At 43.9% G+C, this 69,747-nt stretch overlaps 2 protein-coding genes across 3 annotated transcripts; both read left to right on the forward strand.

Annotated features, from left to right (window-relative positions):
* Positions 1-39,943: 39,943 nt before the first annotated feature.
* Positions 39,944-43,001, forward strand: LOC109746581 (O-fucosyltransferase 23). 2 transcript variants are annotated; one of them, XM_020305699.4, is made up of 2 exons: positions 39,944-40,399; positions 41,003-43,001. In XM_020305699.4, the coding sequence occupies exon 2, from the start codon at positions 41,224-41,226 to the stop codon at positions 42,547-42,549; it is 1,326 nt and encodes a 441-aa protein (XP_020161288.1). In that variant the 5' UTR covers positions 39,944-40,399; positions 41,003-41,223; the 3' UTR covers positions 42,550-43,001. The 2 variants fall into 2 exon arrangements, with proteins under 2 accessions (XP_020161288.1, XP_020161287.1); XM_020305698.4 differs by having other exon boundaries at positions 39,944-40,391.
* A 232-nt stretch (positions 43,002-43,233) lies between these two features.
* On the forward strand, positions 43,234-51,153 carry LOC109746580 (ABC transporter B family member 19). The gene is made up of 10 exons (XM_045229775.2): positions 43,234-44,444; positions 44,586-44,640; positions 45,603-45,778; positions 45,889-46,089; positions 46,170-46,429; positions 46,556-46,869; positions 47,844-48,067; positions 48,321-48,673; positions 48,880-49,289; positions 49,405-51,153. The coding sequence occupies exons 1-10, from the start codon at positions 44,169-44,171 to the stop codon at positions 50,901-50,903; spliced, it is 3,768 nt and encodes a 1,255-aa protein (XP_045085710.1). The 5' UTR covers positions 43,234-44,168; the 3' UTR covers positions 50,904-51,153.
* Positions 51,154-69,747: the final 18,594 nt, after the last annotated feature.

The following is a 69,747-nucleotide window of genomic DNA, read 5'->3' on the forward strand; positions in this document are numbered from 1 at the left end:
AAACTCATTCAAAAACTTCACTGTGTCCTTGTCAGCTGAAGAATTTGCGAACGGAACTTTTAACTTATCTTATCCAAATTTTTGGCTTTGCCACTCAAACCGTTCCGCATCCCATGAAATACTTATCTATTCACCCACGATCTAACACGATCTCCACTTCTCAGTACGTGGGTGACACGTGTCAAGCGAATGAGAAGGGTCAGAGGCACGTTCGTCCAATTTCTTTGGGCGAACCGTTTTTCACCGTGACTATAAATACCCCCTCTCCCCTTCCTCACTTCCTTTACTTCGCTCGACCTCTCTCCAGCTCAAGCTTCTCAAACCCTAGCGCCGCCGCTACTTCATTGTCGCCGGTGAGGAAGAGCTTCACTGCCTCGACCTCGTCGCCGTCGTACTCGTGCCGGCCGCGGAAATCTTCACTCCGCCGCCGCCGTAGCCGTCTTCCTCCGCCGAGTTAGGGCGTGGAAGATCTGCACAGACGAACTTCACTTCTCCACCTCATAGTTCGTCGTGTTCTTCGTTCAGGGTAATTAAAAGTTACTTTTACTGCCCTCTTTGATTCAAATGATTTTTGCAAAATCTTCAAAAGGTGTTTATTCTTCAAATTCTTCACAGACTAAACACCTCACATGTCATCTGTTCTTGATTCGTTTCTCTAAGCAATAAATTTTCTTCAAGATTCCTCAATTGTGCGGATTTCTGATCTGTACAACTCTAGAACCTAAGACTAAGAACGCTTGGTGAAATTCTTCAAGACTCATCTGGTCAAATTCCTCAAACTTGTTCTTTTTGGAAAACCTTCTGAGAACGCATATGACCTCTCCAAATTCCTCGCAACTATACTATGTTCACAGGTAATCATGTCCGCTGCTGAATCACTAGGTTCTCATCAACTTAACTCATTTGCAGCGTTCCTCGAAGAAAAGTTGCATACTTCTTCAGAGAATTCCATTGTTCAAATTCCTCATCTGAAGAAAATGGCTGACGGTAAGAAGCCACAGAAAGGAGGAAAGAGGCCTGAGGTCAACACTGCATTTGAAATCCCTGAGGACATCTATGCTGGGTACTACACACCCCCTGAGGAGGATAAAAATCAGCGCAAAGTGCATATTCAAAAGAATGAGAGGAGATGGGCAAGAGAGTGGAGGGAGTACAGATATGTGACTCCAAAGTACATGAAGAAATTCGCTGTTACTCCTCCATGCTCAAGACCACCATTGGCACCTGGCCAAGAAGCAGATCCCACTAGCATCAAACGCGGTGAGGAGTTTCCTGAAGAATGGGCCAAGCGACAGGCCAAGTTGGCCAAACAGGCAAAAGATGCAGTGAAGAAATTCAACGAAGATTCCACTGCTCCTGCTGCTGAGGCCTCTGTAAGGCCGAAGAAATCCATGGCAAAGAAGCCTGCGCACAAGCCAAGTGCCTCTTCTTCAATGCCCTCACGGCCAATTCCTCAGCTAAGCCCTCACGGCCAATTCCTCATGCTGCTTCTGCTCCTCCAAAGTCCTCAGCCGCTCCGACAAAATCCTCAGCACCTGTGCATCTTGCCACGTGCCAAAGGACTACAGGCATCTCTATTGCCTCAGGAGCTTCAGCTAGTTCCTCAGCTGCACCAAATTCTTCAACAGGACCCTCTCTGCTGAAGACTAAGACCACTGCTGGACAAGGCTCTCGCCCAAGTCCTCACAAGAAGCAGGTCGCCTTCCAAGTGCCGTCTGAAGAAGACGAAGCTGATGATGAAGAACTTGATGAAATAATCAGAGACAGGCAAGTCAGGGCCGCTAGAGCCAAGGGCACAAATGTGCCTCTGCTTTTGGATCCAAAGTTGATCCTCGATTACATTGATCTCTGGCATAAGGACCCAAACACTCCTATGCCTGACTTCAAGCTGACTCCTGGTCAAAGTCATATGCTGACTGCCTTCATCCAAGAAGACAAATGGAAGTTTGAGAAGGCCAGGCATGTAACACCCCAGATGTAAAACTTCCATATTTGGTAATATATCCATGTTGATCTCCATCCAATTGCATTTGGGGTTCCATCTTTTGGTCTCATTTTGTTTTGTTTTGTTGTTCTACTCATTTCATTGCCATGCTTACCTTGTCATATTGCATTTGTGCTTCGTGTCATATCCCTTTTAGCCATCATATGTTTGCATCATGTGCATATCATGTTGTGTTGTGTTTATGTCAATTTGCATTTCCTTGATATGCATGCATGATATGTTGCTGCATATGTTCTATGTGTGATCCATGCATCACCACCTCTCCTTCTTTTTCTTTCTTTTAGCAAGTGCCATTTTACCCTCCTCCTTTAATGTTCATCTTTGCCTCAATTTTTCAGTCACCATGTAAGTTACCTCACTGCCAAGTTTCACCTATTTTGAAGTTGGTTTGGTTGGGGTAAAAATGCTTCAAGTTTGAACCTAATTCAAACCTGGAATATTTTTCTTCCTCTAAAAATGCCCAAACCATTTTTACTATTATGTGCATAATACTAGGGCTCCGAAGATATTTTTATATCTTCCTTAGCCTTCCCAAATCACTCTGGACTTTTCTTGTTTTTCTTCTGTTTGAGAAAAATAGGAAAAGAAAAGATTTTGGCAGCAGAGCAGAGCAGCCAGCAGCAGCACCCCCTGGGCCTCGGCCTCCCAGGCCGGCCCAGCTAGCACCCCGCGCCAGCAGGCCCAGCGCGCCAGCCAGCCCGCTCGTTCACCCCTCCGGGCTTTTTCTCACCCGCGCGCGCATACCCCCGCTAGCCCCTCTCCACGTGGCCATCCCGGCCCCGCTCGTCAGCGCCTACCCTGTTCCCCGCACCCACCTTTTCCCTCTCCTCTCACCGTCGCCATGGGGACCGCGAGCACGAGAGCGCGTGAGCTCGCGCCGCTAACCCTAGCCCCTTTTAAGGCCCCAATCCTTGTCCCCTGCCTCTCCTAGGGTTTCCCGCGTCCGCCGCCGCCGTTTCCTGGTAGGTATAGCCACCAGAGTGATCGCGCCATCGCCGTCCCGAACGCATCTGGGAGCGTGTCCTCGTCGCCAGCGTGCTCCCCGTCGACCCCAGCTTCCCAGGACGTGTCCATCTTCCTCCTCGACGTCGTCTACTTCCCCTATGTCCACTACTTCGCCGCGGGACGCCAAGACGCCGTGATCTTCTTCCACTTCTTCCCAGCGGTGCCCGCGAGTGCTTGTGGTGAGCGCGCGTTCCTCCCCATCCTTTTTCCCTCTCATTAGTGCGCCTTGCAGTAGTTTGCCACGAGCACCCGAACGCGCCACCGTCGGGCCTCGTCTCCGGCGAGTGCACGACCTCTTTAGCTCTTCTGCGCATGCCCATCATGATCGCCGCGTCTCATCGGCCGGATCCACGCGATAAGTAGCTCGCTCAAGCCTTTCGCCTCGTCGCGTTTGAGCTCGTCGCCGCCGCCTCTGTTCGTCGTCGTCGGCGTCGAGTCCGTCGTCGGCCCGTTCTGCTAGTCACACCCGCGGGTGCGGGATCCTATGGCGGCCTCGTTGCGCCCCGCCGCCGCGCCTTTTGGTCGCCGGAGAGGCTCCGTCCAGCTCTCCGCCATCTCTGCACCCCGGCGAGCACCTCCCCTGCTTCCCCTGTTTACGCCACCACCTTGTGGGACCCAAGTCGGACCCACAAGTCAGCCTCTCAGGGGCCAGGACCCCACCTGTCATCCCCCTCCACTTTCTCCTTTTTCTTTTGTGTTTATTTTTTCCAGCGAATATTCCATTTCTAGCATATGGAACCTATCCATTTCGGGCAAGTCCATTTCTGGACATTTCCAAATAAGGAAAATGCCATTTCTGTCATATTCCATTTAGGGCAGGTTTTAACTTATTGCACTTGTGATGATTTTTCTACAGCAACCCCAACATATTATATATTTTTTGGGGTAGAAAAATCCCACCAATCCAGTGGTGGCATTAGTTTCTGCATTTGAGCAAGTTCACGAACATGTCATTTTACATTGTGTTGTTGTTTTGTCTCGTATGTGTATATTCGTGCAAATATGCTATGTGGTTGTTTTGCACATGGATAGCTTCATTTTCATGTATACTTCATGCTAGAATTTGTTCCATGCCATGACATTCCTGGTAGTGGGTTAAACAAGCTTGTAAAGATTCCTTGTTGAATCTGTTTCTGCTATGTCTAGCCATTTCACTGTCATTGCTCTGGTGATATTTTTATGCCATGTATCCATGTGTCTACAGTGAGATTCATGCTTCTTTTGAGTATGTTCATTAAGGATGTTTTGTAGATATGGTTATGCTCTATCCATCCATGCCCCTGTTTGCAATTATGGAGTGACCTAGCATGTCTCAATCTTGCTCTACTTTTGCTATAAAATGTTCCTCGCAGATTGTTTACATGTTCATCAATTTTGCCAAGGTTATTGTAGTTGACCCTTGCATGCTATGAGCTTATTCTTGCCACGGTTAGCTTCATAAACATGCCATCTTCCTGTAGGTATGCTTGTTTTGTCATGCATTGCTTTTTGATGAGTGAATCGAGCTCACAAAGATGCCTTCATAATTCCGTTAATGCCATGCTCTGTTTTCTGCCAAGTCTGAAACCTGTTAACGAAACTTGCTATGTTTACATGGGTGCCATCATATCTTCTTATCCTTTTTGGCTCATGGTCAGTAAGGGACTTTTGTTCTATGCATTTAGTAGATTCATGCCATGCCTTGTTTTGCTATGTTAAGTTCCCGTAGCATGTTGATTGCTGGCCCTGAACATTGCTACCTGATGCTGTTTCTGCCATGTCCAGTAATTTCACCAAGTCTGTGAAGCTGATATCTTTTGCACTTTTGCCATGCTTGTTTGAACCTGTTATGGTGTGATCTAGCCGTAGCTCAGTGTTCATCTTTTATCAAGCATCTCCTTTAGATTACTGCCATATGCTTTTTTGCTATGGTTGGGTGCTGTAGCATAGTTACTTGATGTATTCTAAGTGCTATCATGCTGTTAATCGCAGAATCGTGTCATTCTTGTATTGCTTGCCATTTGCAAACCGTGCATCCGTTACCGGTGATCTTTACATTGATTTCGACCGAAATCATCTCATCTTTCTAGTGGCATACTTGGTTTGCCAAGTTACTGCCTTGTTCGTTCTTTTTCTTCCGGAGCACGCATATGCATCGCATACCACATCTCGCATATCATGCATGTTTTGCATCATGTTGCTTGTGCATTGCCCGTGATTGATTGTGGTTCCGTTGCTTGTGTTCTTGCTGTGGGTAGAGCCGGGAGACGATTTCGCGAACGAGGAACCTGTTGAGTACGCTTACGAGGATCAAGCTTTCGACAACTCTGCGAACCTTGCAGGCAAGATGACCATACCCTTGAAATCACTTCTATCTTTGCTTTGCTAGTTATTCGTTCTACTGCTATGCTGCGCTACCTACCACTTGCTATATCATGCCTCCCATATTGCCATGTCAAGCCTCTAACCATCCTTTCCTAGCAAACCGTTGTTTGGCTAAGTTACCGCTTTTGCTCAGCCCTTCTTATAGCGTTGCTAGTTGCAGGTGAAGTTGAAGTTGGTTCCATGTTGGAACATGGATATTTTGGAATATTACAATATCTCTTAGTTAATTAATGCATCTATATATTTGGTAAGGGTGGAAGGCTCGGCCTTATGCCTGGTGTTTTGTTCCACTCTTGCCGCCCTAGTTTCCGTCATACCGGTATTATGTTCCTTGAGTTTGCGTTCCTTACGCGGTTGGGTGATTTATGGGACCCCCTTGACAGTTCGCCTTGAATAAAACTCCTCCAGCAAGGCCCAACCTTGGTTTTACCATTTGCCACCTAAGCCTTTTCCCTTGGGTTTTCGGGAGCCCGAGGGTCATCTTTATTTTAACCCCCCGGGCCAGTGCTCCTCTGAGTGTTGGTCCAAACTAGAGCACCGTGCGGGACCGTCCCTTGGCAACTTGAGTTATGTTGGTACCTGTACGCTTCGCTTATCCGGTGTGCCCTGAGAACGAGATATGTGCAGCTCCTATCGGGATTTGTCGGCACAGTCGGGTGGTCTTGCTGGTCTTGTTTTACCATTGTCGAGACGTCTTGTAAACCGGGATTCCGAGACTGATCGGGTCTTCCCGGGAGAAGGTTTATCCTTCGTTGACCATGAGAGCTTATGATGGGCTAAGTTGGGACACCCCTGCAGGGTATTATCTTTCGAAAGCCGTGCCCGCGGTTATGAGGCAGATGGGAATTTGTTAATGTCCGGTTGTAGAGAACTTGACACTTGACTTAATTAAAATACATCAACCGTGTGTGTAGACGTGATGGTCTCTTTTCGGCGGAGTCCGGGAAGTGAACACGGTTTGAGTTATGCATGAACGTAAGTAGTTTTTCAGGATCACTTCTTGATCATTTCTAGCCTCGCGACCGTTGCGTTGCTTCTCTTCTCGCTCTCATTTGCGTATGTTAGCCACCATATATGCTTAGTGCTTGCTGCAGCTCCACCTCATTACACCATCCTTTGCTATAAGCTTAAATAGTCTTGATCTTGCGGGTGTGAGATTGCTGAGTCCTCGTGACTCACGGTTTCTACAAAAACAGTTGCAGGTGCCGACGATACCAGTGCAGATGATGCAACCGAGCTCAAGTAGGAGTTCAACGAGGAACGTGGTCATTACTATGTTTCTTTTCCTGATGATCAGTAGTGGAGCCCAGTTGGGACGATCGGGGATCTAGCATTTGGGGTTATCTTATTTTCATTTGGATTTGACCGTAGTCGGTCTATGTGTGGATTTTGGATGATGTATGAATTAATTTATGTATTGTGTGAAGTGGCGATTGTAAGCCAACTCTCGTTATCCCATTCTTGTTCATTACATGGGATTGTGTGAAGATGACCCTTCTTGCGACAATACCACAATGCGGTTATGTCTCTAAGTCATGCCTCGACACGTGGGAGATATAGCCGCATCGTGGGCTTTACAAGTTGGTAATCAGAGCCATCCCCGACTTAGGAGCCCCCTGCTTGATCGAATCGCTGGCGTTGTTGAGTCTAGAACAAAAATGTTTTGAGTCTTAGGATAATATATATCGGAGAGTAGGATTCTTTTTACTCCTCAGTCCCTTCGTCTCTCTAGTGAGGCCTCCTGACGTAGAAGTTTTGACTCTTCTCTCCTCAAATTTCACTAAAAAAATTTAGGATCACGCGGGTATCTTGGAATCGTCCCGATGGTTTTGTGACGAGAACATTGTTCTTGGTGCCTCCTGACATTTAGGGGTTGTGGCAGTGTCCCGGGGAGTTGAGCTCCGAGGTGTTGTCGTCACAATTTTATCGTTGCAGTTCTGGAATACCTGAGTTTCGCCGACGTCGAAAATCTCTTTTATGCAGTTGTTGGTGAGATCACCTCGACGCCACCCAGTACTGGGGCGGGAGTTCGGGGGTATTGCCATAACTCGTATAACGGATGCTTTTCGAAGGTTGAGGTACATGATTTCCGAAGGTTTCTTGGTTATGTGTTGACGGATCGATACAGCTGGATCTAGGGATTGCTAGTTTGGGTGATATATTTTGTGTCCCCTGTATCCCCAACACCGGATTGCATAACCAGAAAGTTTCGGGAGTTTATAGGTGGGATTCAAGTAGCTCTTAGCATTGCTTCCCGCAGATATTTGGTTTGTGATTGGGTAATCCTTACCATTTATTTGTTCCAGTCATACCTTTTTTTATTTTATTCATCAATCTCTTATCAAGTGGCTTCTCACCTTAATGGAAGTGTGATGATTTACTATGGAATTCATTTGTTCATCCTCATTTGAATGTTTATTGAGAAGACTATATGTTGCAATTTCTATCCGTTGATTCAACTTGTCTATCTGTCTATCAAGATGCTAACGGATGTCACCCTCTTCAGGATGGCTCCGCCAACGCGTCAGAATCCGGAACGCAATGAAGGGAGTCAGGCGAACCCTCCGCCACCACCTCCGCCTCCGGAGGCATGGCAAGCTATCATGGCAGCCACCAACGCCAATGCTTAGATGATTTTGCAACTCTTGCAAGAACGCACCCAAGGGCAAGGCAATCAAGGCCAAGGCAACAATCAGCCTCACTTCGCTACCCTCAACCAGTTCCTCGCAAATCAGCCGAAGTCTTTTAGCTGCTGTGCCGAGGCCACAGATGCCGATGATTGGCTAGTGGACATCAACAAGCATTTTGAATGTAGCAATGTCAGGCCTGAGGACTTTGTCAAGTTCGCTTCTTTTCAACTCAAGGATCAAGCTGTCGAGTGGTATCAACAATACAAAGATTCCAGAGGAGGTCATGTGATTACCTGGGATGATTTCCGTCGAGACTTCAAAGCTCACCACATTCCACAAAGTGTTGTTGAGAGCAAGCGTGAGGAGTTCCGCAATCTCAAGCAAGGCAGCATGTCCGTGTATCAATACAATACCCAGTTTCAGAAACTCACTCGCTTCGCTGAGCAAGACGTTCCTGATGAGAAGAGCATGATCTATCAATTCAGAGGTGGCCTCAGAGAAGATCTGCAATTACCTCTCGTGCTTTTTGAGCCGACCAAGTATGATGATTTCTACAATATGGCTCTAAAGCAAGAGGCTGCTCGGCTCAAGTGTGAGGCTTCTAAGAAGAGAGTCAGGGATGCAGTTCAGTCTTCTTCTTCCTCACTAGTGGCTGCTAAGCAACAGAAGTTCTGGTTGCCTCCTCCTCCTTCGTTTCGTCAGCCTTTCCAGCAGAAGAACAAAGGTGGCCATGGATCTTCCCACCCACCCAACCCTGGCTATCAGAACAAGTCTCAGAATCAAGCTCCAAAGTCGAATGCTCCTTATCATCGTCCACTCTCAGAGGTGACTTGCAACAAGTGTCAGCAGAAAGGTCACTATGCTAACAAATGCTTCAACCAAAGGCGCCTTCCGCCTCCTCCTCCTGTGAGATCTTCCAGCAATGCAGTGGTCAAGCATAATCCCAAGTCTGCAAAGGTGAACATGATGAATGCAGCTCAGGCGGAGGAATCTACTGATGTGATAATGGGTAATCTCTCAGTCAATGATATTCCTGCAAAAGTTTTATTTGATACTGGTGCATCGCTTTGTTTCATATCAAGATCGTTCTTTGCAAAAAATGATTTTACTTGGTCTTACCTGGATAAACCTTTGGGTGTTGTTTCTTCGGGGAAGTCAATGAGATCCAACTCGATAGTTCCTGATGTCTCTATCAAGATGGGCGACTATAAATTTCTGTCTTCTCCAGTTGTCCTTGGTGACTCGGATATTGATCTAATTCTCGGAATGGATTGGCTTTCTAAGCACAAGGCTCAACTTGATTGTGCTGCCAGGGAAATTAAATTGACACACTCTTCTGAGGATGTTATTATCTATGCCGCTCGTGATGAAACCATTCGGTTGTTTTCTCTCAATGAGAAGGGCAAGTTGGATGCTATTTCTCAAATTCCAGTCGTTTGTGAGTATCAAGATGTCTTTCCAGAAGAGCTTCCGGGTATGCCTCCTCACCGGCCAGTTGAGTTCGTTATCGATCTTGAGCCCGGCACTGAACCCGTTTGCAAGCGTCCTTACAAGCTTGGACCCAAGGTGCTGAAGGAATTGAAGAAACAGCTCGATGAACAAGAGCGTCTGGGTCTGATCAGACCGAGTTCATCTCCATGGGGTTGTGGAGTTCTTTTTGTCCAGAAGAAGGATGGCACGGACCGACTTTGCGTCGACTACCGTCCATTGAACAAGAAGACAATCAAGAACAAGTATCCACTTCCCAACATCAATGAACTATTCGAGCAACTTAAAGGTGCTAAAGTATTCTCCAAGCTTGACCTTCGTATGGGTTATCATCAGATTCGTATTCGGGAAGAAGATATTCCCAAGACAGCATTCAGAACAAGTTTTGGTTCTTATGAATATACTGTCATGTCTTTCGGCCTTGTCAATGCTCCTCCAACATTCTCTCGAATGATGAACTTCATCTTCAACCCCTATACCAATGAATTCGTCCTGGTGTATCTCGATGATATCTTGGTCTTCTCCAAGAATAAGAAGGACCATGCCAAACATTTGCGATTGGTGCTCGACAAGCTCAGAGAGTATCAATTCTATGCGAAGTTTTCCAAATGTGAGTTTTGGCTCGATGAAGTTCTTTACCTTGGTCATATCATCTCTGCCAAGGGCATCGCTGTTAATCCCGAGAAGGTGTCTGCAATTGTGAATTGGGAACCTCCTGAGAATGTCAAGCAGCTTCGTAGTTTTCTTGGTCTTGCAAGCTATTGCCGAAGATTCGTTGAGAATTTCTCTAAGATTGCAAAGCCTCTTTCCAACCTCCTCCAGAAGCATGTGAAGTATGTCTAGACTCCTGAGTGTGACGTTGCTTTCAACACTCTCAAAGAGAAACTTGTCACAGCTCCTGTCTTGACTCCTCCTGACGAATCCAAGCCATTCGAAGTTTTCTATGATGCTTCTCTTCAAGGTCTCGGTGCTGTGTTAATGCAAGAGAAGAAAGTTGTGGCCTATACCTCTCGTCAGTTGAAGCCCAACGAAAAGAACTACCCCACTCACGATCTTGAGTTGGCGGCAGTTGTCCATGCATTAATAACATGGAGACATCTCTTGTTGGGAAGAAAAGTGGACATATTCACCGATCACAAGAGTCTCAAGTACATCTTCACTCAGCCCAACCTCAACCTCAGGCAAACTCGATGGGTCGAGATGATTCAAGAGTACAATCCAAGTATTGAATACACTCCAGGCAAGGCCAATGTCATTGCAGATGATTTGAGCAGGAAGGCTTATTGCAACAGTTTAATCCTCAAGCCATTTCAACCGGATCTTTGTGAAGCTTTCCGCAAACTCAATCTCCAAGTTGTTCCTCAAGGCTTTCTTGCCAACCTCATAGTCTCTCCTACTTTGGAAGATCAAATTCGTGAGGCACAACTCCTGGATACCATGGTGAAGAAGGTGAAACGTGGTATTGACAAGGGTCTTTCAAAATACAAGTGCTATGCATTGATGACAGAGACACTTTGTTCTTTGAGGACCGGATTGTGGTTCCTAATGGTGATCTAAGGAAAGTCATTATGAACGAGGCACACAATTCTCTTCTTTCCATTCATCCTGGAAGTACGAAGATGTACCATGACCTCAAGCAGTCGTATTGGTGGACTCGAATGAAGCGAGAAATCTCTCAATTCGTGAACGAATGTGATGTCTGTTGAAGGGTGAAAGCAGAACACCAACGACCAGCTGGTCTCCTCCAACCTCTTGCTATCCCAGAATGGAACTTTGATCATATCGAAATGGACTTCGTGACTGGTTTTCCTAAGTCCAAGCGCGGAAATGATGCTATCTTCGTTGTCATCGACAAGCTTACAAAAGTGGCTCATTTTCTTCCTATCAAAGAATCTATCACAGCAGCTCAGTTGGCAGAGCTATACACCTCCAGGATTGTCTCCTTGCACGGCATTCCACAATTGATTTCTTCAGATCATGGAAGCATCTTCACTTCTAAGTTCTGGGTCTCCTTCCAGAAGGCCATGGGCACCAACATTCGCTTCAACACAGCTTTCCATCCTCAAACTAGTGGCCAAGTCGAGCGAGTCAATCAAATCCTTGAAGATATGCTCAGGGCTTGTGTCATTTCCTTTGGCATGAAGTGGGAAGATTGTCTTCCATATGCCGAATTCTCCTACAACAACAGCTTTCAAGCGAGTTCGGGCAAGGCCCCATTCGAGATTCTCTATGGCAGAAAGTGCCGTACTCCTCTCAATTGGTCAGAGACTGGTGAACGCCAACTTCTTGGCAATGAATTAATCACAGAGGCTGAAGAAATGTGTAAAGTCATCCGTGAAAATCTCAAAGCCGCGCAATCGCGCCAGAAGAGTTACTATGATAGCAAGCACCGTGATGTGGCTTTCGAGATCGGAGACCATGTCTACCTCCGCGTCTCTCCAATGAAAGGCACTCGTCGCTTCGGTATCGAAGGGAAGCTTGCCCCTAGATACGTGGGTCCTTTCAAGATCATTGGCAAAAGAGGTGACCTCGCCTATCAACTTGAGCTTCCCTCCAACTTCGCGAACGTGCACGATGTGTTCCACGTGTCACAGCTTCGCAAGTGCTTCAAGACTCCTAAGCGCACCATCAACTTCGAAGAGATTGACCTCCAAGAAGATCTGTCTTATCATGAGCACCCCGTTGCTATTCTTGAAGAAACTGAGCGTAAGACTTGCAACAAGTCAATCAAATTCCTGAAAGTGAAGTGGTCGCATCATTCCGACCGAGAAGCCACCTGGGAGCGCGAGGACCACCTCCGTTCCGAATATCCGGAGTTCTTTCAGTCCTAGATCTCGGGACGAGATCCTCTTGTAGTGGTGGAGTGTTGTAACACCCCAGATGTAAAACTTCCATATTTGGTAATATATCCATGTTGATCTCCATCCAATTCCATTTGGGGTTCCATCTTTTTGTCTCATTTTGTTTTGTTTTGTTGTTCTACTCATTTCATTGCCATGCTTACCTTGTCATATTGCATTTGTGCTTCGTGTCATATCCCTTTTAGCCATCATATGTTTGCATCATGTGCATATCATGTTGTGTTGTTTTTATGTCAATTTGCATTTCCTTGATATGCATGCATGATATGTTGCTGCATATGTTCAATATGTGATCCATGCATCACCACCTCTCCTTCTTTTTCTTTCTTTTAGCAAGTGCCATTTTACCCTCCTCCTTTAATGTTCATCTTTGCCTCAATTTTTAAGTCACCATGTAAGTTACCTCACTGCCAAGTTTCACCTATTTTGAAGTTGGTTTGGTTGGGGTAAAAATGCTTCAAGTTTGAACCTATTTCAAACCTGGAATATTTTTCTTCCTCTAAAAATGCCCAAACCATTTTTACTATTATGTGCATAATACTAGGGCTCCGAAGATATTTTTATATCTTCCTTAGCCATCCCAAATCACTCTGGACTTTTCTTATTTTTCTTCTGTTTGAGAAAAATAGGAAAAGAAAAGATTTTGGCAGCAAAGCAGAGCAGCCAGCAGCAGCACCCCCCTGGGCCTCGGCCTCCCAGGCCGGCCCAGCTAGCACCCCGCGCCAGCAGGCCCAGCGCGCCAGCCAGCCCGCTCGTTCACCCCTCCGGGCTTTTTCTCACCCGCGCGCGCGCATACCCCCGCTAGCCCCTCTCCACGTGGCCATCCCGGCCCCGCTCGTCAGCGCCTACCCTGTTCCCCGCACCCACCTTTTCCCTCTCCTCTCGCCGTCGCCATGGGGACCGCGAGCACGAGAGCGTGTGAGCTCGCGCCGCTAACCCTAGCCCCTTTTAAGGCCCCAATCCTTGTCCCTGCCTCTCCTAGGGTTTCCCTCGTCCGCCGCTGCCGTTTCCTGGTAGGTATAGCCACCAGAGTGATCGCGCCATCGCCGTCCCGAACGCATCTGGGAGCGCGTCCTCGTCGCCGGCGTGCTCCCCGTCGACCCCAGCTTCCCAGGACGTGTCCATCTTCCTCCTCGACGTCGTCTACTTCCCCTACGTCCACTACTTCGCCGCGGGACGCCAAGACGCTGTGATCTTCTTCCACTTCTTCCCAGCGGTGCCCGCGAGTGTTCGATCGCCGTCACCGCCTTCTCCGACCTCCTCTTGGGAAACCAAGCACACCACCGTGCTTGTGGTGAGCGCGCGTTCCTCCCCATCCTTTTTCCCTCTCATTAGTGCGCCTTGCAGTAGTTTGCCACGAGCACCCGAACGCGCCGCCGTCGGGCCTCGTCTCCGGCGAGTGCACGACCTCTTTAGCTCTTCTGCGCATGCCCATCATGATCGCCGCGTCTCATCGGTCGGATCCACGCGATCAGTAGCTCGCTCAAGCCTTTCGCCTCTGTGACGCCCCCGATTTGACCGTACACTAATCATGCACGCAAATGTGTACGACCAAGATCAGGGACTCACGGGAAGATATCACAACACAACTCTAAAACATAAATAAGTCATACAAGCATCATAATACAAGCCAGGGGCCTCGAGGGCTCGAATACAAGTGCTCGATCACAGACGAGTCAGCGGAAGCAACAATATCTGAGTACAGACATAAGTTAAACAAGTTTTGCCTTAAGAAGGCTAGCACAAAAGTAGCAACGATCGAAGAGGCAAGGCCTCCTGCCTGGGACCTCCTAACTACTCCTGGTCGTCGTCAGCGGCCTGCACGTAGTAGTAGGCACCTCCAGTGCCGTGGGAGTCGTCGTCGACGGTGGCGTCTGGCTCCTGGACTCCAACATCTGGTTGCGACAACCAGATAGAAAGGAAAGGGGGAAAAAGAGGGAGAGAAGCAACCGTGAGTACTCATCCAAAGTACTCGCAAGCAAGGAGCTACACTACATATGCATGGGTATATGTGTAAAGGGGCATATCAGTGGACTGAACTGCAGAATGCCAGAATTAAAAGGGGGATAGCTAGTCCTGTCGAAGACTACGCTTCTGGTCATCTCCATCTTGCAGCATATAGAAGAGAATAGAGTGAAGTCCTCCAAGTAGCATCGCATAGCATAATCCTACCCGGCAATCCCCTCCTCGTCGCCCTGTTAGAGAGCGATCACCGGGTTGTATCTGGCACTTGGAAGGGTGTATTTTATTCAGTATCCAGTTCTAGTTGTCATAAGCTCAAGGAACAACTCCGGGTCGTCCTTTTACCGAGGGACACGGCTATTCGAATAGATAAACTTCCCTGCAGGGGTGCACCACATAACCCAACACGCTCGATCCCAATTGGCCGGACACACTTTTCTGGGTCATGCCCGGCCTCGTAAGATCAACGCGTCGCAGCCCCACCTAAGCACAACAGAGCGGTCAGCACGCCGGTCTAATCCTAAGCGCGCAGGGGTCTGGGCCCATCGCCCTATGCACACCTGCACGTTGCAAACGCGGCCGCGAGCAGACCTAGCAACCCACACGATCACGGCGGTTACGTCAAAGCGGTCCAACACGGCGCGCGCCACTCAGTCGTTGACGTCACGAAGGCTTCGGCTGATACCACGACGCCGGGATACCCATAACTACTCCCGCGTAGATGGCTAGTGCGTATAGACCAAATGGCCAGACTCAGATCAAATACCAAGATCTCGTTAAGCGTGTTAAGTATCCGCGAACGCCGACCAGGGCCAGGCCCACCTCTTACCTAGGCGGTCTCAACCTGCCCTGTCGCTCCGCCACAAAGATCCACTTGCGGGTACTCCTACGAGCCGACCCGACTTTAGTCATCACATGTGTCATGTATATAGTATATAAGTATATACCCGCGATCACCGCCCAGGTGATCACGGCCCGATAGTGTAGCACAGCAGACGGACAAGGATGTAGGGCCACTGATGGAAATCTAGCATCCTATACTAAGCATGTAGGATTGCAGGTAAAGGTATCAACAGTAGTAGCAAGGATAGGCTATGCATCAGAATAGGATATCGAAAAGCAGTAACATGCTACACTACTCTAATGCAAGCAGTATAGAGGAGAGTAGGCGATATCTGGTGATCAAGGGGGGGCTTGCCTGGTTGCTCTGGCAAGTAGGAGGGGTCGTCGACTCCGTAGTCGAACTGGGCAGCAGCAGTGTCGGTCTCGTAGTCTACCGGAGAGAAGAGGGGGAAGAAACAGTAAATACAATGCAAACACAAGCATGACGATGCGTGACATGACAGTGAGCGGTGCTAGGGGTGTCCTAACGCGACAGTAGGTGGTACCGGTGAAGGGGGGGAACATCCGGGAAAGTATTCCCGATGTTTTGCGTTTTCGGACAGAAGGACCGGAGGGGGAAAGTTGCGAGTTCGATAGGTTAGGGAGGTGTGGTGGACGCACGGACTGCGTATCCGGATTCGTCTCGTCGTTCTGAGCAACTTTCATATAGAAAACATTTTCATCCGAGTTACGGTTTAAAAGATATGAATTTTCAAAGTTTATTTGAATTTCTGGAATTATTTAATTAACAGAAAAAGGGATATGACGTCAGCATGACGTATGAGTGACGTCAGCGGTCAACAGTCCGGGTTGACTGGTCAAACTGACACGGGGGACCCACCTGTCATAGACAGTGGGTTAACAGAGGATTAAACTAATTAACTTTTAGTTAATTAACTAATGGGCCCACCTGTCAGTGAGAGATTATTTAAACTAATTATTTTTATTTATAAAACATTTTCTTTTTCTTTTCTTTTTTTTTAAATTTTGCGGCGGGGCCCGCATGTCAGTGACTGGGCCTGCCCAGTCAGCAGTTGACTGGGTCAACCCAGTCAACTGGGGCCCGTGGGGGCCACTGGCAGTGACCCAGGGGGTGGCCCCAGGTGTGCCACGTCGGCGGCCGGCGCCGGCGCAACTCCGGCGACCAAAACCGCGGCGGTCCCTCGCCGGAGTTGGCCGGAATTGCGCTAGGGGGCTCGAGGAGGAACGGGGCTAGGCCCATTCGAAAGAACTCGCAGCGCCGCATCCAGGGGTGGCCGGGGCTTCGCCGGACTCGGCCGGAATCGGCGCCGGCGAGCGGCGGAGGCGGCGGCGCGCACAGGTGCCCGACGGAAACAGGGCTACGGCAGGCGGTCGAGCAAGCGGAGGGGCTGGGGAGCTTCTACGTGCGGTGGGGAGCGCTGTGAGCTTGAGCCCGTGACCATTTGGTCACCGGAGACCCGCCGGCGGCGAGCTCCGCGGCGCGGCGTTCGGGCGCGCGTGGGGGAAAAGCTAGGGAGCGTGGGCGAGCTAGCGGAGTGGGGGAGGAGGTAGAGGAGCTCACCGCGTGGCGCAAGAAAGGCCCGTGGGTGCTTAGGAGCAGCAGGTCGGCGCCGGGGAAGAAGGGGGTCACCGGCGTCCGAGGTTGAAGGCGAGCTCGGGGAGGCCGTTGCGGTGGCTCCGAGCTTCGACGGAGAGGCGGAGGGGGTGTAGTCGAGGGCGGCGACGTCGTACGACACGGCGAGGTGGCGAGTGGGGCACGGTGGCCGCGTGAACGACGGGAACGGCGGCGAGCGCGTCGGGCGTGGGGCAGAGGAGAGCGGCGCGGATCCGGGGGAGGGAAGAGGGAGGCGCGGGGCCGAGAGGGAGAGCGGGGTGAGTGGAAGGGAGGCCCGAGGAGGCGGGGGAGCTGGCGACCTTATCCCCTCCGGCGTCGGTGCCGGCGAGGGGGTCGGGCGGCAGCGCGCCCCTGTTCCGACCCGGTCGGGGGAACAGGGAAGGGGCGAGGGAGGAGGTGGGCTGGGCCGGGGGCGCGGCTGCGGCCCAGTTTGGGCCGGGGGGGCAGTGGGGGGGGAAGCGGGCCTTTTTTCCCTTTTTTTTCTTTTTCTCTGCCTGGGTTCTGTTTTCTGTTTTCTCTTTATTTGCTTATTCCCTTTTCTGTTTTATTTCATTTAAAAGTATTTAGACATTTTATAAAAATGTGTTTTCTCCACCATAGTTACCAGTGTATTATTTAGCACCCACTGAACATTTTTGTTTGAATTTTTGAAAACTTTTATTTTTCACTTTAATTATATTTGAAGTTTGAACTAGGAGTTTGACAGGGGTGGGGTTCCAATGTGATCAAGCCCTGTTTAGCAACATGATTAGCTTAATCACAGGGAGTTACTGTAGCATGATTCTTAGGGTGTTACAGCCTCCTCGCGTTTGAGCTCGCCGCCGCCGCCTCTGTTCGTCGTCGCCGGCGTCGAGTCTGTCGTCGGCCCGTTCTGCTAGTCACACCCGCGGGTGCGGGATCCTATGGCGGCCTCGTTGCGCCCCGCCGCCGCGCCTTTTGGTCGCCGGAGAGGCTCCGTCGAGCTCTCCGCCGTCTCTGCACCCCGGCGAGCACCTCCCCTGCTTCCCCTGTTTACGCAACACCTTGTGGGACCCAAGTCGGACCCACAAGTCAGCCTCTCAGGGGCCAGGACCCCACCTGTCACCCCCCTCCACTTTCTCCTTTTTCTTTTGTGTTTATTTTTTTCCAGCGAATATTCCATTTCTAGCATATGGAATCTATCCATTTCGGGCAAGTCCATTTCTGGACGTTTCCAAATAAGGAAAATGCCATTTCTGTCATATTCCATTTAGGGCAGGTTTTAACTTATTGCACTTGTGATGATTTTTCTACAGCAACCCCAACATATTATATATTTTTTGGGGTAGAAAAATCCCACCAATCCAGTGGTGGCATTAGTTTCTGCATTTGAGCAAGTCACGAACATGTCATTTTACATTGTGTTGTTGTTTTGTCTCGTATGTGTATATTCGTGCGAATATGCTATGTGGTTGTTTTGCACATGGATAGCTTCATTTTCATGTATACTTCATGCTAGAATTTGTTCCATGCCATGACATTCCTGGTAGTGGGTTAAACAAGCTTGTAAAGATTCCTTGTTGAATCTGTTTCTGCTATGTCTAGCCATTTCACTGTCATTGCTCTGGTGATATTTTTATGCGATGTATCCATGTGTCTACAGTGAGATTCATGCTTCTTTTGAGTATGTTCATTAAGGATGTATTGTAGATATGGTTATGCTCTATCCATCCATGCCCCTGTTTGCAATTATGGAGTGACCTAGCATGTCTCAATATTGCTCTACTTTTGCTATAAAATGTTCCTCGCAGATTGTTTACATGTTCATGAATTTTGCCAAGGTTGTTGTAGTTGATCCTTACATGCTATGAGCTTATTCTTGCCATGGTTAGCTTCATAAACATGCCATCTTCCTGTAGGTATGCTTGTTTTGTCATGCATTGCTTTGTGATGAGTGAATCGAGCTCATAAAGATGCCTTCATAATTCTGTTAATGCCATGCTCTGTTTTCTGCCAAGTCTGAAACCTGTTAACGAAACTTGCTATGTTTACATGGGTGCCATCATATCTTCTGATGCTTTTTGGCTCATGGTCTGTAAGGGACTTTTGTTCTATGCATTTAGTAGATTCATGCCATGCCTTGTTTTGCTATGTTAAGTTCCTGTAGCATGTTGATTGCTGGCCCTGAACATTGCTACCTGATGCTGTTTTTGCCATGTCCAGTAATTTCACCAAGTCTGTGAAGCTGATATCTTTTGCACTTTTGCCATGCTTGTTTGAACCTGTTATGGTGCGATCTAGCCATAGCTCAGTGTTCATCTTTTGTCAAGCATCTCCTGTAGATTACTGCCATATGCTTTGTTGCTATGTTGGGGTGCTGTAGCATAGTTACTTGATGTATTCTAAGTGCTATCATGCTGTTACTTGATGTATTCTAAGTGCTATCATGCTATGTTGGGGTGCTGTAGCATAGTTCTTGTATTGCTTGCCATTTGCAAACCGTCCATCCGTTTCCGGTGATCTTTATATCGATTTCGACCGAAATCATCTCATCTTTCCAGTGGCATACTTGGTTTGCCAAGTTACTGCCTTGTTCATTATTTTTCTTCCGGAGCACGCATATGCATCGCATACCACATCTCGCATATCCTGCATGTTTTGCATCATGTTGCTTGTGCATTGCCCATGATTGATTGTGGTTCCGTTGCTTGTATTCTTGCTGCGGGTAGAGCCCGGAGACGAGTTCGCGAACGAGGAACCTATTGAGTACGCTTACGAGGATCAAGCTTTCGACAACTCTGCGAACCTTGCAGGCAAGATGACCATACCCTCGAAATCACTTCTATCTTTGCTTTGCTAGTTATTCGTTCTACTGCTATGCTGCGCTACCTACCACTTGCTATATCATGCCTCCCATATTGCCATGTCAAGCCTCTAACCATCCTTTCCTAGCAAACCATTGTTTGGCTAAGTTACCGCTTTTGCTCAGCCCTTCTTATAGCGTTGCTAGTTGCAGGTGAAGTTGAAGTTGGTTCCATGTTGGAACATGGATATTTTGGAATATCACAATATCTCTTATTTAATTAATGCATCTATATATTTGGTAAAGGGTGGAAGGCTCGGCCTTTTCCTGGTGTTTTGTTCCACTCTTGCCGCCCTAGTTTCCGTCATACCGGTATTATGTTCCTTGAGTTTGTGTTCCTTACGCGGTTGGGTGATTTATGGGACCCCCTTGATAGTTCGCCTTGAATAAAACTCCTCCAGCAAGGCCCAACCTTGGTTTTACCATTTGCCACCTAAGCCTTTTCCCTTGGGTTTTCGCGAGCCCGAGGGTCATCTTTATTTTAACCCCCCGGGCCAGTGCTCCTCTGAGTGTTGGTCCAAACTAGAGCACCGTGCGGGACCGTCCCTTGGCAACTTGGGTTATGTTGGTACCTGTACGCTTCGCTTATCTAGTGTGCCCTGAGAACGAGATATGTGCAGCTCCTATTGGGATTTGTCGGCACAGTCGGGTGGTCTTGCTGGTCTTGTTTTACCATTGTCGAGATGTCTTGTAAACCGGGATTCCGAGACTGATCGGGTCTTCCCGGGAGAAGGTTTATCCTTCATTGACCGTGAGAGCTTATGATGGGCTAAGTTGGGACACCCCTGTAGGGTATTATCTTTCGAAAGCCGTGCCCGCGGTTATGAGGCAGATGGGAATTTGTTAATGTCCGGTTGTAGAGAACTTGACACTTGACTTAATTAAAATACATCAACCGTGTGTGTAGCCGTGATGGTCTCTTTTCGGCGGAGTCCGGGAAGTGAACACGGTTTGAGTTATGCATGAACGTAAGTAGTTTTTCAGGATCACTTCTTGATCATTTCTAGCCTCGCAACCGTTGTGTTGCTTCTCTTCTCGCTCTCATTTGCGTATGTTAGCCACCATATATGCTTAGTGCTTGCTGCAGCTCCACCTCATTACACCATCCTTTGCTATAAGCTTAAATAGTCTTGATCTCGCGGGTGTGAGATTGCTGAGTCCTCGTGACTCACAGTTTCTACAAAAACAGTTGCATGTGCCAACGATACCAGTGCAGATGATGCAACCGAGCTCAAGTGGGAGTTCGACGAGGAACGTGGTCGTTACTATGTTTCTTTTCCTGATGATCAGTAGTGGAGCCCAGTTGGGACAATCGGGGATCTAGCATTTGGGGTTATCTTATTTTCATTTGGATTTGACCGTAGTCGGTCTATGTGTGGATTTTGGATGATGTATGAATTAATTTATGTATTGTGTGAAGTGGCGATTGTAAGCCAACTCTCGTTATCCCATTCTTGTTCATTACATGGGATTGTGTGAAGATGACCCCTCTTGCGACAATACCACAATGCGGTTATGCCTCTAAGTCGTGCCTCGACACGTGGGAGATATAGCCGCATCGTGGGCTTTACAAGGCAGCTCAAGAAATCACAGTACAGGAAGGAGAAATTCCTGAAGAACAACGTTGTCTCTATGACAACTGATGAACTTGTGAAGATCCAGTCTGAAATCAAAGTCCTCAACGTGTTGGGGATCGTAGCAGAAATCAAAAAAATTCTACGCTTCACCAAGATCCATCTATGGAGTTTACTAGCAACGAGAAGGAAGGAGTGCATCTACATACCCTTGTAGATCGCGAGCGGAAGCGTTCAAGTGAACGGGGTTGATGGAGTCGTACTCGTCGTGATCCAAATCACCGATGACCGAGCGCCGAACGGACGGCACCTCCGCGTTCAACACACGTACGGAGCAGCGACGTCTCCTCCTTCTTGATCCAGCAAGGGGGAAGGAGAGGTTGATGGAGATCCAGCAGCACGACGGCGTGGTGGTGGAAGTAGCGGGGATCCCGGCAGGGCTTCGCCAAGCGCAAGCGGGAGGGAGAGGTGTCACGGGAGGGAGAGGGAGGCGCCAGGGGCTAGGGTACTGCTGCCCTCCCTCCCCCCACTATATATAGGCCCCCTGGGGGGGCGCCGACCCTGGGATCCCTTCTACATGGGGGGCGGCGGCCAAGGGGGGAAACTTGCCCCCCAAGCCAGGTGGGGCGCCCCCCACCCCCAGGGTTTCTAACCCTAGGCGCAGGGGGAGGCCCATGGGGGGCGCACCAGCCCACCAGGGGCTGGTTCCCCTCCCACTTCAGCCCATGGGGCCCTCCGGGATAGGTGGCCCCACCCGATGGACCCCCGGGACCCTTCCGGTTGTCCCGGTACAATACCGATAACCCCTGAAACTTTCCCGGTGGCCGAAACTGGACTTCCTATATATAATTCTTCACCTCCGGACCATTCCGGAACTCCTCGTGACGTCTGGGATCTCATCCGGGACTCCGAACAACTTTCGGGTTTCCGCATACTAGTATCTCTACAACCCTAGCGTCACCGAACCTTAAGTGTGTAGACCCTACGGGTTCGGGAGACATGCAGACATGACCGAGACGACTCTCCGATCAATAACCAACAGCGGGATCTGGATACCCATGTTGGCTCCCACATGTTCCTCGATGATCTCATCGGATGAACCACGATGTCGAGGATTCAATCAATCCCGTATGCAATTCCCTTTGTCAATCGGTACGTTACTTGCCCGAGATTCGATCGTCGGTATCCCAATACCTTGTTCAATCTCGTTACCGGCAAGTCACTTTACTCATACCGTAATGCATGATCCCGTGACTAACTCCTTAGTCACATTGAGCTCATTATGATGATGCATTACCGAGTGGGCCCAGAAATACCTCTTCGTCATATGGAGTGACAAATCCTAGTCTCGATCCGTGTCAACCCAACAGACACTTTCAGAGATACCTGTAGTGTACCTTTATAGTCACCCAGTTACGTTGTGACGTTTGGCACACCCAAAGCACTCCTACGGCATCCGGGAGTTACACGATCTCATGGTCTAAGGAAATGATACTTGACATTGGAAAAGCTCTAGCAAACGAACTACACGATCTTTGTGCTATGCTTAGGATTGGGTCTTTTCCATCACATCATTCTCCTAATGATGTGATCCCGTTATCAATGACATACAATGTCCATAGTTAGGAAACCATGACTATCTGTTGATCAACGAGCTAGTCAACTAGAGGCTTACTAGGGACATGTTGTGGTCTATGTATTCACACATGTATTATGATTTCCGGATAACACAATTATAGCATGAACAATAGACAATTTATCATGAACAAGGAAATATAATAATAACCATTTTATTATTGCCTCTAGGGCATATTTCCAACACAACGATGATTTCAATGCTTACTATGCTGATTGGAAAGGAGCCAAGGTCAGGTTTGTCAAACTAACAAAGATGTTCACCTCAAATGTTGCAGCCCCATCACAACAAGAAATTCCTCAGGCTGAAGCATCTGCTCAGCCAACTGAAGAACATGCCAGCACCGCTGATGACAATCAGGCTGCTGAAGAAAATGTGAGTTCCATGGCTAATGACTACATTCCAGCCGCTGATGAAACTGCCAGGGCACCCACTAGTGGTGAGCCTGAAGAAAATCAACCACATTCCTCTGCTCCTCCTACGCCTACACCAACTCCAATCCTTCCATCTGCATCAGATATGAAGAAGACCAAGGCTGCAGAGCGTGCAGCAGTGAAGAAAAGGAAAGCATCAGCTCCTTCAGATTCTTCAGCACCGAAGAGGATGAAGAAATTGACAAGCTCATTTGCTAATCCAATTGATGTTGTTCCAGTTTCCTCCATGCCATCAAAGGAAATCATCCCTTTTGATGAAGAATATGTGATCCCTAGCGAATCTGATGAAGAAAATCCTTCTGCTGCTTCGTCAGAGCAGATGGATGAAGAAATTGAAGTGGATAAAATCCCTTCAACCCCCACAGTTTCCTTGCCTATGCCTCAGTTTACTGCTGAAGAGGCTGGCGTTGAAGAAATTGAAGAAGAAGATGTGGACATTGACTGTACCACACCAGTGATGAATGATGACTTTTGGGAAAGTCAGCACCCCAATTCTCCACTCTTCACTCCACTGCAGCAAATTCCTCAATCCCCAGCCACTACAGTTCAAATGGGATCTGATGAAGCTCATGAAGACATTCCAGCCGCTAGTGCTGAAGAAAATGAAAATGAAGATTTGAAGAACCAGGCTGCCACTGAAGAGGAACCAAAAATTCCTCAGCCTGAAGAACCTGAGATTGCGATTCCTGTGGTCGTCATGCAACTGACTGACACTCCTCTGCCCAAGCCAAAGGATCCATTCTCAAGGAAGCAAAAATTCAAGGCTGATGATTTCTTCGGCGAGCACATATTCTTCACTGATTACAACCCTTATGACTCTGCTCGCATAAGGAAGAGGCGTTTCTGGACTGCCAGCCAGGCAAATTTCTATTCCTCAGTGCTGTTCAACAAAGACAAAGTCTTCGATCATGAGCACATTCCTCACGTGGATATGGAATCTCTGCCATGCTTCGGGCCAGTCCTCAGTGTTCTCTACGACGCTGCACTGTTAAATTTCTGCACTGACATATGTGATTGGAATGAAGAGCTAATTCTTCAATTTTATGCAACTCTGCACATCACCGGCAACTCTGAAGACGTGAATTCATGGGTGCTGGACTGGATGTCTGAAAACACTCACTACAAAGCACCAGCTACTGAATTGCTTCATGCTTTGCCTCTCAGTCTGCCCCTTGAAGGTGCTTGTTGCATCTACAATGAACCTAAGCTTACCGATCACTATATGCAAGTGCTGATGAAGCCTTTGAAGCCAGGTCAGGCCCCAAGAACAAAATTCCTTGTGAAGGAATTGCGGTATGTGCCTCGGACTGTCTATCGCATTCTGACGAAGACATTGAGTCCTATCAAGGGCCACGACTCGAATGAAGAAGTCATTGGCATCATGAAGAATCTGCTTTTCAATATCATTCATGGCGTTCCCGTCAACTTCCATGATTTCTTGATGAGGACTCTAGCCAATGTCGCAATGTCACCATTTGAGTTGAAGCCTTATGCACCGTGGATTATGAGATTCATCAGAACAAGGTCTTGACTCAACTACAAAGCTGATACACTGAACCATTGCAACTACTTGCACCCGATTGAAGTCCTCAAACGGACATTTTCCTCAGCTGATGAAAAGGGCAAGGCTACGGCTGTAATTGATGAAGGCATTCGTCCATTGGATGGTCAATTTCGCAAGGCTGCTCCACCAATGATGACTCTGCCACCCATGACTCTGCCGCCAATGCACCCAAGCAAAATCCTCAAGGCACAGCACCCAGGGTGATGACTGACCGTGAGCTTCTCCTCGGTCTTCACTAGAAGGTTGATCGCAATCATAAATGGGTCAAACGTCAGTTTGGTTCAATTCTTCACAACATGACTGCTACCCACAATGCAGTGAAGAAAAACCACTACTACCTTCATGAAACCCTCAACCGCACCTGGGCTGTTCTGTCGCACATATATGGTGAAGAAGATCTGAAGAAAATGGGTCTCAAGGAAGATCTCGACTGGGCTGCACCTCCTCCGAAGAAGTACAAGAAGGTCAAAGTTCCTTCCTTGGTCGCCAGCTCCTATTCTTCATCATGTGACACTGATGAACATGAGGACTTGGACGACACTGCGGTAGGCCCTACTACAACAAACGACCCCGACAACGCTGATGCTCCTTCATCAACTTGATATTCTTCAGGGGCGTTAGTCCTCATTTTCGAACCTTTTGGTCATTCGATGACAAAGGGGGAGAAATTTGAGTTAGTCTTCAAGCGGGTCTATTATATGGGCATTTTTTCCTAAGTTAAAACTCTCGTTCTTCTGATGACTTTGTTGGATCAAGTTGTAAACTTAAACTCTATGGTGGCCTGATACTTTTGCTGTTTCTTCTACATGCTTATTCCTCGTTAATGTCATTGCACGCATGCTGAATTACATCAGTCACCATATTTCATCATGCATTTCAAATTCTTCATATATTATGTCAAATGTGTGTATGAATTACAAGATATAGGGGGAGATCTCCATGATTCACTCTTCAAGTGTGCATTACTTCAAAAGCAAATTCCTCACTATGCACATCTTCAGGGGGAGTTCTTCTATATCTTGCAATCAAATTCCTCAATATCAGTATTTACACTTCATATGTTTATCCCCGTTGAAAACTTAACCTATATTGTCATCAATCACCAAAAAGGGGGAGATTATAAGTGCATCTAGTGCCCCTTAGTGATTTTGGTGTATTGAAGACTTATAGGTTAAGGGACTAATGTGTTTATGAGTGTACACAGGTCTATAAGTCTATGAGGAGTTTGATATTTACAGAGAAAGTCGACCCCTAAAAATGAAGTTCTTCGACTGAAGACTTTGGATTTCTGAAGACTTTCTGAAGACTTTGAAAGTGAAGAAATTGGTGTGACCTTGAAGACTTGGTATTCATTGAGGAACATGAAGCGTGAAGACTTTTGTTTACGTAGTTTCATTTTCTCTTTCTTGAGTCATAGGAAACACCGTACTGTTAAAGGGGGTCGAGGAAATACTAAGGAAAAATTTCCATGTGATGCTCAACTCAAAATCCTACACCTACCAATCCCTTCGAGTGAAGCCATTGGAAATCTCATATAGTTCAGTCATATTCTTCAGTGACAGAGACGAAGTTCTTCTGGTCTCTGAGGAATTTGTTCTGACTGAGGAGTTAGGAATTCGCCAGTGTGGATTGCCTACACAGTGAGGAACATGATAGCCCTAAGGAATTTGATACTCAAATTTCCGACCGTTGCTGTGCTATACGCCAGCTGTCCCAAAATATCTACCCACCTAACGGTCATATCATTTAAGGGCATTTATGTCTTATCATGCCGGGCTGCTCCCTAGGCTATAAATAGCCGCCCCCTACAACCACTAGCTGGTTGGCTGCTCTGAGAGAAACTGACACTTGTCATTTGAGAGCATCCCATCCTTTGAGGACTTTGAGCGAAAATCATCAAGTGAGGAAAACTCAAACCCAAACACCCACAAACCTAAAGTGATTGAGCATCACTGAAGAGATTGATCCTGCATGGATCCGACGCTTGTTACCTTTGAAGACTGTGCTTCTTCCATACGGTTAGGCGTCATGGTCTAGAGCATCCAAGAGGAAATTGTGGATCGCCGAGTGACCGAGTTTGTGAAGGTTCGGAAGTCACCTGAAGACTTACCACGAGTGATTGGGCGAGGTCTGTGTGACCTTAGCTCAAGGGGAATACGGTGAGGACTAAGTGTCCTGGACTGCGTGTTCAAGACTGGGTGTCCGGGACTGTGTGTCCTCAGGTTTAAATACCTAGCCGCCCTAACCAGATGTACAACTGAGACAGCAGTTGGAACTGGTCTACCAAATCATTGTCTTCACCAAGCCTACTGGTTCTATTTCCTCAACTCTTTCATTTCCTCATTACTGTGTTGTGTGCTTGTCATATCTGTGTTTGAAGACTTTGACTGAAGACTTTCTCAATTTCCTCAGTTTAATTTCTTCAGTCTATTTGTCTTCATCCTGTGCTATCCTGTGTTTACGCTTCTGTACTCTGTGCTTGTCTTCATTTCATCATGATGACCATGCTTGTGTTCTGCTATGCATACTTTTGAGTACTTATTCCGCTGCAAATAGTTCTTCACTAAGGAATTTCCTCACTGGCAAATTCCTTAGTGAAGAATTCATAAAAATCGCCTATTCACCCCCCCTCTAGTCGATATAACGCACTTTCAATGTGCTTGCCAAAGGATAAAATATAAAAAGGAAAGGTGAAGATCACCCTGACTCTTGCATAAGGTATAAGACAAGAATAAAAGATAGGCCCTTCGCAGAGGGAAGCAGAGGTTGTCATGTGCTTTTATGGTTGGATGCACAAAATCTTAATGCGAAAGAACGTCACTTTATATTGTCACTTGTGATATGGACCTTTATTATGCAGTCTGTCGCTTTTATTTCTTCCACATCACAAGATCGTATAAAGCTTATTTTCTCCACGCTAATAAGTCATACATATTTAGAGAGCAATTTTTATTGCAAGCAACATGACAACTTACTTGAAGGATCTTACTCAATCCATAGGTGGATATGGTGGACACTCATGGCAAAACTGGGTTTAAGGGTATTTGGAAGCACAAGTAGTATCTCTACTTGGTGCAAAGAATTGGCTAGCATGAGGGAGAAAGGCAAGCTCAACATGTTGGATGATCCATGCCAATATACTTTATTTCAGATATAAGAAAACATAACCCATTACATTGTCTTCCTTGTCCAACATCAACTCTTTAGCATGTCATATTTTAATGAGTGCTTACAATCATAAAAGATGTCCAAAATAGTATATTTATATGTGAAAACCTCTCTTTCTTTATTACTTCTTATTAATTGCAACGATGACCAAAACTATGTTTGTCAACTCTCAACAACTTTTATTCATCATACTCTTTATATGTGAAGTCATTACTATCCATAAGATCAATATGATCTCTTTATTTATTTTTATTCTTTCTTTTTCTTTTATTCACTCAAGATCATAGCAAGATAATCAAGCCCTTGACTCAACACTAATCTTTATTATATATATATCTCACGGACTCGATTACATAGAAGGATCATAAAGCAAAACTCAAAACTAAATCATACTAAAATTTTATTCCACTAGATCAAGATATTACCAAAAGGATCGAACTAAGAAAAACGATAAAGATAGGAGTGTGATGGTGATACAATACCTGGGCACCTCCCCCAAGCTTGGCAGTTGCCAAGGGGGTGCCCATACCCATGTGATTATATCTCTTTCCTCGGGGGTGGTGTTGACGGAGTTGTTAATGATGTAGGCTTGTCATCCCTCTTCCAAGGCAAAGGCTCGCCGTCATAAAAGGATGATCGAGTCTCCGGAATCCTTAAATCTGCAGCCAAACTCATCCTCTTGAATGTATATTCATACTCACAGTTTTGGTTTTGCAGGTCATAGATCTGGGCTTGGAGGTGTTCGATTTTCTCATGAAGCTTGAAGATGGCCTCCCCAATGTCCTTGGCGTCCAGTTTGTGGTTGTTGGTGAACTCCGTGATCATTATGTGATTGGAGTCGAGTCCACGTTCCACCATCTCCTGACACTTGAAAACTTGTTGCTCCATTGCCTCGAGCCTTGTCTCCACGCTTCTGGTCCTCCTTGGTCCCTCAACATCGCGGATGTGCAACAACCCCTCACGCATCTCAATAGCTTGAGGATGTTGCAGCACTTCCGCGAGGTAGGGGTTGATGACCTTCTCGAAGGACTTGTCCTTGGGGGGCACTTGAGACGTCCTGGTGATCTAGATCTGTCAGAAAAACAACTCGAAACAAAAATGGAGGATATTCGCTTGGTACGGTGGTCAAAACCTTCGGGAGATTATATAATGAATTTTTACCGACCAAAAGAAGTATCGTGCAAGAAAACGGAGTTCGGAGAGCACACGAGGTGCCCACGAGGCAGGGGGTGTGCCCAGGGGGGTAGGGCGCGCCCTCCACCCTCGTGGACGCCTCGTGTCCTTCCCGGACTACTTCTTATTTTCCTATTTTCTTAAATATTCCAAAACGGGGAAAATTGCCATTAGAACTGTTTTGGAGTCGGTTTACTTACCGTACCACGTACCTATTCCTTTTCGGAGTCTGAAGCGTTCTGGAAAGTGTCCCTTATGTATTCCTCCGGGGTTACGGTTTCAATAACATTAGTTTCAACATTTATAGGATTACCTGAGATATAATGTTTGATTCTTTGACCGTTCACCACCTTCGGATTTGTGCCTTCGAAGTTGTTGATTTTTATGGCACCGGAACGATAGACCTCCTCGATGACGTAAGGACCTTCCCATTTAGAGAGAAGTTTTCCTTCAAAAAATCTTAAACGAGAGTTGAATAGCAACACATAATCACCTACATTAAACTCACACTTTTGTATCCTCTTGTCATGCCATCTTTTAACTTTTTCTTTAAACAGTTTGGCATTCTCATAGGCCTGGGTTCTCCATTCATCAAGTGAGCTAATGTCAAAAAGCCTCTTCTCACTGGCAAGTTTGAAATCATAATTGAGCTCTTTAATAGCCCAATATGCCTTATGTTCTAGTTCGAGAGGTAAGTGACATGCTTTTCCATAAACCATTTTATACGGAGACATACCCATAGGATTTTTATATGCAGTTCTATAGGCCCATAATGCATCATCAAGTTTCTTGGACCAATTCTTTCTAGATCTATTAACAGTCTTTTGCAAAATTAGTTTGAGCTCTCTATTACTCAATTCTACTTGACCACTAGACTACGGATGGTATGGAGATGCAATTCTATGATTAACATCATACTTAGCAAGCATTTTGCGAAAAGCACCATGAATAAAATGTGAACCACCATCAGTCATTAAATATCTAGGGACTCCAAACCTCGGAAAAATTAACTTCTTTAAGCATCTTAATAGAGGTGTTATGATCAGCACTACTAGTTGGAATACCTTCTACCCACTTAGTAATGTAATCAACAGCAACTAAAATATGTGTATACCCATTAGAGGAAGGAAACGGTCCCATATAATCAAAGCCCCAAACATCAAATGGTTCAATAACAAGTGAATAATTCATAGGCATCTCTTGACGTCTACTACTATTACCAATTCTTTGACATTCATCACAAGAAAAGACAAACTTTCGGGCATCTTTGAAGAGAGTAGGCCAATAAAAACTAGATTGCAATACCTTATGTGCAGTTCTATCTCCAGCGTGGTGTCCTCCATAAGCTTCGGAGTGACACTTGCGTAGGATCTATTCCTGTTCATGCTCAGGTATACAACGTCTAATAACACCATCTACTCCTTCTTTATAAAGGTGTGGGTCATCCCAGAAGTAATGTCTTAAATCATAGAAAAACTTTTTCTTTTGCTGGTATGTGAAACTAGGTGGTATAAATTTAGCAACAATGTAATTAGCATAATCAGCATACCATGGAGCAGTGCGAGAAGCATTTATGACAGCTAATTGTTCATCAGGAAAGCTATCAGACTAGCCACAATGGGTAGTAACATAGAGTAGTAACATGTCCATGTTACTAGTACCTCTATAGTGGGGAGTAACATATGTGTGGTAACATGCAACACTTCATTTATTAGGCTATAGACTCATCCTGCCTTGATATGTGTGATGTTACTCATACTACTAGTAACTAGCTATGTTACTACATGCCTCTCTTTCTTCATTTATTGTTTGCCACATCATCTATTTTATCTAGATATATGTGATGTTACTACCTATGTTACTCCCACTGTGGGTACTCTCATCAATAGGTAGTGGGTCATCAAGAACATTTTCTAACCTAGACAAGTTGTCTACAACGGGGTTCTCAGCTCCCTTTCTATCAATAATATGCAAATCAAATTCTTGTAGCAGGAGAACCCATCTAATAAGTCTAGGTTTAGCATCTTTCTTTTCCATAAGATATTTAATAGCAACATGATCAGTGTGAACAGTTACTTTAGAATCAACAATATAAGGTCTGAACTTATCACAAGCAAATACAACCGCTAAAAATTATTTTTCAGTAGTAGCATAATTTCTCTGGGCATTGTCTACAGTTTTACTAGCATATTGGATAACATTTAGTTTCTTATCAACTCTTTGTCCTAGAACAGCACCTACAGCATAATCACTAGCATCACACATAATTTCAAACGGTAAATTCCAATCAGGTGGCTGGACAATAGGTGCAGTAATCAATGCTTTCTTAAGTATTTCAAATGTTTCTACACAATCATCATCAAAGACAAAAGGAGTATCTTTTTGTAAGAGATTAGTCAGAGGCCTGGAGATTTTAGAGAAATCCTTAATGAACCTCCTATAAAAACCGGCATGACCAAGGAAGCTTCTTATACCTTTAATGTCCTTGGGACACGACATCTTTTCAATAGCATCAACTTTAGCTTTATCAACTTCAATACCTCTTTCAGAAATTTTATGCCCCAAGACAATACCTTCATTAACCATAAAGTGGCACTTCTCCCAATTCAAGACAAGGTTAGTTTATTCACATCTCTGCAAAACTCGATCAAGGTTGCTCAAGCAATCATCAAAAGAAGTTCCATATACGGAGAAATCATCCATGAAAACCTCAACAATCTTTTCACAAAAATCAGAGAATATAGCCATCATGCATCTTTGAAAGGTAGCAAGTGCATTACATAAACCAAAAGGCATACGTCTATAAGAAAAGGTACCGAAAGGGCAAGTAAAAGTGGTCTTTTCTTGATCCTCTTTTGACACAGGTATCTGAGAGAAACCAGAATAACCATCTAGGAAACAAAAATGCGTATGTTTGGATAATGTTTCTAGCATTTGATCAATAAAAGGTAAGGGGTAATGATCCTTTTTAGTAGCTTTATTTAATTTGCGGAAATCAATTACCATCCTATAACACGTAACAATTCTTTGTGGGATCAATTCATCTTTATCATTAGGAACAACGGTAATACCTCCCTTCTTAGGGACACAATGGACATGACTTACCCACTGACTATCAACAACGGGATAAATTATACCTGCCTCAAGAAGCTTTAGTATTTCTTTTCTTACCACTTCCTTCATCTTAGGATTTAACCGTCGTTGGTGATCAACAACTGGTTTAGCGTCTTTCTCCAATTTTATTTTGTGCTGGCATAAAGTGGGACTAATGCCCTTAAGATCATCAAGAGTATATCCAATAGCAGTACGGTGCTTCTTCAGAGTTTTCAATAATTGTTCTTCTTCTTTCTCTGAAAGGTTAGCACTAATAATAACAGGATATATTTTCTTTTCATCAAGATAAGCATATTTGAGAGTATCAGGTAATGGTTTAAGCTCAAACACGGGATCACCCTTAGGTGGAGGAGGATCCCCTAGGATTTCGATAGGCAAGTTGTGTTTCAAAATGGGTCCATGTTTAAAGAATACTTCATCTATTTCCCTTCTTTCATTCATAAACATATCATTTTCATGGTCTAGCAAATATTGTTCTAAAGGATCACTAGGAGGCATGGCAAATAGAAGCAAGACCAATAATTTCATCTTTACTAGGCAATTCCTCATTACAGGGTTGTCTACAAAATTTAGCAAAATTAAACTCATGAGACATATCACCCAACCCAATAGTAACAACATCCTTTTCGCAGTCTATCCTAGCATTAACAGTATTCAAGAAGGGTCTACCAAATATAATGGGACAAAAGTCATCTTGTGGGGAACCAAGAACAAGAAAATCAGCAGGATATTTAACTTTCCCACACAAGATTTCAACATCTCTAACAATCCCAACTGGTGAAATAGTATCTCTATTGGCAAGCTTAATTGTAACATCAATTTCTTCTATCTCAGCAGGTGCAATATCATGCATAATTTCTTCATATAAAGAATGAGGTATTGCACTGGCACTAGCACCCATATCACATAAGCCATGATAACAATGATCTCCTATTTTAACAGAAATAACAGGCATGCCTACAACAGGTCTATGTTTATCCTTAGTATCAGGTTTAGCAATTCTAGCAGCTTCATCACAGAAGTAAATAACATGCCCATCAATATTATCAGCCAAGAGATCTTTAACCATAGCAATATTAGGTTCAACTTTAATTTGTTCAGGGGGTTTGGGTGTCCTAATATTACTTTTGTTGACCACAGTTGAAGCTTTAGCATGATCCTTTATTCTAACAGGGAAAGGTGGTTTCTCAATATAAGCAGTAGGAACAACATGGATCATTATAAGTGATAGTATTTTCTTCAACTTTAATAGGTGCAACTACTTTTACTTCAATGGGAGGATTATATTTAAACCACTTCTCCTTAGGGAGATCAACATGAGTAGCAAATGATTCACAGAAAGAAGCTACTATCTTAGAGTCAAGTCCATATTTAGTGCTAAAGTCACGGAAAATGTCGGTATCCATAAAAGATTTAACACAATCAAACTTAGATGTTATACCTGACTCCTTACCTTCGTCGAGGTCCCAATATTCGGAGTTGCGTTTAATTCTTTCCAATAAATCCCATTTGAATTCAATAGTCTTCATCATAAAAGAACCAGTACAAGAAGTATCGAGCATGGAGCGATTATTGAGAGAAAGCCGGGCATAAAATTTTTGAATAATCATTTCTCTTGAGAGCTCATGATTGGGGCATGAATATAACATTGACTTAAACCTCCCCCAAGCTTGCGCGATGCTTTCTCCTTCGCGAGGCCAAAAATTATATATATAATTACGATCACGATGAACAAGATGCATAGGATAAAACTTCTGTGAAATTCCAATTTCAATCGCTTGTAGTTCCATGATCCCATATCATCACATAGCCTATACCATGTCAATGCCTCTCCCTTCAAAGATAAAGGGAAGACCTTCTTCTTGATAACATCATCGGGCATACCTGCAAGCTTAAATAATCCACAAACTTCATCCACATAGATTAAGTGTAAATCGAGATGCAATGTTCCATCACCTGTGAAAGGATTAGCTAGCAGTTTCTCTATCATACCAGAAGGAATTTCAAACTAAACATTTTCAGTAGATTCAGTAGGTTGAGGAGCAACTCTTTGCTCCACTGGTCGGGGTGAAGATACCCCGAACAAGCCCCTCAAAGGATTATGTTCCATAGTAACAAGTGACAGTAAATTTCAGCACACTATATAAATTTTACCTTACCAAATTCCACCTACCAAAGGCGCTTCACTCCCCAGCAACGGCACCAGAAAAGAGTCTTGATGACCCACAAGTGTAGGGGATCTATCGTACTCCCTTCGATAAGTAAGAGTGTCGAACCCAACGAGGAGGAGAAGGAAATGATAAGCAGTTTTCAGTAAGGTATTCTCTGCAAGCACTAAAATTATCGGTAACAGATAGTTTTGTGATAAGGTAATTTGCAACGGGTAACAAGTAATGAAAGTAAATAAGGTGCAGCAAGATGGCCCAATCCTTTTTGTAGCAAAGGACAAGCCTGGACAAACTCTTATATAGAGAAAAGCGCTCCCGAGGACACATGGGAATTATCGTCAAGCTAGTTTTCATCACGCTCATACGATTCGCGTTCGTTACTTTGATAATTTGGTATGTGGGTGGACCGGTGCTTGGGTGCTGTCCTTCCTTGGACAAGCATCCCACTTATGATTAACTCCTATTGCAAGCATCCGCAACTACAAAAGAAGTATTAAGGTAAACCTAACCATAGCATGAAACATATGGATCCAAATCAGCCCCTTACGAAGCAACGCATAAACTAGGGTTTAAGCTTCTGTCACTCTAGCAACCCATCATCTACTTATTACTTCCCAATGCCTTCCTCTAGGCCCAAACAATGGTGAAGTGTCATGTAGTCGACGTTCACATAACACCACTAGAGGAAAGACAACATACATCTCATCAAAATATCGAACGAATACCAAATTCACATGACTACTTATAGCAAGACTTCTCCCATGTCCTCAGGAACAAATGTAACTACTCATAAAGCATATTCATGTTCATAATCAGAGGGGTATTAATATGCATAAAGGATCTGAACATATGATCTTCCACCAAATAAACCAACTAGCATCAACTACAAGGGGTAATCAACACTACTAGCAACCCACAGGTACCAATCTGAGGCTTTGGGACAAAGATTGGATACAAGAGATGAACTACGGTTTTAGAGGAGATGGTGCTGGTGAAGATGTTGATGGAGATTGACCCCCTCCCGATGAGAGGATCGTTGGTGATGACGATGGCGATGATTTCCCCCTCCCGGAGGGAAGTTTCCCCGACAGAACAGCTCTGCCGGAGCCCTAGATTGGTTCCGCCAAGGTTCCGCCTCGTGGCGGCGGAGTTTCTTCCCGAAAGCTTACTTATGATTTTTTTCCAGGGTAAAAGACTTCATATAGCAGAAGATGGACAGCGGAGGCCTGCCAGGGGGCCCACGAGGCAGGGGGCGCGCCTCCCACCCTCGTGGCCAGGGTGTGGGCCCCCCTCTGGTACTTTCTTCACTCAGTATTTTTTTATTAATTCCAAAAACTGCTTTCGTGAAGTTTCAGGACTTTTAGAGTTGTGCAGAATAGGTCTCTAATATTTGCTCCTTTTCCAGCCCAGAATTCCAGCTGCCGGCATTCCCCCTCTTCACGTAAACCTTGTAAAATAAGAGAGAAAAGGCATAAGTATTGTGATATAACTTGTAATAACAGCCCATAAAGCAATAAATATTGATATAAAAGCATGATGCAAAATGGACGTATCATCGGTATGTTACTTGCCCGAGATTCGATCGTCGGTATCTTCATACATAGTTCAATCTCGTTACCGACCAGTCTCTTTACTCGTTCCGTAATACATCATCCCATAACTAACTCATTAGTCACATTGCTTGCAAGGCTTATTATGATGTGTATTACCGAGAGGGCCTAGAGATACCTCTCTGATACTAGAGTGACAAATCCTAATCTCGATCTATGCCAACCCAACAAACACCTTCGGAGATACCTGTAGAGCATCTTTATGATCACCCAGTTACGTTGTGACCTTTGATAGCACACAAGGTATTCCCCCGGTATCCAGGAGTTGCATAATCTCATAGTCAAAGGAATATGTATATGACATGAAGAAAACTATAGCAATAAAACTGAACGATCAACATGCTAAGCTAAGGGATGGGTCATGTCCATCACATCATTCTCCTAATGGTGATCTCGTTCATCAAATGACAACACATGTCTATGGTTAGGAAACTTAACCATCTTTGATTAACGAGCTAGTCTACTAGAGGCTTACTAGGGACACGGTGTTTTGTCTATGTATTCACACATGTATCAAGTTTCCGGTTAATACAATTGTAGCATGAATAATAAACATTTTCATGATATAAGGCAATATAAATAACAACTTTATTATTGCTTCTAGGGCATATTTCCTTCAGCACGCTCCAAACCAATGCCCACAACCTTCAAATATGGAGGCTCGCGACCTGGATATGATGCGCATTTCATAAAATGTGAGAATTGAAAGGCATATGGTGACTCTGTTAGAGTGCTGATTTGGGACAAAATCACTATATCGATGGTTATTATGTCGATCGGTCCGATATGACGACTCTACTAGATTTTCCCTCACCAGGCATGCCACAAGCACATGATCTGGCTCTTTTAGTTTCAACTTATAGAGTGGATTGGAGTAATGCTAAATTTACAGGGTGAGGTGACTGTCTCACGGTGACAAGGACATGTAAGTTTGTAGACTCGGTCTGTTACCAATCCTCGTGTAGGTTTAGCATTTTTCAAGTGGATTGGTGGTCTAGGCATCGAGACTGTGGGAGAATTTGTGTTAGATTTACGTGATTAGACCGTTGTGGAAAACTAAATGGAGAGATAATGTTTGTTAACTAGGAATCAGTGACAATATTCATCGAGATCATCAAACACATCTCAACCATCGTTCACTATTGTTTCAAAAAGTTGGCCCAAATTTTGTATCTTTTTTCCACACATTCTATGGGCCAAAGCGTAAAAGCATAATTGGGTGGCCTCTTGGCTTGCCTTGCCTGGTAGGCTGGCCATGCCTTCTTAATTTGAATTTGCACATCATTGTCGGGGGAAAAACGATTTGAAAGAAGTATACCTTTCACTCAGTGGAGCCATACCCCGGTCATCTGGATTTTGGTATGCTCTTAACCCGAAAACATATCAAATTTAGGTTAATCAAGCCCTGAGTGGTTTAATGTCACATCAAAAGAGTTTTTCTGATTAGGTGTCGATTTGTCGGTTATGTGGTGTTGATATGGTGGTAGATCGATGAAATAACTAGTTGTACATCATTGCCTTCATTTTCCTTCGATTCAATCATAGTCGGACTTGCACGGGGGAGAGGAATTGTTGTCTTAGCCATCCACAGCTAGGGCTTCGCCGTTGTCAAACAACGTCTCAATCATCGGCCACCATCTTCTTGGTAGTCCGTCATCTTCACATGGAGAGAGAGGCCGTCGTCTCATCGTCTACAGCTAGCGCTTTGCCGCCGGCGGCCACCATATCAATGTTAGGTCGTGACTCTAATTTAGCCGAAATGAAGCCATGAGTCCAAGTTAGTACGTGAGAAAAAAAATTGTTTGGGGGTCACATAATATTTTGGTCTAGGAAAACAGGGGTTACTTTTGACCGCCCTCATTCTGTCGGTATAGGCATAGGCAAAAATGGATTAATTTGCATATTTCCGCCCTCCTTTATAACAGGCTTGCCATGCCAGCACCTAGTTAGTATAAAAAAGAAAACTACATGCGAAAACCATTTTTGATGTGGCATTAAACCACCCCGGGTTTGTTTAGGCTGGCTTTGACATGTTTGGGATTGAAATCATACCAAATTTCAGTTGACAGGGATATGACTTCATTGCAGAGGATTGAGGTAAAAAGTATACTTCTTTCAAACGAATTTGTATGTGACACACGACCCAACTCAAATGAAGGCGTACTAGCTAAACTGTATGATTTCTTAGCCATTTCCACTAACTGGGGTTCCATTTCCGCACACTTGGCAGCCCAACTAGCAGCAACATTTTAAGAATTAGAAGGAAAATTGATAACCGAATAACCCCCCCTCCCCCCCCCCCCAAATATACTCCATATAAACTATGGATTTCGATACAATTCAAAAGGCTTTCCTTCTTCAAAATTTTAAAATCCTTGATTTCAAGATTATTCATGATGTCTTCCCCCTTGTTTTCATGTATATTTTTATTTCACGACATCTTTCTCTATTTTCTTCAAATTTACCGATTTCCAGAAAACATCCTCTTTGTTTTCATGCATGTATATGTTTTTGTGCATTTTGGGGCTGACTTGGCTATTCGTGTGAACTTACTGGTGTCATTGTGATAATCGTTTTAAATTGGACAAGTGGCCCATCTAAAGGAATGGACCAGAGACCATACCCAAACAATTTTGATACTTTAAGAGCAATAATACCTGCATATACATGACGAACAAATTTATACTTTGACGATAATTAAGAGATAAATCGGAGACCTTGAATCACCAACAACAACCGCCTCCTGCCCCCCAAGAAAAAAAGGTGCTAGGTTTCCCTCCTAAGGGCTTCCCCACGGTTGGTTCCTCTTGCCTCCGGTTGCCGTCTGGCGCCAACGAGGTGTTGGGAACCTTGATCTAGATTATCTCCATATTTTCTGGTCACCCTATCTTTGCTTAGGATGAAGTCTAAGTCTCTAGGTCGTGGTGGTGAGACGATGGCGCTGTTGGTGGTGAGGAATAAGCCCTCCATGTCATGTCCCTATTCCAGCGATCTTGTTTGGCATCGGTGGAGAGTATGTGGAGCTTCAGTTCAGGGCGAGATCATCGGCCTTATTTTTGTCTTCAATTTATCTAGGTCTCGACAATATCCTATAGATAGAATGATGTGATGCCATGTTTTTGTTCTATGGTTGCTTCTCCGTTTAACAAAGCTCGGTCAAAGTCAAATGGGACTCCATCGAGGAACTTGCTAGGTTTGTCCCCCCTCGTATGTCTCTTCAAAGCTGGAATCATCTTTTGGCCCTCCTCAGTGCCAGCTTCTTCGGGATGGCAATATGTCCAGATTTTGATAGTCGGTGTCTTCTAGTCTACATCGACAACTTCATGGTTGTTGCTTCTTCAAGATCCTTGAAGGAACGAGAAGGTGAATGTGGACAACTACAAATTTTACTTTGATTACTAGCAAGTTTAGGCTACACGGAATATGAAGATATGTCTAAACATTTGGTACGTCGAGATAAACAACCTATATGATACTTGCAAGGTCAAGTGACAAAATCATAGGTAATAGCTTTTTTTTTGCAGGAACCACAGGTAATTGCTATGGTTAGTATTAACCGAAAACTATAAAGCTGCAACTTTATGTTATAAAAATAAAAATTATAAATATAAATAAATAAAATAAACTCTCTAAAAATTGTTACGTACTCCCTCCGTTCCTAAATATAAGTCTTTCTAGTGATTCCACTAGGTGGACTATATACGGAGCAAATTGAATGAATTTACACTTAAAATGCATCTATATACATCCGTATGTGGTTTATAGTGGAATCTCTACGAAGACTTATATTTAGGAACGGAGGGAGTATAATACTTATCCGACCGCTTGGAGCTCCAGTTTCAGAAGTGATGAGAAATATAAAGGCAAGGAAATCCCTTTCCACTGACAAGCTGGGCCCAAGAGTCAGAGCACGTGAACCGCTCCGTGCACGTGCACGCTCTCCCCTTGACCTACCGGCTTTGTGTTTTTCCCCTTCCCGAATTTCTTCCCCCCTTCCGGTGGCGATCTGCCTCCGACGACCGGAACCACGTCGAGCGTTTGACCCTCTCCTCCTCCTACCCCCTGCACTAGATCGAATCACTCTTACTGCCTGGATCGGGCCTCCCGGAGTAGCGGAGGAGAAGGAACGGCGGGGCTTGGAGAGAGGGCTGGGCGCTTGCGGCGGCGGCGGCGGCGGCGGCAGCAGAGCCGTGCTTGCCGGCTACAGAGGCGATTGGGGGGTGGAGGTGAGGTGGAGCATCTGGCTCATTCGAGGTCCGGCCGAGGGCAGCGATTTGGGGGACAGCAGTGCACAGTCGCAGAGCTTTGGTGAACACAAGTGACTCAAAATACCAAGTAAGAAGGTGTACTTTCTGCTCAGTTGTAGAGCTTTGCTGTCAAGATTCATGTTTCTGAGTAGTGACCAGCGAGCATTTTTTTTTTTACATTCATGTTAATGAAGCTCCACTCTGTCAGCATGGCTAGCTTGTTTGATGTCCATGTGAGATGGGGAAATTCTATAATGGAAACTTGGATATACAGAAGCTGCTGGCTTAGGATCGTTACATGTATGAGTATTACTTTGCTGTAGACACCTTCATATACCTGTCATTTCTCCTTTATAAAATCCACGGGGCTTCTCCCCTGTTGGAATTCGTATAGGATAATTCCTGACATTTGGTTCTGCATCCGTAACTGATGTGAACCATGTGACTCTAGGCGTGTCCACACCAGGGTATCTTATGCAAACTTAATGTGCATGTTATTATCTGTGAATTCGTAAAAATATATTTCTTTGTGGTTAGTTTTGGTTAACATTTTGCTGTTGAGACTGTTCATCTATATGAGTGAATACAGTGAAGAAATGTTCTTTGTGGAGCCACTTAGTAGATTTATTAAATTGCATAAAGTGTGGCAGTATAATAACTCTGCATTATGTCTTTGTTTCCCTTCAATTGCATTTGCAGTCTCTCTGGTGGAGCATGTACTAAACTGTTAGCGGAAGGGTTCGAGGAGTATGTTTACCCGAGCTTGAAACCTGATTTACTCATAGCTCAGGAAGAACTGGTGAAGCCATCCACGCGTGTTTGGATATTGATTCCATTATATTGCAACACAGTATGTACTTCTGTTGAGTGATGGATAAAAATGACCTGGTAGAATGAGAAGGAATTAAAGAACTGTTTCAATGAACATCCTACAAGACCTTAAGCATCTCAAGCACATTAGCTTGCCGGCGAGGCTTATCATTTGCAAGTGCCTTCTCATAGTGATTGGCCTTATTGTATTGAGAGCAATTATCTCCCCTTTTCTTGCCATTAGCTCGTCTGAAAAGAGTTTTTATGAGTCACCAACCCTTGACTTGTTCCCTGGAGTTAGGAAAGGTAAGTTTGTTGAGGTCCCGCAGATTATATGGGGATTGAACAATCAGAAGATTGCATTTGCCAGAGCATGCTTGACGGCAAAATTCCTGAACCGTTCTCTACTCATGCCAAGTCTGAGTGCTTCGCTTTTCTACAAAGAGGTTGACTTGCTGCAGCCTATTGCTTTCGACAAGGTATTTGACCTTAACAAGTTCAATGCCCGCTGTCATGGGTTTGTAAGAGTAGCTCGGTATTCAGAAGTTTCAAATCGTACCGAGCCTTTCAAACTTCAAAAGGGCAGTGGTAGGAGGTGGACAGTGGAGAGAGATTTGGATCAACTGCAACAATCCAGATTGGGGGAGGCCGATGGCTTTGAAGTGATTCATGTCACTGGGAAGCATCCATTTCTATGGCCTGATCATTGGCCAGTGAAAGACTATGCCAGGATCTTTGATTGCCTTGCTGTAGCTCCTGAGATAGATACTGAAGTTGTCAGGGTCATATCCAAGATTAAAGATGCAGGGAAAAAAGCAAGACATGATGCTGCCGTTTCTCATAATAAGAAGAGGATAGATGGTTTGAAAAATCTTCCTGTGCAGTACATTGCTGTTCACATGAGAATAGAGAAAGATTGGATGATTCATTGCAAGAAGTGGGAGCAGCGGTCCAATTTAAAGGAAATTTGCAGCAGCAAAGGAGAGATCATTCATAAGGTCTCACAGATCACTGACCTACGTCGCCCGGTTGTAGTATATCTTGCAGTAGCCGACAGCCTTCTAGAAGATGATTCAGTAACCAGTGGTTGGAGAGTTGGTATGGTTGCTTATGAGAAGAAGAAACTTGGAGTTACTGACATATACGAGAAGCAGCCTTACCTTATAAAGTCTGCCATCGACTTTGAGGTATGCGCAAGAGCGGATGTGTTTGTTGGCAATAGTTTCTCAACATTTTCCAACCTTGTAGTATTGTCTAGAACAGAAAGGTTATACAAGTTAGGGAAGGCAAGCTCATGTGGTGAGGATGTTGGGCTGTCGTCCTATGCGTACAATGTCATCGGAGATGATGGCGGGCCACAGAAATGGATGACAGATATGTTGGACACAAGCCTTCAGCGCATAAGTTACGGAACAAATAACGTCTCCTGCCACTGACCTTCAACACATGTAACATCTAACCAAGACACAACCGCAGACAGGAAGATAGTTTTGGCTGAATCTTGTCTAGAAATGAGCAGGTGCAGCAGCTTCACGTTACTTTCCATGCTAGAATCTTGACAGTTGCAGTGGCATGTCGCACTTACAAAATACTTTGGCCAAGAATTCTTTGTGTAAGTGTGTACAGAAGTTGTTTCCTGAGCAGCATTATGCCGAACAGTTTTTTAGTTTGCAGAGCTAAATGTTGTGTGATGCATTGTTTGCGTTCTGTGGTTTACTGGGAGGAGGAACTTGCCTCACACTGTAGAGAATCTGACGCTGGCACTGTCACATGAAACATTTGTATCAAGTGTATTCGTTCGTGTATGCTGTTAAAACTCTTGATTCTGTAGCACCTTGTAATTTCCTTGAGAATGATTCTTCTTTGGATGTGTTCCTTCCCAACAAAATGCCTAGTCGGTGTAATCACAGACATCATATATCAACATCTGTGCAACGAAAGAGGTTTGATGTGGGGAAGTTTGTAGCTCATGGGGGCTGCAATTAACAACTTAAGAACGAACAAAGGGGACGGCTATTTCTGCGCAGACAGCTGATTCATCCAAAATAACTACAGGTTGTATACTTGTTTTTAATATATAACAGTTGATTCAGTCGAGGTGGCAAGTTCTTTATGGATCTATCAAGGCATGGACCGTGGCATGTTTAGGATGCATAGTCTGCCTGCACGTCTGAAGATGTTTCGATGAGCCCAGATGAATGAAACATTGCTATTTGGCTAAAAATTATATTTCTTTGTTGCTTCCAACTGTCCTTCTGGACCTGGAGAAGCTAGTTGCTGAAGATTGTGATTTTGTTCAGAAATTCTGAGAGTAAACCACCTGCTATCGAAGTACGGAAGGGGTTAGGTTTGTTATGTTCTGATGAAAAATGGGCATAAAGTTCAGAGAACATATGCAATTGTTAAGTTTTTTCTTCTTGGACAAAAAATGCAGCAGTAAACTATATATGCTCAAAAAGCCTCAAATTATGCGCCAGATATTCCCAGTCACCAATCTTGGTGATGTGAGCACTCCTTAACCTATTATTTAAATGAAATCATCCTGATCTCATTAAGCCATCATATCAGGAGGCAAAAGTGTGTTTAATTGGTAGGGTTAGGGGACTCTGAGGTAAGATCCTAGGCAGTAGTTTTGTTTTCTTGACTCTTACAAAATTCGTTGATGAAAACAAAGATGGTTACAGCAGCAAAATATCCATGCTTTGTATTTTACAGTGGTGCAGCTTACAGTCAATAAATTCAAGTGCCACATGTCGCTCCAAACAAAAAGTCTTGCGTATCAGCTTGAATGTGCATGGTTGTCATGCTGTGGCAGCAAAAATAGTTCCAACTGAGAACGGCAACTGCTAAGGCTGATACATCATGCTAATGTTCATTTAGGGAAATAAACTATTGTTATCTGGTTTCATGCTGTAGCAGCCCAACATATAAACCTTGAGAGTAACAGGGTTTTGTCCTACCTTGTACCTGGAACCAAGCTGTCGGTTACTATATATCACTCGTGTTTCTGCTACTCTTCTGCAAACTAGTGCAAGACTCAAGAACAAAGGCATTCATGGAAGAAAAGGACTGTCCCGTCGAATCATTCAAACCCGAGGATGACAAGAAAAGCACACCACCAGAAATAGCAGTTGCTGATGAACCTTTCCCATTCTTCTGCCTGCTTTGCTACGCCGATGCGCTAGATTGGCTGCTCATGGTATCAGGGACAATTGGGTCCTTCGTACACGGCATGGCACCTGCAATGTCATATTACATACTTGGCAAAGCTGTCGATATGTTTGGGGACAACATAGGCAATCGGGAGGCAATTGTCCATCAACTTACTAAGGTTAATTTTCTTTCCAAAATATTCAAGGCCATGATATAAGACATCATTAGATTTTATGAAGTGTTTTTGTTTGATTTTATTAAGGTTAAAAAAGCTGTTGGCTATGTCACTGACGGTGTATATTCTTGTTCTGATTTGTAGTTACTTCCATATATGTGGTCCTTGGCAATTATTACACTTCCTGCTGGAATGATTGGTGAGTACACCTCTTCTAACTTTGCTAGTTTACCGAGTGTAAACAAAATCATGAAAGTTAATGGTATTACTTAATTGTGATGAGCTAAACTATTTCACAGTTATGAGAGTACTGAAGAATAGTAGAATTACTTCAAGTCAACATGGTAGCACAATATAAGTGCATGCTTATTGTATAGTATTGAGGTAATGAACATTTGGCACAAAACAACATTAATGCTAGTTACAGTGGAAACTTCTGTATATGAATATAAGTTCTTATTTATAAAATATAAAATGTGCGTAACATCCAGGTGTCAGTCAATTTCAGTGGGGCCTAAGTCACTCTCTGCATGGCACTATTTGCAAAGTTGCATGCAAGTATGGCCTACATGTAATCCTGGGTTTGAGAAACTTGGTACCAAGCAACTTTGAGTTGAAATTAGGCCAAAATGCTGAATTGAGAGGATTCTTCAAAAGCTAGTTTTCACTGAAATTATGGAAATTCTAGCTGATTTCAGCGGCCCGTTAAAATTTTCAGTGATAAACAATTTCGGGCAGATTGAAATGTAACTCAAATTTTGGTCAATTAAAAAAATTTAGGTGGTTCGGCTGAAGTTGAAATTTCAGTGATTTTACTGGTTACCAGAATTGGTCTAAAAGGAGAGCTGGTTAGAATTTTATTATTTTGTGTTGATGCCCCAATCAAACATCTTATAGTAGCCACCTGACGATAGCTTGGCATAAAATATTATGTGAAGTTCAGAAGAACAGCAGCACATCACAACCCAAAGAAATGTGCACAGAAAACAATCTTTATGATAATAAAAGCGGGGAATTTCATAGTAGCACCAATCTCTATTTAACTCTTCGTGCATGAACAAGAAAACACCACGTGATGGAAACACAAATAATATGAAATGGCATCAGTATATATTGAAATAAACTGTCTTACGTTTCTGCCACAATGTCCCTGTGCTGCAGAAATTACATGTTGGATGTACACAAGTCAGAGACAAATGACACGCATGCAGAGGGCATATCTGGGATCAGTACTCAGTCAAGATGTTGGAGCTTTTGACACCGACTTAACCACCGCGAACATCATGGCTGGAACAACTAATCACATGAGCGTCATAAAAGATGCAATTGGAGAGAAGGTATCAGTTTGCATGTTATAGCATTCGCTGTATGTTTGGTAATCCAAAGAGAAGCAAAAAAGATTGTTTTATGGTCAAATTATGAACAGTATCTTACTTATTTTTCTCAGATGGGTCACTTTATTTCTAATTTCTCCACATTCCTAGTCGCTGTCATTGTTGCTTTTGTGTGCTGCTGGGAGGTGGGTATGCTCTCTCTGTTAGTTGTTCCAATGCTTCTTGTGGTTGGAGCAACATATGCTAAAACAATGATTGGCATGTCGATGACAAGGACAGCTTTCGTCTCTGAAACAACCACTGTTGTGGAACAGGTACCTACACAATGACAGTTTTGTTAGAAGTAAGTAGGTTACCGTATTAAATGTATATTATAAAACATATATTTGTGCAGACTCTTTCACATATCAAGACTGTCTTCTCATTTGTTGGAGAAAACTCGGCGATGAAATCCTTTGTGAAATGCATGGACAAGCAATACAAGTTAAGCAAGAAAGAGGCATTCATAAAAGGACTAGGTTTGGGAATGTTACAGATTGTAACTTTCTGTTCGTACTCACTGACAATCTATGTTGGAGCAGTAGCAGTAACTAGAAGATCCGCGAAAGCGGGTGAGACAATTGCGGCTGTTATTAACATCCTCTCCGGTGCAATGTAATACTGAGAACTACCTTTCTAGCAATATATCATACTGGCATGGTTATCCTAAATTACTATTCATCCAAAATAATTATCCTGCGGAGTAATCAGTGCTGATATTTTTGTTATCTGTGATTTCAGATATCTCTCAAATGCAGCTCCAGACCTTCAGATCTTCAGTCAAGCAAAAGCTGCTGGTAAAGAAGTGTTTAAGGTTATCAAAAGAAATCCAGTGATAAGTTCTGAATCAAATGGAAGAATACTGGAGAAGGTCATTGGTGACATTGAAATACGAGAGGTGCATTTCACATATCCATCCCGTGAAGATAATCCAATTCTCCAAGGTTTCTCGCTGGCTGTACCGGCAGGCAAAATTGTGGCTCTTGTCGGGAGTAGTGGATGTGGGAAGAGCACTGTGATTTCTTTGGTTCAGAGGTTCTACGATACTATGTCAGGTACACGTCTATGACATATACCTAACACCGCACAAACTTTAGCCGAGGTGTGTATAAACTTTATATAGTTTGCTTGGCTGTATTCAGCAGTGCTTGATTTTACGACTTCAGACTGCATTCTTGACATAATAAAGTTGCAAAAGTATCTTTTGTCACGGGGAACTCTTGCAATCCCCCTTTTGCTATGAAAACGGTGTCCTCTGTTGTGCCACTTGTTCTAGCATACCCTATTTTGTTTCTGCCACTTCCATGCATTAAGAAAAATAGATGAGCGGAGAGAAATACCAGAAATCATTATAAACTTAGAGATTGTAAATCAAGAAGAACAGATAAAATTCAAAACAAATAGTGAGCCACTGAATAATTTTAATTTCTGAAGCAAAGATGTAAAAATAAATTAAACAATTTACAACGGGTAAATTTTAAGGGTCCCATAAACTTTAGAAATATCGATATGTTTCCATAGTGCAAATATTCTGATGAGAAATCCTAGTGTAAAAATTTAGAAAAAACTTAACCTTTTTTGCAACATCTTAAGTATATCCTGTTATAAAATATTACTAAATTTTCTTACTGGTTCAAAAGTGATCCATCATTTTCCCGTATTTCCAGTATTTTAATTTACCTTTTCTTAATTTATATTATCTTTTGTTTTTTAATAAAAAGAAAAACTAATTTTTTGATATTTTCCTAATGGTGAAACCCTTTGAACATACTTAAGTTGTCACAAATGCAACATGATGCCAGAATAGAGGAATTAAGGAGAAGATCGTTTTTAGAATGCGGAAATGTTATTGCAAGATTTTGCAGTGGAAAAAGAAAACAATCATATTATATTCTACACCAAAAGTTAAATAATATGTTGACATGTCAAACAGAACCAATTGTTGCAAAAAAAAAGGAAAATTCAAATGATGTGTAAAATGTAAAATTTTCAGGTTTTACTTGTGTTTGTAATACGGTGTGGAATGCAGGTGACATATTAATTGACGGTCAAAACATTAAGGAACTTGATCTGAAGTCCCTGAGGAGAAATATAGGTTCAGTGTCTCAAGAACCATCACTCTTTTCTGGTACTATTTCTGATAATTTGAGAATTGGCAAAATGAGTGCAACTGATGAAGAGGTCATTGAAGCAGCAAAAACAGCTAATGTGCACACCTTTATTTGCAAACTTCCAAACCAATACTCAACTGAGGTAAGACTTATGTTCACAAAGCAAGGACAGTGAAAATTTCACAAATCTCTCTTTTATTCTATGTTCTAAGTAAAATTATTGAGTTTAATAGCCTTACAGAAATGCAGACTACATTTCAAATTGGGCACTCCATTGTCCCTATCCCTAGGTAGTCCATAGCGAGCAGCAATTTGTTGCATAAAGGATCGCTAACTTATTTAGATACCAAATCTTTATAATAGTGAGCATTACCCCTATTCATGGATTACTTCAGGTAGGAGAAAGAGGTGTGCAACTATCAGGAGGCCAGAAACAGAGAATAGCGATCGCAAGGGCTATTCTAAAAAATCCTCCAATTCTTCTGCTTGATGAAGCCACAAGTGCTCTTGATTCAGAATCCGAGAAGCTAGTTCAGGATGCTCTTGACAGAGCTATGCAAGGGAGAACTGTTATCTTGATTGCCCACAGAATATCAACAATTATAAACGCGGACAAGATTGTTGTTGTGGAGAATGGAAGAGTAGCTCATTCTGGAACTCACAAAGAATTGCTGGAAAAAAGTGCATTCTACTCGAGTGTATGTAACATGCAGAATCTAGAGAAGGAATCTGGCCAGAGTAGAGAAAGGTAAATGTAATCAATTGCATGCTTCTTTACACTGTATAATATCCCCTTATCAAATCCATCATCACAAGAGTTCCCCGTGACAAAAGATGAATCGGCGCTGTGCTGAAAATATGTTTTTCTAAACTGGACCAACATAAAGTACCTAATTTGATTACTTATGATAAGGGTACAACGCACTCACTAGTTTATTTTGAGTGGTAAAACAGAATCACTGAACAAGACGAAGAAGAACAAGACAACAAGCCATCTTTCGCTGCAGATGATAAAGAGAAGAAAATTGAATTGACCTCAAAGCAACCGAAGCAAGGGGCCAGAAAGAGAACATCTGCTTTCTACAGAATATTTCTTCGAACATTTAAACTTGTGCCTGGTAAAGTTCTGCTGGGTTCTACAGCAGCAGCAGTCTCTGGGATCTCGAGGCCTATATTTGCTTTCTTCATTATAACGGTTGCCATGGCATACCTGGGGACAGATGCGCAGAGAATAGTTGGCAAATACTCGGTAATTTTGTTCCTAGTTGGGTTCTTAACATTCTTCAGTAACATCTTTCAGCACTATATTTACGGCCTGGTCGGCGAAAGGGCGATGAATAACCTAAGGGAGGCCCTCTTTTCAGGTATGACACACGCACGAACATAGAGTTTTGGCTCTCTCGCCAGCTGCACTTAGCACAGAGGTAAATGGACGGTCATTGTCTTTAATGTAACACCATCTCTCTTTGCTAAATGCAGTCGTTCTTCGGAGCGAGGTAGGTTGGTTCGAAGAACCCAGGAACAGCGTCGGCTTCCTGACTGCACGTGTTGTCAGCGACACCTCAATGATCAAAACGGTTATATCCGACCGGATGTCCGTCATCGTTCAATGCATCTCTTCCATCCTGATAGCAACGGTGTTAAGCACAGCAGTGAACTGGAGGATGGCTCTAGCCGTATATGCTATGATGCCGTGCCACCTAATCGCCGGCCTCGTACAAGTCAGGTCAGCGAAAGGCTTTGCCACTGACGTCTCCACTTCCCACCAAAAGCTCATCTCGCTCACCTCAGAGGCCGTCAGCAACATCCGCACCGTGGCGTCTTTCGTTCAGGAAGAGGAGATACTCAGGAAAGCGGACCTAGCGCTTCAAGAACCGATGCGGACAATCAGGATGGAGAGCATCAAGTATGGGGCGTTGCAGGGGGTTGCGCTCTGCCTATGGCACATGACGCACGCCGTCCAGTTGAGCTGCACCATCGCGCTGATCGGCAAGGGACTGGCGACATTTGAAAACTGTGTGCGGTCATACCAGACGTTCGCGCTGACGGTGCCTTCCATCACGGAGCTATGGACCTTGATCCCTATGGTCATGTCGGCCCTCGCAGTGCTGGACCCTGCGCTCGACATTCTCGACAGAGAGACGCAGATCATCGTGCTGGATGTACCAAAAGCGTCTCATGATGAAGAAGACAGAATTGTGGGTGGCGTCGCGTTTGAAGGCGTCAGCTTCAGCTATCCCTCCAGAGCAAAGGTGACCATTCTGGATGGCTTCAGTCTCGCCATTGAGCCAGGCCAGAGGGTCGCCTTGGTCGGCCCGAGCGGTGCCGGGAAGTCCACGGTGTTCGCGCTCCTGCTAAGGTTCTACGAGCCTAGCCAAGGAAGAGTGCTTGTAGACAGCAAGGACATCAGGGACTACAACCTGAAGTGGCTGAGGAGGCAGATAGGGCTGGTCCAGCAGGAGCCCATCCTGTTCAACCTGTCCATCCGGGAGAACATCGGCTACGGCAACGAAGGCGCGTCGGAGGCGGAGATAGTGGAGGCCGCGACGGAGGCCAACATCCACGAGTTCATCAGCGGCCTGTCGGCGGGGTATGGCACCGTGGTCGGGGACAAAGGGAGCCAGCTCTCCGGGGGCCAGAAGCAGCGGATCGCCATCGCCAGGACCATTCTGAAGAAGCCTGCCATACTGCTGCTGGACGAGGCGACCAGCGCCCTGGACGGCGAGTCCGAGAGGGTGGTGATGAGCTCCCTGGCCGCGAAGGGGTGGGGGAAGAGCGGTATCGGCGAGGCGTCGTCGAGCACGACCACGAGCATCACGATCGCGCACCGGCTGTCCACGGTGGCGAACGCGGATGTGATCGTCGTGATGGAGAAAGGTGCGGTGGTCGAGTTGGGCAGCCATGAGACGCTGGTCTCTGCGAGCAACGGTGTTTACTCGCGGATGTACCGTGTGCAGGTCAAAGGGGCGAAGGACTGATTTTCTTTTCATGGTTCTCTGATATGACCGATGTTTTAAATAGCCACTATATAGCCTTTTCACTAGAGTGCCGCTAAATGGTCTCATGTACAAATAGCCCGCTATAGCGGAGCTATAGCTGATTTTAAGGTCCGCCGCTATTTGGCAATAGCCCGCTATTTAAAACATTGGATATGACTGAGTTTCGGTCTTGTCTTGATGGGGAAACTTGCAGCCCTGTGCACTGGATAAGCTAATTGTCACTTACAGCCGTGTTTCCCTGTATGCCGACTCATATATTTACCGTGTCAACCGCGGTGCAATGGAAAGTTCAAGTGGGCTGCTTGCCCCGCTTTCAGAAAACAGAACTACAACTTACATCCAAACTCCAAGAGGATCTTTACTTTGCAAGGCAAAAGTTACATTCCAGTTACAGTTATATTGTGCACGGCTCCTCTCTTCTCGAAAATCCATACTTCTCCAATATGGAAATTTAGAGTTTGGCTAGGGACATCATCTGCCAGCAGTTATCGTCCGCGCAAGTTATACGTTCTAAGTATATAAATACCAGAAATCCAACTATTCCTTGCTGTCATGACACACACCCCTCTCCGTATTGGAAAGGGGTGATGTGGGCAATGAAGGCTGTTCAATTGGGTTATAAGCGGCATGTTGGCAATGGAAGATTAGTGAGATTTTGGGAAGATAGTTGGTTTGGGAATGTCCCTTCCCTTTGGCAACCCAATCCTGGGATCTCTACTGTGTGGTGAATCAGAAAATAGAGTTATTGATGATGTGTGGGTTGGACTTCAATTGAAGTGCTTACTTCACAAGACCTTTTTTGATAACTTGATGAATGAATGGTATGGCCTAGAAAATGTTGCTGAAGTATTATTATGGTGACTGAATAGGATGATTTCGTCATATGGTAATATGAATCTTCGTTGTCGGTATTGTTCTTCATTCTCGTTGAAATGTTCCGGCATCCTCGTGATGTAGTCATATGTGTCTGGCCAGACGATGATGGATGCCATCACACCAAGAGGGCCCTAAGAATATCTCTTCATTGTCGGAGGAGCAGATCCCACTCTCGAGCTATCTAGTCCCTAGTCCCTTGTCAAAATTTTCGATGAACCCGTAAGTTGATTATGATCACATTGTTACAGATGATGTTTCAGCAACTCCAAAGCTCACCGTACAATAGGAAGTGACTACGATACTCTCATGGTCCGAGGAACTAAAACACATGCTACCACTCTGTGTTATAACAATTAATTACAGAAGATGTTATCTCTAAGTATAACAAACAATATTGGGTCGATTCAATATGATCGTTCTTCTAACGTCATACGCTCAACGTTGTTTCAGGACTATCGTTATACTTAACGATATTTTGAGATCCAGAAAACATGATCATCGACAACACTTGAGCTAGTCTCAGAGACAAGACCGGGAACCTGTATTTTACTATTTATCATCCCACACGTGCATATAAGTATTCCACTGAATCACATATTTCAGAATCATAGCAATTATAACATGAAATATAAACTCTTAATTATGAAAACGAAAATATAATAATATAATATTATTGCCTCTACGGCATATTTCCAATAGTACACCTACACAGACAAAGTTGCGGTCACAAGCCATTACAGAGACACGGTGGTCCAATGTGGTTAAGGATCTGTGTGCAAGGGTATGCTACTCCTAGACATCGTCCATGTCATTGTAATTGCAGTGGAGAAGATTTCATAAGTGAAGTCCTCACCATTGGTAGGATCCACCATGTCAATGTGGTGGGGTTCTGCTTAGAGGAAATTAGGAGGGCGTCTATCTATGAGTACATGCCTCGAGATTATGTGGACAAATACATCTTCTCAGTCGAGAAGAGTTTCCCATGGGACAAGCTCACTGAGGCATTACTAGGGATATCAACTACCCGCACTAAGGGTGTGAGATACAGATGCTACACTTTGACATCAAGACGGACGACATCTTGTTTGACAACAATTTTGTCCCAAAAATTAATGATTTTGGTCTCGTCAAACTATACCCAAAGGGAAACAATTTGTGCTACTAAGCGCCTTACGAGGAACTGTTGGTTACATAGCTCATGAGATGATATCTATGAGCTCTGGTGTCATATCAAGAAAGTTTGATATTTACAACTTTGGGGTCATGCTGTTAGAGATGGCCGAGGAAGAATAAATGTCGTCTCTATCCAGATGCTTCTTCTTCTGTTGTCGCGTCAAGAAAGTTTGATATTTACACCAGCCTCTGTCCAGACGCTTCTTCTTCTGTTGTCCTCTCTGGAAACCCTAACCAGACTCATCTTAGAAAGAGGGCACCGACACTTGTCGCCACCATCCACATCCAGATGAGTAAATTGCAAGAAACAACCACTTTAAAGGCTAGGTTAGTAAAAAACACTACATTACTTTATTTTTTTGCAGAAAACACCGTGGCTATCGTAATCTATTTACAAAAACACTGGTAAGTGGATTTGGCTCAATTGAGTGTGTTTATGATAGATGGGGACCGCTAGTCAGGCTGACATGGCACCACCTAACACATGTAACGGCGACAATTGGTTAATGTTATCATCATGTGTGAGCCTGTGGGGGTCCACCTATCATTGAAAGAAAAGAACAAGAAAATCCGGTTCGTCTTATCACTGTACCGCCCCAAATCTCGTTCACCACCCCACCGCCGCCCGTCACGCCGCCGGATGAGGCAAAGTCCGCCATCGTCGTTGTTGTGCCCGGGTGGACGTAGATGCCCTAGTCTGTCCCGCCCCCGTCCCTGGCCGAGGTAGAGGCAGCCTTCTGATATGTCTCCAACGTATCTACTTTCCCAAACACTTTTGCCCTTGTTTTGGACTCTAACTTGCATGATTTGAATGGAACTAACCCGGACTGACGCTGTTTTCAGCAGAATTGCCATGGTGTTATTTTTGTGCAGAAATAAAAGTTCTCGGAATGACCTGAAAATCCACGGAGACACGTTTTGGAAATAATAAAAAATACTGGCGAAAGAATCAGCATCAGGGGGGCCACACCCTGTCCACGAGGGTGCAGGGCGCGCCCCCTGCCTCGTGGGCCCCCTGAGACTCCACCGACCTCAACTCCAACTCCATATATTCACGTTCGGGGAGAGAAAAATCAGAGAGAAGGATTCATCGCATTTTACGATACGGAGCCGCCGCCAAGCCCTAATCTCTCTCGGGAGGGCTGATCTGGAGTCCGTTCGGTGCTCCAGAGAGGGGAATCAGTCGCCATCGTCATCATCAACCTTCCTCCATCACCAATTTCATGATGCTCACCGCCGTGCGTGAGTAATCCCATCGTAGGCTTGCTGGACGGTGATGGGTTGGATGAGATTTACCATATAACCGAGTTAGTTTTGTTAGGGTTTGATCCCTAGTATTCATTATGTTCTAAGATTGATGTTGCTATGACTTTGATATGCTTAATGCTTGTCACTAGGGCCCGAGTGCCATGAATTCAGATCTGAACCTATTATGTTTTCATGAATATATGTGAGTTCTTGGTCCTATCTTGCAAGTCAATAGTCACCTACTATGTGTTATGATCCGTCAACCCCGAAGTGACAATAATCGGGACCACTCCCGGTGATGACCGTAGTTTGAGGAGTTCATGTATTCACTAAGTGTTAATGCTTTGGTCCGGTACTCTATTAAAAGGAGGCCTTAATATCCCTTAGTTTCCAATAGGACCCCACTGCCACGGGAGGGTAGGACAAAAGATGTCATGCAAGTTCTTTTCCATAAGCACGTATGACTATATTCGGAATACATGCCTACATTACATTGATGAACTGGATCTCGTTCTGTGTCACCCTATGTTATAACTGTTGCATGAGGAATCGCATCCGATATAATTATCCATCATTGATCCATTGCCTACGAGCTTTTCACATATTGATCTTTGCTTAGTTACTTTTCTGTTGTCACTGTTACTGTTAGCAGTTCTCTCCACTCTCCCACGTACTGCATGCATCTACCCACGATCCCATGCACGTACTAGCGCTACGCGCTCTCTCTCTCTGTGTGTTGTACTGGCGCTCCGCGCCCCTGTTGTACTGGCGCCCCGCGCCTATATATTCTTGGCAATGGCAATGGCAGCACCCAAGGTGCTTTGCTCTCCCTCTCCACCGATCCACAATTACGATTACTACAAAACTGCTACTGTTACTTTTGCCACCGTTACCGTTACTTCCATACTACTTTGGTACTAATTACTTTGCTGCAGATATTAAGTCTTTCAGGTGTGGTTGAATTGACAACTCAGCTGCTAATACTTGAGAATATTCTTTGGCTCCCCTTGTGTCAAATCAATAAATTTGGGTTCAATACTCCACCCTCAAAAACTGTTGCAATCCCCTATACTTGTGGGTTATGAAGACTATTTTCTGGCGCCGTTTCCGGGGAGCATAGCTCTATTCTTTGAGTCACTTTGGATTTATATCTGTTGATCACTATGAGGAACTTGAAAGATGAAAGAACCAAGATTTATCCCTCAACTACGAGGGGAGGTAAGGAACTGCCATCTAGATCTGCACTTGATTCACCTTCTGTTTTGAGTAAACTTGCGAAACCTACACCTGCTATTGATTCTGATATGTCGCATGTTATTGATGATGCCACTTCTGCTATACATGATGCTTATGATGAAACTACTTCTATGCTTAATGATACTGTGCGATTAGGTGAATTTCTTGACGAACAACTTGCTAGAGTTAGAGAGAATGAAATTATTGAAACAGATAATATTGATGAAAGTGAAGGAAATATGCCCTAGAGGCAATAATAAAGTTATTATTTATTTCCTTATATCATGATAAATGTTTATTATTCATGCTAGAATTGTATTAACCGGAAACATGATACATGTGTGAATACATAGACAAACAGAGTGTCACTAGTATGCCTCTACTTGACTAGCTCATTGATCAAAGATGGTTATGTTTCCTAGCCATAGACATGAGTTGTCATTTGATTAACGGGATCACATCATTAGGCGAATGATGTGATTGACTTGACCCATTTCGTTAACTTAGCACTTGATCGTTTAGTATGTTGCTATTGCTTTCTTCATGACTTATACATGTTCCTATGACTATGAGATTATGCAACTCCCGTTTACCGGAGGAACACTTTGTGTGCTACCAAACGTCACAACGTAACTGGGTGATTATAAAGGTGCTCTACAGGTGTCTCCGAAGGTACTTGTTGGGTTGGCGTATTTCGAGATTAGGATTTGTCACTCCGATTGTCGGAGAGGTATCTCTAGGCCCACTCGGTAATACACATCACTATAAGCCTTGCAAGCATTGTAACTAGTGAGTTAGTTGCGGGATGATGTATTACGGAACGAGTAAAGAGACTTGCCAGTAACGAGATTGAACTAGGTATTGAGATACCGACGATCGGACCTCGGGCAAGTAACATACTGATGACAAAGGGAACAACGTATGTTGTTATGCGGTTTGACCGATAAAGATCTTCGTAGAATATGTGGGAGCCAATATGAGCATCCAGGTTCCGCTATTGGTTATTGACCGGAGACGTGTCTCGGTCATGTCTACATAGTTCTCGAACCCGTAGGGTCCGCACGCTTAAAGTTCGGTGATGATCGGTATTATGAGTTTTTGTGTCTTGATGTACTCAAGGTAGTTCGGAGTCCCGGATATGATCACGAACATGACGAGGAGTCTCGAAATGGTCGAGACGTAAAGATCAATACATTGGACGACTATATTCGGACACCGGAAGTGTTCCGGGTGATTTCGGAGAAAACCGGAGTGCCTGAGGGGTTACCGGAACCCCCCGGGGAAGTATTGGGCCTTAGTGGGCCTGAGGGGAGAGAGAGGACAGCAGCCCAGGAGGTGGCGCGCCCCCTCCCATGAGGAGTCCGAATTGGACTAGGGGAGGGGGGCGCGGCCCCTCTTTCCCTCTCCCTCTCTTTCCTTCCCCCTTCCCTCTTCCTAGTTGGACTAGGAAAGGGGAGTCCTACTCCTACTAGGAGGAGGACTCCCCCCTCCTTGGCGCGCCCCAAGGGCCGGCCGGCCTCCCCCCTTGCTCCTTTATATACGGGAGCAGGGGGCACCTCTAGACACACAGGTTGATCTGTTGATCTCTCCCAGCCGTGTGCGGTGCCCCCTCCACCATATTCCACCTCGGTCATATCGTAGCGGTGCTTAGGCGAAGCCCTACGTCGGTAGCAACATCATCACCGTCATCACGCCGTCGTGCTGACGGAACTCTCCCGTGAAGCTCTGCTGGATCGGAGTTCGCGGGACATCATCGAGCTAAACGTGTGCTGAACTCGGAGGTGCCGTACGTTCGGTACTTGGATCGGTCGGATTGTGAAGACTTACGACTACATCTACTGCGTTGTGCTAATGCTTCCGCTTTCGGTCTACGAGGGTACGTGGACACACTCTCCCCTCTCGTTGCTATGCATCACCATGATCCTGCGTGTGCGTAGGATTTTTTTGAAATTACTACGTTCCCCAACAGTGGCATCCGAGCCAGGTTATATGCATAGATGTTATATGCACGAGTAGAACACAAGTGAGTTGTGGGCGATACAAGTCATACTTCTTACCAGCATGTCATACTTTGGTTCAGCGGTATTGTTGGATGAAGCGGCCCGGACCGACATTACGCGTACGCTTACGCGAGACTTGTTCTACCGACGTGCTTTGCACATAGGTGGCTGGCGGGTGTCAGTTTCTCCAACTTTAGTTGAACCGAGTGTGGCTACGCCCGGTCCTTGAGAAGGTTAAAACAACACTAACTTGACGAACTATCGTTGTGGTTTTGATGCGTAGGTAAGAATGGTTCTTGCTCAGCCCGTAGCAGCCACGTAAAACTTGCAACAACAAAGTAGAGGACGTCTAACTTGTTTTTGCAGGGCATGTTGTGATGTGATATGGTCAAGACATGATGCTATATTTTATTGTATGAGATGATCATGTTTTGTAACCGAGTTATCGGCAACTGGCATGAGCCATATGGTTGTCGCTTTATTGTATGCAATGCAATCGCCCTGTAATGCTTTACTTTATCACTAAGCGGTAGCGATAGTCGTAGAAGCAATAGTTGGCGAAACGACAACGATGCTATGATGGAGATCAAGGTGTCGCGCCGGTGACGATGGTGATCATGACGGTGTTTCGGAGATGGAGATCACAAGCACAAGTGATGATGGCCATATCATACCACTTATATTGATTGCATGTGATGTTTATCTTTTATGCATCTTATTTTGCTTAGATCGACGGTAGCATTATAAGATGATCTCTCACTAAATTTCAAGGTATAAGTGTTCTCCCTGAGTATGCACCATTGCGAAAGTTCTTCGTGCTGAGACACCACGTGATGATCGGGTGTGATAAGCTCTATGTTCAAATACAACGGGTGCAAGACAGTTTTGCACACGCGGAATACTCAGGTTAAACTTGACGAGCCTAGCATATGCAGATATGGCCTCGGAACACTGAGACCGAAAGGTCGAGCGTGAATCATATAGAAGATATGATCAACATAGTGATGTTCACCACTGAAAACTACTCCATCTCACGTGATGATCGGACACAGTTTAGTTGATATGGATCACGTGATCACTTAGATGATTAGAGGGATGTCTATCTAAGTGGGAGTTCTTTAATAATTTGATTAACTGAACTTTAATTTATCATGAACTTAGTACCTGATAGTATTTTGCATGTCTATGTTGTTGTAGATAGATGGCCCGTGCTGTTGTTCCGTTGAATTTTAATGCGTTCCTTGAGAAAGCAAAGTTGAAAGATGATGGTAGCAATTACACGGACTGGGTCCGTAACTTGAGGATTATCCTCATTGCTGCACAGAAGAATTACATCCTGGAAGCACCGCTAGGTGCCAAACCTGCTGCAGGAGCTGAACCAGATGTTATGAACGGCTGGCAAAGCAAAGCTGATGACTACTTGATAGTTCAGTGTGCCATGCTTTACGGCTTAGAACCGGGACTTCAACGACGTTTTGAACGTCATGGAGCATATGAGATGTTCCAGGAGTTGAAGTTAATATTTCAAGCAAATGCCTGGATTGAGAGATATGAAGTCTCCAATAAGTTCTACAGCTGCAAGATGGAGGAGAATAGTTCTGTCAGTGAACATATACTCAAAATGTCTGGGTATAATAATCACTTGATTCAACTGGGAGTTAATGTTCCGGTTGATAGTGTTATTGACCGAATTCTTCAATCACTGCCACCAAGCTACAAGAGCTTTGTGATGAACTATAATATGCAAGGGATGGATAAGACGATTCCCAAGCTCTTCGCGATGCTAAAGGCTGCGGAGGTAGAAATCAAGAAGGAGCATCAAGTGTTGATGGTCAACAAGACCACCAGTTTCAAGAAAAAGGGCAAAGGGAAGAAGAAGGGGAACTTCAAGAAGAACGGCAAATAAGTTGCTGTTCAGGAGAAGAAACCCAAGTCTAGACCTATGCCTGAGACTGAGTGCTTCTACTGCAAGCAAACTAGTCACTGGAAGCGGAACTGCCCCAAGTATTTGGCGGATAAGAAGGATGGCAAGGTGAACAAAGGTATATGAGATATACATGTTATTGATGTGTACCTTACTAATGCTCGTAGTAGCACCTGGGTATTTGATACTAGTTCTGTTGCTAATATTTGCAACTCGAAACAGGGGCTACGGATTAAGCGAAGATTGGCTAAGGACGAGGTGACGATGCGCGTGGGAAATGGTTCCAAAGTCGATGTGATCGCGGTCGGCACACTACCTCTACATCTACCTTCGGGATTAGTTTTAGACCTAAGTAATTGTTATTTGGTGCCAGCGTTGAGCATGAACATTATATCTGGATCTTGTTTGATGCGAGACAGTTGTTCATTTAAATCAGAGAATAATGGTTGTTCTATTTATATGAGTAATATCTTTTATGGTCATGCACCCTTGAGGAGTGGTCTATTTATATTAAATCTCGATAGTAGTGATACACATATTCATAATATTGAAGCCAAAAGATGCAGAGTTGATAATGATAGTGCAACTTATTTGTGGCACTGCCGTTTAGGTCATATTGGTGTAAAGCACATGAAGAAACTCCATTCTGATGGACTTTTCGAATCACTTGATTATGAATCACTTGGTACTTGCGAACCATGCCTCATGGGCAAGATGACTAAAACGCCGTTCTCCGGAACTATGGAGTGATACGTCCATTTTTGCATCATGCTTTTATATCTATATTTATTGCATTTTGGGCTGTTATTACACATTATGTCACAATACTTATGCCTATTCTCTCTTATTTTACAAGGTTTACATAAGGAGGGAGAATGCCGACAGCTGGAATTCTGAGCTGGAAAAGAAGCAAATATTAGAGACCTATTCTGCACAACTCCAAAAGTCCTGAAACTCCACGAAAGTTATTTTTGGAAATAATAAAAAATATTGAGCGGAAGAAGTACGTCAGGGGGGCCCCACCTGGCCACGAGGGTGGGGGCGCGCCCTACCCCCCAGGGCGCGCCCCCCTGCCTCGTGGGCCCCCTGTTGGCCCTCCGGTGGCCATCTTCTGCTATATGAAGTCTTCCATCCGAAGAAAAATCATAAGTAACCTTTCAGGACGAGACTCCGCCGCCACGAGGCGGAACCTTGGCGGAACCAATCTAGGGCTCCGGCAGATCTGTTCTGCCGAGGACACTTCCCTCCGGGAGGGGGAAATCATCGCCATCGTCATCACCAACGCTCCTCTCATCGGGAGAGGGAAATCTCCATCAACATCTTCACCAGCACCATCTCCTCTCAAAACCCTAGTTCATCTCTTGTATCCAATTCTTGTCTCCAAGTCCGGGATTGGTACTAGTAGGTTGCTAGTAGTGTTGATTACTCCTTGTAGTTGATGCTAGTTGGTTTATTTGGTGGAAGATCATATGTTCAGATCCTATATGCATATTAATACCCCTCTGATTATGAACATGAATATGCTTTGTGAGTAGTTACGTTTGTTCCTGAGGATAGGGGAGAAGTCTTGCTATTAGTAGTCATGTGAATTTGGTATTCGTTCGATATTTTGATGAGATGTATGTTGTCTATCCTCTAGTGGTGTTATGTGAACGTCGACTACATAACACTTCACCATTATTTGGGCCTAGAGGAAGGCATTGGGAAGTAATAAGTAGATGATGGGTTGCTAGGGTGACAGAAGCTTAAACCCTAGTTTATGCGTTGCTTCGTAAGGGGCTGCTTTGGATCCACATGTTTCATGCTATGGTTAGGTTTACCTTAATACTTTTGTTGTAGTTGCGGATGCTTGCAATAGAGGTTAATCATAAGTGGGATGCTTGTTCAAGTAAGAACAGCACCCAAGCACCGGTCCACCCACATATCAAATTATCAAAGTACCGAACGCGAATCATATGAGCGTGATGAAAACTAGCTTGACGATAATTCCCATGTGTCCTCGGGAGCGCTTTTCTCTATATAAGAGTTTGTCCAGGCTTGTCCTTTGCTACAAAAAGGATTGGGCCACCTTGCTGCACTTTATTTACTTTTTTACTTGTTGCTCGTTACAAATTATCCTATCACAAAACTATCTGTTCCCTATTATTTCAGTGCTTGCAGAGAATACCTTGCTGAAAACCGCTTATCATTTCCTTCTGCTCCTCGTTGGGTTCGACACTCTTACTTATCGAAAGGACTACGATAGATCCCCTATACTTGTGGGTCATCAAGACTCTTTTCTGGCGCCGTTGCCGGGGAGTGAAGCGCCTTTGGTAGGTGGAATTTGGTAAGAAAAAATTATATAGTGTGTTGAAATTTACTGTCACTTGTTACTATGGAAAGTAATCCTCTGAGGGGCTTGTTCGGGGTATCTTCACCCCGACCAGTAGAGCAAAGAGTTGCTCCTCAACCTACTGAACCAACTGAAAATGAAAATGAAAATGAAAATGTCCACTTTGAGATTCCTTCGGGTATGTTAGAAAAACTGCTAGCTAATCCTTTTGCAGGAGATGGAACAAAGCATCCTGATGAGCACCTAATATATGTGGATGAAGTTTGTGGATTATTTAAGCTTGCAGGTATACCCGGTGATGTTGTTAAGAGGGATGTCTTCCCTTTATCTTTGAAGGGAGATGCATCGACATGGTATAGGCTATGTGATGATACGGGGTCATGGAACTATAAACGATTGAAATTAGAATTTCATCAGAAATTTTATCCTATGCATCTTGTTCATCGTGATCGCAATTATATATATATAATTTTTGGCCTCGCGAAGGAGAAAGCATCGGTCAAGCTTGGGGGAGGCTTAAATCAATGTTATATTCATGCCCCAATCATGAGCTCTCAAGAGAAATAATTATTCAAAGTTTTTATGCTCGGCTTTCTGATAACAATCGCACCATGCTCGATACTTCTTGTGTTGGCTCTTTTATGATGAAGACTATTGAATTCAAATGGAATTTATTGGATAGAATTAAACGCAACTCTGAAGATTGGGATCTCGACGAAGGTAAGGAGTCAGGTATGACACCTAAGTTTGATTGTGTTAAATCTTTTATGGATACCGATGTTTTCCGTAAATTTAGCACTAAATATGGACTTGACTCTGAGATAGTAGCTTCATTCTGTGAATCTTTTGCTACTTATGTTGATCTCCCTAAGGAGAAGTGGTTTAAATATCATCCTCCCATAGAAGTAAAAGTAGCTGCACCTATTAAAGTTGAAGAAAAGACTATCACTAATAATGATCCTATTGTTCCTACTTCTTATGTTGAGAAACCACCTTTCCCTGTTAGAATAAAGGATCATGCTAAAGCTTCAACTGTGGTTCGTAAAAGCAATATTAGAACTTATACACCTCCTGAGCAAGTTAAAGTTGAACCTAATATTGCTATTGTTAAAGATCTCTTGGCTGATAATATTGTTGGGCATGTTATTTATTTCTGCGGTGAAACTGCTAGAAGTGCCAAACCTTGTGCTAAAGATAAACATAGACCTGTGGTAGGCATGCCTGTTATTTCTGTTAAAATAGGAGATCATTGTTATCATGGCTTGTGTGATATGGGTGCTAGTGTTAGTGCAATACCTTATGACTTATACAAAGAAGTTATGCATGATATTGCACCTGCTGAGATAGAAGATATTGATGTCACAATTAAACTTGCCAATAGAGATACTATTTCACCAATGGGAATTGTAAGAGATGTTTAAGTCTTGTGTGGGAAAACTAAATATCCTGCTGATTTTCTTGTTCTTGGTTCCCCACAAGATAGCTTTTGTCCCATTATATTTGGTAGACCCTTCTTGAACACCGTCAATGCTAGGATAGACTGCGAAAAGGATGTTGTTACTATTGGTCTAGGTGATATGTCTCATGAGTTTAATTTCTCTAAATTTAGTAGACAACATCGTGAAGAAGAATTGCCTAGTAAGGATGAAATTACTGGTCTTGCTTCTATTGTCGTACCTCCTAGTGATCCTTTAGAACAATATTTGCTAGACCATGAAAATGATATGTTTATGAATGAAAGAAGGGAAATAGATGAAGTGTTCTTTAAACAGGAACCTATCCTGAAAAAAAATTTGCCTGTTGAAATCCTAGGGGATCCTCCTCCACCCAAGGGTGATCCCGTGTTTGAGCTCAAACCTTTACCTGATACTCTTAAATATGCTTATCTCGATGAGAAAAAGATATATCCTGTTATTATTAGTGCTAACCTTTCAGAGCATGAAGAAGAGAGACTATTGAAAACTCTAAAGAAGCATCGTGCTGCTATTGGATATACTCTTGATGATCTTAAGGGCATTAGTCCCACTCTATGTCAACATAAAATAAATTTGGAAGAAGATGCCAAACCAGTTCGTGATCATCAACGAAGGCTGAATCCTAAGATGAAAGAAGTGGTAAGAAAAGAAATACTAAAGCTCCTTGAGGCAGGTATAATTTATCCCGTTGCTAATAGTCAGTGGGTAAGTCCTGTCCATTGTGTCCCTAAGAAGGGAGGTATTACCGTCGTTCCTAATGATAAAGATGAATTGATTCCGCAAAGAATTATTACAGGTTATAGGATGGTAATTGATTTTTGCAAATTAAATAAAGCTACTAAGAAAGATCATTACCCCTTACCTTTTATCGATCAAATGCTAGAAAGATTATCCAAACATACACATTTTTTGCTTTCTAGATGGTTATTCTGGTTTCTCTCAAATACCTGTGTCAGCCAATGATCAATCAAAGACCACTTTTACTTGCCCTTTTGGTACTTTTGCTTATAGACGTATGCCTTTTGGTTTATGTAATGCACCTGCTACCTTTCAAAGATGCATGATGGCTATATTCTCTGACTTTTGTGAAAAGATTTGTGAGGTTTTCATGGACGACTTCTTCGTCTATGGATCCTCTTTTGATTATTGCTTGAGCAACCTTGATCGAGTTTTGCAGAGATGTGAAGAAACTAATCTTGTCTTGAATTGGGAAAAGTGCCACTTTATGGTTAATGAAGGTATTGTCTTGGGGCATAAAGTTTCTGAAAGAGGTATTGAGGTTGATAAAGCCAAGGTTGATGCTATTGAAAAGATGCCATGTCCCAAGGACATCAAAGGTATAAGAAGTTTCCTTGGTCACACCGGATTTTATAGGAGGTTCATTAAGGACTTCTCAAAAATTTCTCGGCCTCTGACTAATTTATTACAAAAAGATATACCATTTGTCTTTGATGATGACTGTGTAGAAGCATTTGAAATACTTAAGAAAGCATTGATCTCTGCACCTATTGTTCAGCCACCTGATTGGAATTTACCCTTTGAAATTATGTGTGATGCTAGTGATTATGTTGTAGGTGCTGTTCTAGGGCAAAGAGTTGATAAGAAATTAAATGTTATTCAATATGCTAGTAAAACTCTAGTTAATGCTCAAAGAAATTATGCTACTACTGAAAAAGAATTCTTAGCAGTTGTATTTGCTTGTGATAAGTTCAGACCTTATATTGTTGATTCTAAAGTAACTATTCACACTGATCATGCTGCTATTAAATATCTTATGGAAAAGAAAGATGCTAAACCTAGACTTATTAGATGGGTTCTCCTGCTACAAGAATTTGATTTGCATATTGTTGATAGAAAGGGAGCTGAGAACCCCGTTGCAGACAACTTGTCTAGGTTAGAAAATGTTCTTGATGACCCACTACCTATTGATGATAGCTTTCCTGATGAGCAATTAAATGTCATAAATGCCTCTCATAGTACTCCGTGGTATGCTGATTATGCTAATTATATTGTGGCTAAATTTATACCACCTAGTTTCACATACCAGCAAAAGTAAAAGTTTTTCTATGATTTGAGACATTACTTTTGGGATGACCCACATCTTTATAAAGAAGGAGTGGATGGTGTTATTAGACGTTGTGTACCTGAGCATGAACAGGAACAGATCCTACGCAAGTGTCACTCCGAGGCTTATGGAGGACACCACGCTGGAGATAGAACTGCACATAAGGTATTGCAATCTGGTTTTTATTGGCCTACTCTCTTCAAGGATGCCTTTAAGTTTGTCTTATCTTGTGATGAATGCCAAAGAATTGGTAACATTAGTAGACGTCAAGAAATGCCTATGAATTATTCACTTGTTATTGAACCTTTTGATGTTTGGGGCTTTGATTATATGGGACCTTTTCCTGCCTCTAATGGATACACACATATTTTAGTTGCTGTTGATTACGTTACTAAGTGGGTAGAAGCTATTCCAACTAGTAGTGCTGATCATAACACTTCTATTAAAATGCTTAAAGAAGTTATTTTTCCGAGGTTTGGAGTCCCTAGATATTTAATGACTGATGGTGGTTCACATTTTATTCATGGTGCTTTCCGTAAAATGCTTGCTAAGTATGATGTTAACCATAGAATTGCATCCCCTTATCACCTGCAGTCTAGTGGTCAAGTAGAATTGAGTAATAGAGAGCTCAAATTAATTTTGCAAAAGAATGTTAATAGATCTAGGAAGAATTGGCCCAAGAAACTTGATGATGCATTATGGGCCTACAGAACTGCATATAAAAATCCTATGGGTATGTCTCCGTATAAACTGGTTTATGGAAAAGCATGTCACTTACCTCTCAAACTAGAACATAAGGCTTATTGGGCTATTAAAGAGCTCAACTATGATTTCAAACTTGCCGGTGAGAAAAGGTTATTTGACATTAGCTCACTTGATGAATGGAGAACCCAAGCTTATGAAAATGCCAAATTGTTTAAAGAAAAAGTCAAAAGATGGCATGACAAAAGGATACAAAAGCGTGAGTTTAATGTAGGTGATTATGTATTGCTATACAACTCTCGTTTAAGATTTTTTGCAGGAAAACTTCTCTCTAAATGGGAAAGCCCTTACGTTATCGAGGAGGTCTATCGTTCTGGTGCCATAAAAATCAACAACTTCGAAGGAACAAATCCGAAGGTGGTGAACGGTCAAAGAATTAAACATTATATCTCAGATAATCCTATAAATGTTGAAACCAATGCTATTGAATCCGTAACCCCGGAGGAATACATAAGGGACACTTTTCGGAACGTTGCAGACTCCGAAAAGGAATAGGTATGTGGTATGGTAAGTAAACCGACTCCAAAACAGTTCTAAAGGAAATATTTCTCTGTTTTGGAATATTTAGAAAAATAGAAAAATAAGAAGCAGTCCGAGAAGGACACGAGGGCTCCACGAGGGTGGAGGGCGCGCCCTACCCTACTGGGCGCGCCCCCTACCTCGTGGGCACCTCGTGTGCTCTGCGGACTCCGTTTTCTTGCACGATACGTATTTTGGTCAGTAAAAAATCATTATATAATCTCCCGAAGGTTTTGACTCCTGTATCACACAAATATCCTTTGTTCTTGTTTCGAGCTGTTGATGCTGCAGATTAGAGCAAGATGTCGTCTCAAGAGTCAGTCGGGGAGAGCCGGGTGTCTCATCCGGCATCAGAACCAAGGACAAACAGCGATGCTGAGCACTTTGGGCCAGCAACGGAGGAAGAGATGGAGGCTGATTTGATGAGGATAGATGCCATGGAGGATCAAGAAGTCACTTCTCGCTTCCGAGCTGGGTTCACGATGGGAGAACTACAGAGCTCAGCCATTCCAAACTCGGTTATCCCTTCCAATGTTAGATTTCTTTCTTATGAAAATATGAAGAAGAGTGTCACTTGTTCTCCCGCAGCTATGCAACACCCTTGGGTGCAAGGAGCTTTAGCCATTACAGGAAAGCTTCGTAAGGAAATAATGGATCTCAAGCAGCAAGTCAATAAGCTTGAGGAGAAGAATCGTATCCTGAGAGGCATCATCGCCAAGAATATTACACCATCCCCGAAGAAGGAGACATAATCACATGGGTATGGGCACTCCCCTTGGCAACTGCCAAGCTTGGGGGAGATGCCCCGGTATCGTATCACCATCACACTCCTATCTTTACCGTTTTTCTTAGTTCGATCCTTTTAGTAGTATCTTGATCTAGTAGAATAAAGTTTTGGTATGATCTAGTTTTGAGTTTTGCTTTATGATCTCTCTTTGTAATCGAGTCCGTGAGCTATATATAATAAAGATTAGTGTTGAGTCAAGGGCTTGATTATTTTGCCATAATCTTGAGTGAATAAAAGAAAAGAGAAAAGAATAAAAGAAACAAAGAGATCATATTGATCTTATTGAGAGTAATGACTTCACATAGAAAGAGTATGATGATCAAAAATTGTTGGGAGTTGGCAAACATAGCTTTGGTCATCGTTGCAATTAATAGGAAGTAATAAAGAGAGGTTCCACATATAAATATACTATTTTGGACATCTTTTATGATTGGGAGCACTCATTAAAATATGACATGCTAAAGAGTTGATGTTGGACAAGGAAGACAACGTAATGGGTTATGTTTTCTTATATCTGAGATAAAGTATATTGTCATGGATCATCCAACATGTTGAGCTTGCCTTTCCCCCTCATGCTAGCCAAATTCTTTGCACCAAGTAGAGATACTACTTGTGCTTCCAAATACCCTTAAACAAGTTTTGCCATGAGAGTCCACCATACCTACCTATGGATTGAGTAAGATCCTTCAAGTAAGTTGTCATCGGTGCAAGCAATAAAAATTGCTCTCTAAATATGTATGATTGATTGGTGTGGAGGAAATAAGCTTTATACGATCTTGTGATGTGGAAGAAATAAAAGCGACGGACTGCATAATAAAGGTTCATATCACAAGGGGCAATATAAAGTGACGTTCTTTCGCATTAAGATTTTGTGCATTCAACCCTGAAAGCGCATGGTAACCTCTGCTTCCCTCTGCGAAGGGCCAATCTTTTATTATTATCTTCTTCCTTATGAGAGAGTCATGGTGATCTTCACCTTTCCTTTTTTACATTTTATCCTTTGGCAAGCACAGGGTGTTGGAAAGATCCTGATAGATATATCTAATTGGATGTAAGTAAGCATGAGTTATTATTGTTGACATTACCCTTGAGGTAAAAGGTTGGGAGGCGAAACTATAAGCCCCTATCTTTCTCTGTGTCCGATTAAAACTCTGTAACCACAAGTATTGCGTGAGTGTTAGCAATTATGAAAGACTAAATGATAGTTGAGTATGTGGACTTGCTAGAAAGCTCTGACATAGACTCTTTCTGATGTTATGATAAATTGCAATTGCTTCAATGACTGAGATTATAGTTTGTTACTTCTCAATAAAGTTTCGGATTCATACTTTACATTGTGAATAGATTATTACTTGAGCATAAGAAATCATATGACAATATCCATATATGTTGCTGTTATGAGAATAATCATGATGCCCTCATGTCCGTATTTTATTTTATCGACACCTCTACCTCTAAACATGTGGACATATTTATCGTTATCGGCTTCCGCTTGAGGACAAGCGAGGTCTAAGCTTGGGGGAGTTGATACGTCCATTTTGCATCATGCTTTTATATCGATATTTATTGCATTTTGGGCTGTTATTACACATTATGTCACAATACTTATGCCTATTCTATCTTATTTTACAAGGTTCACATAAGGAGGGAGACTGCCGGCAGCTGGAATTCTGAGCTGGAAAAGAAGCAAATATTAGAGACCTATTCTGCACAACTCCAAAAGTCCTGAAACTCCATGAAAGTTATTTTTGGAAATAATAAAAAATATTGAGCGGAAGAAGTGCGTCAGGGGGGCCCCACCTGGCCACGAGGGTGGGGGCGCGCCCTACCCCCCAGGGCGCGCCCCCCTGCCTCGTGGGCCCCCTGTTGGCCCTCCGGTGGCCATCTTCTGCTATATGAAGTCTTTCGTCCGAAGAAAAATCATAAGCAACCTTTCGGGACGAGACTCCGCCGCCACGAGGCGGAACCATGGCGGAACCAATCTAGGGCTCCGGCAGAGCTGTTCTGCCGGGGACACTTCCCTCTGGGAGGGGGAAATCATCGCCATCGTCATCACCAACACTCCTCTCATCGGGAGAGGGCAATCTCCATCAACATCTTCACCATCACCATCTCCTCTCAAAACCCTAGTTCATCTCTTGTATCCAATTCTTGTCTCCAATTCTGGGATTGGTACTAGTAGGTTGCTAGTAGTGTTGATTACTCCTTGTAGTTGATGCTAGTTGGTTTATTTGGTGGAAGATCATATGTTCAGATCCTATATGCATATTAATACCCCTCTGATTATGAACATGAATATGCTTTGTGAGTAGTTACGTTTGTTCCTGAGGACAGGGGAGAAGTCTTGCTATTAGTAGTCATGTGAATTTGGTATTCGTTCGATATTTTGATGAGATGTATGTTGTCTATCCTCTAGTGGTGTTATG

The sequence above is a fragment of the Aegilops tauschii genome, chromosome 6 (genome assembly GCF_002575655.3).
Source record: "Aegilops tauschii subsp. strangulata cultivar AL8/78 chromosome 6, Aet v6.0, whole genome shotgun sequence".
In the NCBI taxonomy this organism is placed as follows: Eukaryota; Viridiplantae; Streptophyta; class Magnoliopsida; order Poales; family Poaceae; genus Aegilops; species Aegilops tauschii.

Excerpts from the sequence above, each read along its gene's own strand:
- LOC109746580 (XM_045229775.2), top strand. The coding sequence starts at position 44,169 with ATGGAAGAAAAGGACTGTCCCGTCGAATCATTCAAACCCGAGGATGAC. Across the intron at positions 46,090-46,169 it reads CAACCACTGTTGTGGAACAG|ACTCTTTCACATATCAAGAC; the intron begins GTACCTACACAA and ends ATATTTGTGCAG. Across the intron at positions 48,674-48,879 it reads TCTGGCCAGAGTAGAGAAAG|AATCACTGAACAAGACGAAG; the intron begins GTAAATGTAATC and ends GTGGTAAAACAG.
- LOC109746581 (XM_020305699.4), top strand. The coding sequence starts at position 41,224 with ATGAACATCCTACAAGACCTTAAGCATCTCAAGCACATTAGCTTGCCG.